General features: G+C 48.7%; 3 protein-coding genes across 3 annotated transcripts; 1 reads left to right on the top strand and 2 right to left on the bottom strand.

Moving 5' to 3' along the window:
* Window positions 1-5269: 5269 nt before the first annotated feature.
* Window positions 5270-13043, bottom strand: LOC144167273 (uncharacterized). Its single transcript, XM_077696596.1, has 3 exons — window positions 12882-13043; window positions 11232-11397; window positions 5270-5518 (listed from the first exon to the last, which is right to left on the bottom strand). Exons 1-3 carry the CDS (start codon window positions 12948-12950, stop codon window positions 5481-5483), a joined length of 273 nt encoding a protein of 90 aa, XP_077552722.1. The 5' UTR covers window positions 12951-13043; the 3' UTR covers window positions 5270-5480.
* An 8588-nt stretch (window positions 13044-21631) lies between these two features.
* LOC144169075 (speckle-type POZ protein-like) lies at window positions 21632-40132 on the bottom strand. Its single transcript, XM_077698075.1, has 4 exons — window positions 39845-40132; window positions 39348-39538; window positions 33583-34074; window positions 21632-24068 (listed from the first exon to the last, which is right to left on the bottom strand). Exons 1-4 carry the CDS (start codon window positions 39852-39854, stop codon window positions 23676-23678), a joined length of 1086 nt encoding a protein of 361 aa, XP_077554201.1. The 5' UTR covers window positions 39855-40132; the 3' UTR covers window positions 21632-23675.
* Window positions 40133-40296: 164 nt separating this feature from the next.
* Window positions 40297-66006, top strand: LOC144169074 (uncharacterized). The gene is made up of 5 exons (XM_077698074.1): window positions 40297-42083; window positions 47184-47386; window positions 47819-47966; window positions 50181-50393; window positions 61226-66006. The coding sequence occupies exons 1-5, from the start codon at window positions 40305-40307 to the stop codon at window positions 61580-61582; spliced, it is 2700 nt and encodes an 899-aa protein (XP_077554200.1). The 5' UTR covers window positions 40297-40304; the 3' UTR covers window positions 61583-66006.
* Window positions 66007-70607: the final 4601 nt, after the last annotated feature.

Genomic DNA, 70607 nt, shown 5'->3' with positions numbered 1-70607 from the left:
ACGTTGCGTCTATAGACGCTAGCTACGTCCGACAAGGTCGTTAGTTAATAAGTTAATAATTGGTTAATAAGTTAGTTGAGCTACTTGGAGGAGTGACATTTCATGAAATGAAACTTGATCTTCAGGCTCTGTTGTCGCTTTTCAAATGATATTTCCTAAATAATTCGTGCTGGTCTACTGCAGTTGTAGGGAAAAACAGTAGATGAAATATGATGTAAAATTGCCATGTTGTAGTAAGTCTGTGTTTGGATTGGGCGCCAGATTCCAGAGTCTTGTGCATTGAGTGATGGGTGAGGAAGACGGATCTCCCGGGCGAGGGCTGCTGCGGGGCCTGAAGGCGACCTGGACTGAGGCCACCACCCACTCTCCTTCCCCCTCCCCTTTCCCTTAGAAAAATAAATGTTATTCCTCCTCCTTCTCCTACTGCATGGAAGTAATTTGGTTATCGCAGTTGGCTCGATAACGAACCGGGAAAGTAGCGACTCCGGATAAGACGTCTCCGACTTTGTTGGCGCCGCAGCAATCTTAGTGTCTGGAGCCGGAAGTTGCCTCCGTCCTATCCAGATATGGTTATCCTACCTCTCTTCCTTTCTGGTTCTTTTCTTTGGTGCCGTGAACTCGCTTGCGGTGTCCGCCACTTGTATTTTCATCTGCGGCCTATAGGTCGTTATGTATATACATGCAAATGCGGAGGCATCGGCAAAGATAAGCGCTGGTCGTTGTCCGGCTCATTTTCAAGACATCACAAATGCCCATTTACTGCCGCTGAAGTGGTAGCACGAATTCTCGCCATTTTATTTTGCGAGGAAGGATTGTTATCAAATAAACATTCAGAGGTTTAACGCGCTAACGCGATATAGCCGATGAAGCAGGCCGTAGAATGGAATGCTTTGATTGATTGTAGGGTTTAACGCGCCGACGCAACGCAGGCGATGAGGCGCGCCGTAGTGTAGAGCTCCGGATTAATTTTGACCACCTGGGGATCTTTTACGTGCGCCGAAATCTCGTACACGCGGGCGTTTTTGCTTTTCGTCTCCATCAGAAAAGCGGCCGCCGCGGCCGGGAATCGAGCCCGCGTCCTCGTGCTCAGCAGCACAACGCCTGAGCCACTGAGCCACCGCGGCGGGTTAGAATACAAGCCTATGGATTACTTTAGGCCACTTGGCGTTTCTATTCGCGCATTACATTACGCAGGCGCTCCTGTATTCCCCTTGCACCAGAACAAAGCTTCTGGAATTCTGAGAATGCTTACTAACGGGTAAACAGTCTTACGTCACTTCTTCATTAACCAAACATTTCGTTTTGTGGCGTCGAAGGAACACGCCAAACGAGACGGAGTCTTTGTTTTAACAGCGCAGCTGCTGTACAAGCCAAAAGTTCGCCGTTGCCAAGAAAATGTGGAGCGCTCGTGAGCGCGAGCCTCGCGGCGATTGCCCAGTTCCCGACTCACGCAGTGGCTTTACAAAAAAAAAAAAAAAAAAAACCAGCAGCTGTAGCAAAAGAACTCTCTTAATATTGCTTGAGTTGAAGTTGGGCTTTATTTTGAAACACGTGTGATCAGCAGGGGTTCCCGCGTGCATTTATTCTACAATTATATACGTACATGCTTTCAGGCCAGCTGCAGAAAACTGCTTGAACAAGCGGCACCAATACCTTTCTTTTGCACGGTCATGTATAATGTACCGACAGAGGCCAATTTGTTTCTGCACTTCAGTGCAACTTCAAGGAGGCCAGTCAATAACGCGCAGCGCAGTTATTCATGCAATCATCTCTGACGCTTCACCAAGAACGAGCTTCTCCCAAGACCGCATGGACACACGAGACATGCCCATGCGGATCCGTTGGTCAAAGCCAGGGGCGGATCCAGGCTTTGTCTGAGGGGGGAGGGGGGGGGGTCAGCTCCTGTCAGTGATGATGATGATGATGATGATGATGAGCAGGAGGAGGAGAAGGAGGAGGAGGAGCCTTATTTATTCACCGAAATTTAGTGAAAGCAAAACCATAAGAAATACAAGTCATCAATTCACCTTTTTTTGCGACCTGAGTGGTCATCTTCTTGGAGGTTTAAATTCAAAAATTAAGAGAGGGGTCAGGACATCCGGACCCCCCCTCTGGATCCGCCAATGGTCAAAGCGGGTATAGGGTGAACAAAATATACCCAATTGCTCGTATACGATGTTTTATGAACCCTTTCTGAAGCACACCTTGCTTCGTAACGACGGATCTGCTGCTGCTTATGCGTCCCCAAATGCTGTTGCGCTGAGGCTGTTGTGCTGCTGCGCACCATCCCTTGCGGGAATCCGCTGTGATTTTAAGGCGAAGCTTTCTTTGGATTTTCGCCCATGTTCGGAGGGGGCTGCGGCTGCTTGGTGCTGCTGGCGCTTTCTGGCCTGGTGCACCGTCCGGTTTTATCTTCCACCGGATAACGCTAGCTGGCCTCAGCGCCTTTGGCGAACGCTGGGCCCGGAAAGCGACTCGCGGGGTGGGGTGAAGGTGTAGCACCTGGCGAAGTTACACGAGGTAATGCTGCCCTCATCGGACCGCGCCCGAGGGGTCGGCTGAGGAAGCGACTTCGTGTATGAAGTTCAGGAGCGAAACAGTGAGTGCACCGAGCAACGTAGGTCAGGATGGGGCCGTCCAAGGTGGAGAGCGGTTGATGCAGTCCGGGCAGGTCCACATCAGATGCTGCACGGAGTCACATCCTGTATGGCGGAGTCGCAGAAAGGGCAGGTGGAGCCGTACTGGCCGTGGTACTGCGATGGCCAGGAGGCAGTCGTGGACGGGGTAAGGGTGCAAGGGTTACGGCTTGGGCCAGTTGGTGCATGATTACAAAAAAGGGGAACAGCGCAACGCAGACCAAACACAAGAAGAAGAAAGTGACAACCACGAGCGCTGACTTACAACTGTCTTTATTTTCCGAGGGTAAGTTGCGCTTGTTAAGAACACTGAGACGGACACGGGAAAAAAACGTAGACTTTCACGAAAAGACGGCGCCGTCTTTTCGTGAAAGTCTACGTTTTTTTCCCGTGTCCGTTCTCAGTGTTCTTAACCAAGCGCAACTTACCCTCGAAAGAATGCTACACCAACTAGCCCGACATCAAACTTTACTGAACTTTATTTTTCGGCTTGTCACATATATATGATAACAGTAAAAAATACAAGAAAAGCAGAAATAACACGAAAGCTGGAGATAATCAAACCGGTCGTCACGCTTCACCGACGCCATGTGCCACAAACACCTGCTGAGCTACTGAGGGACACAAAATTAATCTCTTTCTGCGAGAGCGACAAGGGGGGTATGCTAACACATTTTTCTTTTCAGCGCTCTATTTCTGCGGCTTCAATTATTTCTCTAGTTATTTTATGTTTGTGTTTTGAAATGACCTGTATTTTTTGAAAGATTGGGGCGCAGCCGCGGCAATACCGACAGTGGACACCTATTATAAGTGGTCACTAATCGCCTTATGTACGTTATAGTTATGTTCTTTTAATCTTTCATTTAGGCATCTTCCAGTTTGGCCTACGTACATTTTCCCACAGGAGAGCGGAACAGAATAGACGACGCCGCATTCTTTAACGCGCCTTAACGTAAGGGTCATCCCAACGTGCAGTCTTTGCAGCGCAACCTCCTCTGCGTGAGGAGAATGCGAGGACGCAAACTGGACGCGAATCTGCGGTACCGTGCTTCTTGCCAAGTTGAAGGTGGCATTTGAGAACCACGTGGTTTGTGCCCCGCAACCAATGCCGTGGACGGCTTGAGTGGAGTCAGTTTGGATGGTTAGTCGGAGGTACGGTCCCGCCTGCACAAAATAAAGCAGCACACGAGGTCAGTCCATCTTACATGTACTCCAGCCTATTCAGTGAGGTATAGTATAATGGCGGAAGCAGATTAGCCGCATACGAACAGGTTTGCTCAACCTCCTGGGGCAGACCTGCAGCTGGGGCAGACCAGTGTGGGTGTGTGCAATGCCATCTTTGGCGCTGGCCCTCTACACACGCAACGATCTCGCCGTTGCCTGTACAAAGGAGACCAAGGACCTGGGCCGTGGCCTCGCGAGTGACTACACGACGGAGGCGACCAATTGGTTTGTTTTCTGTCAGCTGTATATACTCGATGCCACGGAGGAAGGTCCGAATCTTACACGGTAATATCTGGTACAATATAACTCATGTAACGGGCCGGCGCCGCATCTGCACCGATCATGGAGAGCTTGCAGGAGACAGCCCGCATATCTTGGTTGATGGCTTTTAGGCGATCCCAGTCCCCCATCGTGAGGTGGTGGAATTGGACCTGGTGCACGAGTCGGGGCTGTAACGCACGCCGCACAAGGATGCGAGCAATTCTGGTGCGCGATCCGCCATCCACGCCACAATTTACAACCACATGTGCAGGCATTGCAGCAGCCCGGGTACATTCTTCCATATGGTCCATGGGCATGCCAGCCAAACCCAGACCTTGATCCAATCCCTAATGCAACTTCGTAGTCGTTATCTGTAGACAGGAGGACATAAGCGAATGAACATTAATCGATGCGTAAATGTGTGTTGGACACGAGCCCTAACACACGCCACAGCTGAACTCCTGTCGGACCGTGCGGAATGGGTTCTTGGACATAAGAGTGACTGTATAGCCAACCAGGCCGCAGCACATTCGGCGGCACAGGAAGGTCCTTACGTTTAATTTTTTTCTCCACTGGCTGCCCGGCCCTAAAGTACCTACTCTACCGCCGGACTCGCCTTCACCCAGTTTATCCTCTATTCACAATGATGGCTGTTTATTGAAGGAGGTCATAAGACCCTGATGGGGATGCGGGAAAGTGGGAAGTAGAAAGAGGTTAGAAAATAAAAGCAATCAAAAACACACTTGTACTGCTTTTAGTCAGGTGTTGTACCAGTGACGAAAGAACAGATTTAAGAGAAACTGAAAGATAATGCTGGCGTAGGTTTAATTGCTCCATTATGTGTTCTTTCTTGGGTTCCGACAAGGTACGCTGCAAAGGTATGTGCTTTTAAGGGAGCAGCATCGCGGAACACCGATCGAGTACTTTTTGTAATAACGGCAACGCGGAAAATAAGACGCAGTTCGTATTGAAAGTAGCGCAGGTAACTTGAATCGTGTAAGGCCGCAGAAATGATCAAGAAGCAATGTCCGGAATGCGATACAGTTTTTCTTTCTATATTAGCCCAACTAAAGAATTTGCCATGGCATAAAAACCATAAACGCGCGAATTGCGGTAAACAAACAAAGTAGTTGTTTAATTCCCTCCAAATCACGGCACGCTCCTTCGATACATTGATTCCACCGGTGCAGATTGAAACTTAATTTGCCCCTTTGTTGCCCTTTGAACACCGTTCAACAATCTGGGACTTCGGCATGTACACAGCAGGTCAGCATCTTCAAATGACATCCATTTTGTTTTTCTGTGGAATGGATCTGAAGGGTTCTTGACCAGTCAGCTTTGCAGGCTTCGAGCTCTGATTCAGGGGACGGGGAATCCGAACGAATCGAAAATCACATCTGAAACAGGGACAGAAAAGAGTCACTGCTGCGCAAGAGCGCGAACGAAAACGGACGTGCACACGCTATTGAAAGGCTCATTTGAAATAAGCCAAGGTTAAAGCACGCGAATGTATTGTTTTTTTAAAGAAGACAGTCTTTCTTGGGCTACTGAAACCCAGAAATTTTGGTCTGTCTGTCTGTCTGTCTGTCTGTGACTCGATTCAGCCACCCGGCCAAAGTAATATTCATATTGCGCAATAGTCTTATATACTCACAGCCAAATGTAAACGTCTAAGAACAGTTTATATGTTCATACTTGTTAACTTTGTTGAACAAGAACAAGACATTACGCAGATATAAGACAGGAAATTAGTGCACAAGGGATATTTACAGTGTTCCTTTATTAAAAAAGCACTGAGGTTTAAAGCAACTACAGGTTCTCTCTGATTAGAAAACAAACGCCGGTGCCCGCGGAGGCCGCAGACGCGGCCGCGGAGACGCCAGCGCCATCTCTCGCCCCCGCCGCGGATCCTCCCGCGGCGAAGTGCGAGGAGGTGGCGCCGCTCGTCGGCACCCCAGCAAAGAAAGAACAGAAACTAAAGCGTGGCAAACTGTTCGCATGGCGACGCAGTGAAACATCCCCCTCGCGAGGGGCACGATCAAATGCAGAGCATTTCCGGGGGCGCGCGACGTTAAGTAGTTTGCGTTACGTTAATGTTGTTGCAGTTGTGGCAACTGCTGACGAGAGAGCGCTCGTCAGCAGTAATTTGAATGAGTCAACGATATAAGGCGCGTTCGTAGCGTCCCATTCTGTGTCGGCTTTGTGGCGTAGTGGGTAGAGCACCATGTACATTGCGTTCCGCCCGCAGGGTCGAGGGATCGAAACCAGGCGCCGGATAGTATTTTCTTTTATATAGTGTAGGGGGAGGGGTGCGGACAGCGACGGTGCGGACTACGACGGGACAACGCGGGTGACATCGTGAGTTACTGAAATGCTCTGCATTTAAAATTCATGGATGCTTGTTTTTTCGATAGCAAATGATATTCTACATCTACTGCCGAAAACCGCCGCCTCCTGGCGGCATATAAAAAATCACGTGGCAACAGCAACGAAAGGTTCCACTAGCTAGGTTCCACGTTCTGCTTTGAACGCACGTGGAGCACGGCCACGCGGCTCTATAAACATTCTAGTCGGCCGCCTCCATTCACGCGCGTCTCCGCCGTACTGCAGCGCTGGCATCGAGGAACACGGCCAGTAGCAGTGGAACGCGGGAAATTCAAATCGCCTTGTGCAAACCTTTAGTATGTTTACCTTGGAATGAGCGCGACGGTACAGGAACAGCATGAAAGGTGAGCGGGAAAGCAAAGGGGGGCATTTCCTTGGCAAATGCCTACAAAGACTATCGTCTTTTGACGACATTTGCAACGAAAGGAGCAGATACGCGGCCATTTTTTTTGTCAGTATGTTGAATTCTGGTGTAACAGCGCTAACTATTCAAGGGACGACATCACGGGGGTGATGCGAGTAGGGGTAACCGTTGAAGCATGGCAATATTGCTGATTGATTGTATGGTTTAACGCGCCGACACAACGCAGGCGATGAGGCGCGCCGTAGTGGAGGGCTCCAGATTAATTTTGACCACCTGCGGATCTTTAACGTGCACCGAAATCTCGTACACACGGGCGTTTTTGCTTTTCGCCTCCGTCAGAAAAGCGGCCAGCTATCGAAAACGCGACCTCGTGCTCAGCAGCGTAACGCCTTTAGCCACTGAGCCACCGCGGCCTGTTACAACATTGCTGAAGCCTTTTCCGCCATCACTGAGATATTTGTTCGCGGAGGAAATAAAGGTTTATCGCAGGGGTGGCCAGGCAATTGGCTATTCCCAAATTGGCTCCTTGTAGATGCCTAATCGGCGGCCAAGAATTAACGATGGAAACACAGGGAATTTGTGGCTCCTTTTCAACGCAAAATATCGATCCATATATAAGTGTATAGGATTACTCGCAAGAAACCCAGAAGAAAAGAAAGCTTCTGTGGCTCTCCGCCCAAACCGACAAGCAAGATGGCGCGAAGGTTAGACTCGCAAACGATAAGCTGTTTATCAACGATCATGCGTACACGTGTGACCTTTAGTATAACCTTCGTGTATAACTTCCATCATCTCGCCGACATCCCGCCCCTGTAACTCTGACCGTTACGATTGACACTCGTGAACTAAGAATAATCAACGTAAACGCTAAACCGAACCGCTGGAATGCTTGTCTTTGCTACACGACCCACACTTGATGGCTGAACAGAAACCAGCAGCAAAAGACCAGCAAAAGGCATCAGAAGTGATGGAGTTTTTCCTAAATCGTTTAACATTCTTCGTAAAAGCATAACGACGAGGGGTGGGTGTGCTTATTGCTGGTACAAGACACTTAGATACGAGTCCTTGCCGTTAATCGACAAGAATGAAACTTGCGAAATAGCCAACAAAAAGCATGAAGCTTTTTGTTGACGATGTCGTATTAGTAATTGAAAAGGTGTATCGGCCTCCCGGAAGTCCCATAGATTTTCTTAATCATGACACTTAACAGCGTTAACTAATAGGAGAAGCAGAATCATACTTTCCGGAGATTTCAACATATCTGACGTAAACTGGGACGCATGGAATTCTGGGCCTACAGAGCGGCCGCACGCTGATACTATGCTAGAGATAATGGCCACATATAGCCTCGTTCAAGTTGTTAACAGGCCGAATGTAGGGACAATGCCAGAGTATACCTTTGGCATGTTATTCTTATCAGATAAAACCATTGGGTATGAAGTCAACATCAAGACAGAATTTTCGATCATAAGGTTGTAGTAGCTGGTATCAGAATTAAACATGAAGTAAACAAAGTAAAAGCTTCAACTGTGAATGTTTATGATTTCGAACATGCCAATGACACACCAATCCTCGATTGCCTCGAACTGGCTTTTTACAGAACGCCGCAGGAATGATGATGGGAATTTGCTCTGGGCGTACTTCTTCAGATCGTTCGTTGGCCACCGCCTTTCTCGATTTGTAAACCTATAACGCAAACGCGTTAAAAAAGCCAACCCCTGGATAACGCGAAATCTCATTCATATAAAACGAAGGCTACAGCGCGCAAGAAAACAAAATTACGAATAGTGATACGTTGATAGCTGAGATTAGTGCCGTAGTGCTGAAGGAGTTGAAGGGGGCTAAGACTCAATTCTTCCGTAATGCATTGGCTAAATATATGGAAGATCCGCCTCAGAAATTTTGGAGATACCTATCTGGCAATAAACCCTCATAAACACAGTTGTAAAGTGAAAGGAAACATCCGCAGTCAGCCGGCGGGCATTGCACAGGTTATCAACATTTTTTTCGGCTCCGTTTTCACTTTAAAGGCAAATGTGTATTTCACACAACAGCCAGGCGAGGTTTTAAGTGATAGCGCTGTTTCGTCACAGGAAGGTGTGCTTACGTTGCTGTCAAACCGTGGACGTAAAGAAATCGTGCTGGCCTGATATGGTACCAAATGCATTTTTGAAGCGATATTGTGATATGATGTCTTATTTTTCTGTCAAAATTTGTATACCTGTGCCCAGTGAATGGCTTCTGACGAAAACGCGCCGGTATTAAAAACAGGAGACATACTGCATGTGGAAAATTACCGCCCAATTTCCCTCGCTTGTGCAGTATGCGAAATGTTGGAGCCCATCACCAGTAAATATTTGGTCGAATACATTGAAAACAGCGACCTTTTTTATGCAAAACAGCATGGGTTGCGCAGGCATCTCTCAACTATAACACAATTATTTGAAATCTCGCAGTTTCGCTCAAGCCATAAACTCGGAAGACCAAATTGACGCAGTATCGATTTATCTCTCGAAAGCCTTTGGCAGAGTTTGCCATGTGGAACATAAGTTGTATGATTTCGGTATTAGTCCGGGGATTATTCGTGGGATTCAGGCCTATTTGCATAGGCAACAGTTAGTCTACATTGCTGGCGAAAGGTCGTCCAGTTTACCCGTAACATCTGGAGTACCTTAAGGTGTCCGCTGGCCTATTATATTTCTTTTATTTTGTGGGAATCGTGGAGAACCGCTATCCCGAGCCGGCGCGCGCTTCGGGAGAGACTTGTGCGCTGAAACCGGTCCGGCGCTCCGCTGGTTCGTCGGCGTCCCCCGAGAGATGGCACCACCGTGAACGCCGTCGAGCCTTGTGCTCGCATGCTTTGGGATTCCCCAAATAAACGGCTGTGCTTCGGCACTACTGTCTACTGTGTTCTCGTATCGGCGAGCCGCGCTGGGCTGCCGTAGGCATGGGAGCCCGCGTGGTTGACACGCCGGGAGCTAGCGTGGGGGGCCTACCCCAGAGTGCTGGCAAGGTCCCCGAGGAACCCCTCAGATCCCACAATTTGTCAATGGCATTGCAAACTCCGTACATTAGGCTACTGAGGCGCGATTATGCGCTGACGACTGTTTGTTGTTTTGTCGCGTTAATAGCGTTCGGGATCAGGATCGAATTGCTGAATGATTCTTTGGATGTTGTGCATGCATGATTCGTGTGTGCAGTGGAATAAGAAAAAAACAGAAAAAGTGTTTGTATAACAGTTGCCGAAGAGAAAGCCCATTTGCATTTATATGTCTCATGAATATTTACATTAAAATTAGGCGATAGAGTAAGCATAAGTACCCTCGTCTCACAATTGCCCCAAATTTGAATTGGAATGAACACATTAATAATACAATCATGCATGTGGTACTGCCCAAAAAAGCTAGTTAATTTCTTCAGACGAAAGTTCAGAGACGCAACTATGGAAGTTGGCATACAAAACGTTTGTGCGGCCGACTTGGAATACGAAAGCATCATCTGGGAGAGGCACTAAAAGTATCAAATAAATAAGCTTGAGCGAGTTCAATGAATAGCTAGCTGCTAGGTTAATTTGTGCAGCATATCGCCGGAATCAGTCTGTTGCTGATCCCCCTTGCAAATACATGCTTACTATGTCAAAATTATCAACACAAAAGTTTTCGTCTCCATCTTAGCGGGTCGTACTCGTCATCACTGCCGCAGCGCTGCATCAGTAGAACGCAACGCAGGTCAAGCGAGAGCATCATCACCATCCACCTTGAACGGAGGCGGAGGAGAACCGGAGTAATACTGCATCTCTTTCTCTTTTTTTTTTTTTACCGGCAACGTATAACACCCTTTCAAACATACCGTACTGTCGCGCGTGTAACACGCACCAAAAATTCGGAAATTTCAGTGGAAAAGTAGGGGTGCGGGTAATACGCGGGGTTTTTTTCTTTAGTGCAGCTTCACGGCAATGCGCGTTGTGCCGTGAAGCTCCTACGCAGTAAACATTGACTAAGCCTTCCATGGCAGCGATTGCGCAAAACGTACAAGGACAAGGAAGAAAAAACAAGGACGAGCACACTCTAACAACTGAATTTTATTAGTGAATTGTGACTTTCGCCTTGCAGTCAGAGTATTCTACTTGTTATACATATACGCCTTTTCTGTCTACGTAGTGTGTGATGTGTTTCTTGAGCAGTCGCTTTGGTGCAGCCTGTCCTGCATCAAATGTGCGGGCAATACGCGAGGATTTTTTTTTTCTTTTCCGTCGGACTGAAAAGGGGGGTACGGAATATATGCATGGGCAGGTTGTATGCGCGAAAATACGGTATTTCTGGCTACGCCACTGTGCGGAGTTACAAGAGGCTGATACTTACCAACATAGGCCTCGGCATTGGGAAAAGCCCACACAGTCTCGCAGACATGGCACGCTACGCACGTCATCCCTGCAGCTCTGACCATCTCCCGTGCTTCGTATTCCATTTTGTCTTGGCTTCCCTTAAAATCGTACCTCAGTTGGTCCGAAAACAGCGGCCTAGGATCCTGCGGAGAAAACAACAACATAGCGTTCTTATTTCGACGGCAGCATAACAATATAATCACATTCTAGAATAATTAAACGACTGTTGAAAACAGCGCCTGAATGAGGACACAGACACGGGCGCTGTTGTCTGTGCTCGCGTCTGTGCGCTCCTGTCTGTGTCTTCCTTTACTGTCTTCGTTTAAGCGCTGTTTTCGCTGTTTTATGATGAACCAACTAGCTCAAATTCAAACGTTCGTTGTCATGAGGACGGGGCTTCCAGAAGCACATGGCTTAGGTTGTTTTAACCGCTCCGGGAACGAAGTACGTATACCCAGACTGGCCCTCCAGTCAAAAGGGGGAACGGAATGGACACGATTCATCAGCTGACCATGATGGTGTGGGGATAGCGCGTATTATGCTGACTCTTTAAGGAACTTCTCAGCAGGTTCGTGGTCCTGATTCTTTTTGAAACAGGGAAGATGCTTCGAGCGCCGCAGGAAGTTTGTGGATAATAAATAAATAAAAATGGAATGTTGCTACCCGGTGTGTAGCATCTCGGATAAACAATTTTAGCACCAGCACTCTTCCTGAAACAGGAGTTCCCTTTTGTCCGGTTGCGAGGCCTCACGTGTCCACACCAAGCGGTCTCTCTCTCTCTCTTTCTCTCCCTGGGTGCCGCACGCAGGGCCGGCGCAATCGTGGTAAGAGAGGCCAGCCACAACAGCCATTCATAGCTTTTGACGATTATAGAAGTGGATTTTTTTTCGGGTTTCAGCATTGTCTGTCTGTCTGTACTCGCAGCGCTAGATGGCGCCACGACCCCCTGCGTACTAAGGCCCCTGTATTCTGTCTTGGGATTCGAGAACCCTCCCTCGATAGGCCCGTAAACGGTGTAGAGATGCAGTTGCAACGAGAGGGTAACAGCGTGAAAGTAAGCAAAAGACGTTTGAATTTCTCGAGCGCAGCTGTGGCGCGGACTGTATGCTGTCAGTTAAATGATTATTACGAACCTTTCTATTTACGGTTGCCTGTTTTACTCACTGTTCTTACTCGCAGGTATTAACCCACACAGTTAAAGGCACCGCCTCCCTGAAATGCCAGCGTCATGAGCGGCGTATATAAACCCTGAACGAAAAATCGGCGTGATAAAAAAATTTTGCGGCGTCACCTTGCGGCACCCCCTGAAACCTCTGCGGTATCGTAAGGCGCTGTCCCAGCAGATGCTGTGGGAGCAGGAGCGGAAAGTTTTCACCGCTCGGAAAGTTTTCACGGGATGCGAACGGGGCATGGATAACGCTATCGAGCTCCACGCTTGAGGGGAACCTTAAGCGTCCTCTAAATTGTTGTCTCGGAGCTTTACTTATAAATCAAAGCGTTGATATAAGCTGTGGTGGTTTGCATTCACAAAAATATAGGTGACCGTAGTGCATAATGTAAAATAACCATTTTGTAAAGGCTGAAAATTTTTGGGAAGAAAAGACCTTTTCTAGTTAAAGATACTCACCGGAATAAGATCGCTCCATCGGTTCATCGAATGCACCTGAAGCCACGTGTCGGCCAGCGGGAAAGACATGAAGAAGGCCACGGCGCATTCTCCGCGCTTGGGGGTGAGCAGCGTCGCGATGTCCCGGAAGCATTTCCACTGGTCCTTCACTAGGTGGAAGCACAGAAAAGAGTAGACGCGGTCTAAGTGCCCGTGCTTCTTGACGAGTTATCCCGCTTCCATGCGCCCAAAGTCGAAAACATCATAGGCTAGCTTTTCGTCGTTGAAATTCTCCAGGGCGAATTTGATAATCAGAGGTGAGTTGTCAATGGCTACCAGACGAGCGCAGGGTTGCGAGCACGGAAAGAGGAAGTCCCTTGTGAAAGTTCCGGGACCGCATCCGATGTCCAAGTGGGCGTGGTCTTCTCTCGGGGCGTGCTCAAACGTAATTCGCCCTAGGGCGTCCGTGTCCACTTTTAGGGAGTAGTCTTTAAATTTTTCAAAGGCATTTGCGTCGAGGAAGTCGCTATGGCTTTCTCGAACGTTCCAACTTCCATGGCTGACATTGGTTCAGCGCCGGCGAAACACCGAAACCTATAACGGCAGGGATGTCCGTCTCCGGAGGTCCACCGGGCCGGCTGAGTGCATGATCTTTTCCCTCCGGCAGTATAATTACGTCAGCAAACTCAACAAACAATTGTTTGCAGAATCAACAACGAATTTGCAAGACCGATTGTTGCGCTCTGAAAACACTATCGAAGCCTATTGTTAGGCGTGCGTATCGTCATAGTTGAGCACGAGCACGAACTGACCTTGAAGGACTGACGTTGAAGTCGCCCCGTAGAAAATGCACCTTGACCTCTGTGTATTAAAGCGCGTCAGAAAAAAAGTTTCCCAAGGTAATTACTAACCCTGCAGTGTAAGTGCCAGTTTAATGTAAAGAGAAGAACACGCGCCACTTGTGACAAAGGCAGTCATGTGGCGTGCATGGTTGTTTGGGCGCGTGCGGAATTATAAGGCAGTCATGTGGCGTGCATGGTTGTTTGGGCGCGTGCGGAAGTGACCGATAGCCCGAGTTCAATTGTCTGAATCGTGCGGCTATCGCGAGGACCGCGGAAAACAACCAGTGAATTCGCGCAAACCCTTGCATATAGTTACAGCATGCATCGTCCTGACGTTCTTTAGTGGTTACACGCGAAAACGGATCGGCGTGAACCGGTAGTTTTCGGCCGCATTTTGTTCACAATGAGAGCGCGTGACTCGCTAAACATTAATTACTTCCGGTAAACAGTCACCCGTAAACCCTGCATCAGTGACGTAGCCCGGAGAGGGGGGGGAGGGGCGGCCAAATTTTTTTCCAGGCAGAATGTAAGCGAGGAGCGCTAGTGTTCCGTTCGGCTAAACTTCTCCCTTCCCATAGCCCATATGCTTCCTCCACTGAAAGAGAAATAATAATAATAAATAAAGCATTCCGGCTACGCCATGCACTGCGTGCTTCTTGTGGAGTACAGGTACTGGGACGAACTACTGCGAGAAACTTCGTTGTTAGGCTATAATTAACCTAATTGTCAGGTTATAGGTGATTGAAACCACACATTATCATTTCTTATTGCCATGTCTTCTTTTCTTTCTTTTTTTTTCTACTGATCTGGCGCAGGGCGTTGCACGGCTCTGATAACATCGCCTCCGCCATTAAACTCTCTCTCTCTCTCTCACTCTCTCTCTCTCTCTCATTATATATCCCAGCTTTTTAACAGCGGAGCTGTCCTAGCGTTGGCCTTGAAGACCGCCTGTGCTGGTGTGTCACGCTCTCTCTGAGCCAGGTTTCCCCGCCACGCAAAAGCCGGTTCATAGAAAAATTCATTAAAAAATAACAAGAATTCCAGAGACTTCATAGTATTTTGATTCAAGACGGCTTATATTGCCCCTAGAGAAATGTCTTTCCAGCAATGCATTTGGATTTAGAGGTGAAGCCGACATTGAGAGAGATCGGTGTTACCACCTGTAACAGTTACCACCTGTAGGACAGTTACCACCTATAACAGGAAAAAAAAAAGTATTTTGTGCCTAATAAGCTTTTTGTGCCTGCCCTAAGCAGCGCTAGTATTGAACCAAAAGTGTAAAACATATGTATATTAGTCCTTTTTGGTAAGATGACATGTCATCACCCCGCTTCAAAGGGGAAACCAATAGAAATCATCATCATCAGGTGTATTCTTGGTTTCTGTAAGCTGGCTTTCCCACATTTCCCGTTGCGCAGTGAAGCATGTCCATCTACTGAGGGAGTATGATTACACAAAATGGCTCCAACTCTTGTGTCATTGAAAATATCTCCAAACAAATTATATGGCAATTAGCTGCTAAGATGACTTTACCATTACGCCGAGTTACTTGTACTTCTCATAATTAGTTCGCAGTGAAGTTGTAAAAGTTACAAAATTACTGTCTGCTGTCAGTACATATGGCCATCTACGAAGTTAGTACGGCTACAGAAAGTGGCTGTAAGTGTTGTTTTACCGGAACTATACGAGAAAAAAACGAAATGGCTATTAGCCGCTAAGGCGATCTATAACAATACGCACAAAAAAGAAGCCGAAGTTAAACAAATCAGGACAACCCCACAGCTCCGCTGTTTCACAATGGGTGGAACTGGCAGGGAAAACGCCATGGCCAAAGGGGGAATAGGCTGTGAAGAAAAGTGAAAGATGCTTCCGTTTTTTTTTTTTTTTTGTCCGCACGATACGCTAAATAAAGGCGCAGAAAAACGCGGGACAAAGAGAAGAACTACACAGGACTACACAGAACGTTTACATCATGCTACACAGAACTACATCATGCTCGTGGAAAGGCGACGCCTCGGCAGGTTCAATTCACGTGACAGCTGCAAGGGAAAAGGAGAGAAAACTCCGAATTCTCAATTATAACTCCCGTTCTCTCTTTCACATTCTCAACTAAACCTGAATAAGGCAGCCCTTGACGTGCACGTACGGCTCGCTACATCCGATGTGTCGAAGAACGAGCAAATTGTACCTGCCGTGGTGCGAAATAGAAAAAAAGTGTATACGAACAGATATTGCTAGATAGTGCAAACGTATTATTTACAGGGGCTGAGCACCTAGAAAGAATGACACCAACTTCGAAGCTGAATTGCTGCTTCGGTGCAAGAAAGGGATATGTGTGCCTTACAAGCAGTGAATAGTGCAGTGCGTTTCTTTTCTCACTCCAAAATGAATAATAATTTAAAATTAATTTCGTTGCTTTTCGGAATTGAAATTAATTGAAGTGTAATTTAGGACCAGTAATTTTAATGTAATGTAATTAGTATCTCATAACATAATTGGCACCAGCAGCAATCTAAATGCAATTAGCACTGTAATTTAATTAGTCTTAAAAATAATTTCGTGTCTACGCATTAGTGAGCGTCGGCAGTTCCACATTATATCTCCTTACCTCTCAGAATCACTAGGACACCTAGTTGTGAAAGCAAAAGCTATTTTTCAGAGTTGCTGCAGTAGCATGTTGGCTGTAGACCAGAATCAAGAAATCAATTTGGCGCTACTGCTTGCACTTCAATTACATCCGTGGAGAAGTCAACTCCTCCGATGTCTTCTTTGTGGCCACGATGTCTTAATCGTCCGGCATGTATATCGAGGTTTCGACTCTGAAGTGGTACGACGCACATTGCCGCACACCGTGGCTTGGCTTGCTTAGTCTTGGCATGTGTCGGATGTGTCTTGCATATGTGTCTTGTTATGGTCATCCTTCACGTTTTCCGTCTGTTTTCTTTCGGTTACTATTACGAGAGTCCAAAACCGCATGGGCATCGCCTCTGCATCGCCTAGCAAAGACGACATTCAGCGGGGCCATACTTTGCAACTCCCCTAGTGCTAATTGTGCAATTAGTACGCTCGTGTCATGTTGACCGCCGTGGCAGGCCACAGCTCCAGCAGTCGTGCACAAGCCCACTAAACACGCCAAGCGATCGCGCGTGCACAAATGTATGTATAAATCTTTATTAAGAAGAAAGGGACGGGGGTTGTTTGGAAGTGGATGCAGGGCTCCTCTAGGCCCTAAATTCTTCGGGCTACGCCTGACTCTGGCGAACTCCCAGAGGGAGAGCAATCTCTCCTTGGCATGACTAGGATTCGTGGGCGTCGTCCATTCTTCATATGATGGCACCTGTTGTGAGTGTCGGGCTGGGAGTTCACGGAGACCCCAAGTCTCTCTCTATTAGAGAGTTTAGCATAGCGGGCTACCGGAGGCTCACGCTACGGCGGCGGGTTACTGGGACCCGACTGCGCAGGCACGCACGGGGAGGGCGAGGAGGTTTCCCCTCTGCGGAGCAAATGCGTGGGCATGGCTATGGTTCCTAGGGACCACAGCATGGCGAAGGCCGGCCCGCGGAATTAATCCACCCTACCGGAACAATTGTGCATGTGCCCGGTCGGGCACCGCTACCCGCCGCCGTAGCGTTAGCGGACGGTACCCGCTATGCTAAAACTGTCCATTTTAAGTCATGTTTGAAGGTCGGGCGTGTGAGGGCGCTCGCATCGCGGAGCTCGGCGGGAGAGCTCGCGCGCGGGGCGGGCGTGTTGCGCGGGTCTCTCTCTCCTCTCCGCGTACCCTCTCTCCGCTCGCTGCGCTCGGAAAACGTATATAAATGCAGTGGAGCGCACGCCTCTCTCCGTTACTGCTTGCCGCAGTGCACTCATCGGTGCACCCAATGCATTCGCATTTCCGCACGATCCCCTTCGGGGAGGTGGGGGGAGTTTTTTTCTTTATCCTTTCATCTGATAGGCAACCTTCTCAGGGTAACTATGCCGGCATGCCGGGGCATTGTTGTGTAAAGAAATTGCAATTTGCTTCCCCAATGCCGCAATGCCAAGGTATCTTAGGTGTTATCAGGTTGCCGAGGAACGAAACGCGGATACGTCACCCAAAAGGAATGAAGAAAAAAACTGCGGCAGTCGGCCTTTGCTGAAGGGGGTGAGCGAATTCTATGCAACAGCCAAGGGGTGAGGGAGGGCAGCATAATCTCATCTTCGCCAATGAAAAAAAAGTGCCACAGAACGGCGCTCTGATCTTGCTTGCGCGGTGCTCCCGCGATAACCTTCAAATTGATCGATCCTGACTGTACGTGTACCACGCAGCGCGTGCTGTGCTTCTGTGCTCTTTGTGAACTTGAAAGTCTCCGTTCACGGGCGCCACTAGACGTCGAGGCGCGGTTTTCGCACACGCGCCTGGCGAGACCTCAGCAGCATGCTGCCCTCTCCCCCCCTTCCCCCCTCCCTCTTTCGCCATACTTCATCCTCCGCCTTCATGCGGGCTCATCTTCGATGACCTCTTCGCTCTCTCGGTTATCTCGCAGCGCGGCGCCGGGGAGAGAGAGAGCGAGAAAAGCTTTTATTAAAAATATGCACGCAGGCCTGTTTAGTCCTCACATTCCAGAAGACCTCTGGTGACGTCTTCAAGCCGCTGCCTGATGTACGCCGCCAGTTGCCTTTGCTCTTCGGTGGTGCTTGTTGTGGTCAGCCATCCTTTGTTGGGTGTGTTTGTAGTGTTGTGTATGGCTGTGCAGTTCCAGAGTATGTGATCTTGGTCGAGTATGACGTTACAGGTAGAGCAAGTAGGGGGTGGTGTGTCAGGATCTCCCCATACCTTGTGTAGTCTAGCTGGAGTGTCCAAGGTGTCTATTTGAGCTTGTCTTAGTAGGGTTGCTTGGTGTCTTGTGAGCGTGTCAGAGAGCTGTGGCAGTTCCCTCCTTCCCGTGAAGTAGTCCTTCAATTTAGGTGCTGTGGGACCGTGAGGGGAGCGTCTCGCGCCGCCTCGGCATACCGACCTACCCCTCACATTTTCCACCTCTGTTTTTAGGTGCGGAGTACTTTAGAACCGCACAATGTCCGTCCGCGTCCGTGCGCATAGCATTTACAATCGCGAAGAATCACAGGCATCGGCACTGGCAGGATTCGAGCCTGTTTCTGGTAGACCCGACAGAGTTAGTGTCAGTCGTCTCACCCATTGGGCTACGACCGCGAGTTAGTACCCGAAAGTCAAACGGCTTACTCCGTCGCCTGTAACGGCGTGGAGTGCCTTAGGACCTCCCAGTGTCCGTCCGCGTCTGTCTCTGCGCACACCACCATCAAGCGACAATCAAGCGAAATTCGATTTGAGCCGTGAGTTGCAGTTTCACTTAGGGAATAAGCAAGGTGCAACTCACGGCTCAAATCGAATGACGGTCGGGGCGCAAATCGGATGTCGCTCGGGGTGCAACTTGGATGTCATTTCGAATCCCCGTACTCCACACCCTCGCCATCATCCACGGAGTGGAGATGCTGCCATTTCCTTCTGTCTTCGGTGTCCCCTTCATTCGCTCGGCTACGAGGGCCGACGGCGCCGTCAAACCACAGTAGCGGGCGCTTAAGTGCTGCGCACTAAAAAGATCGACTTTGTGCTTAATTTGATCAGAAAACCCGGATAAGGAAATTTGTATGGCAACACGTAGCGAGGCCTTCTTGTCTAGAGAGTGATAGAGGCAGCTTGAGCACGATAACGCTATTAGGATGCGAGAATAAAAGCAGAAGGCTGGATTTGGATCACTACCGGGTAGGCATGGAGGAAAGAAAAATTTCCCCCACGCAAGCATATACTGTATGCATACAAGGCGGTAAGAGCACTTTCCTCTCACCCTTGAGCCGCACATCACTGGTGCATTGCAGAAAAGCCTGTCACTGCTAGCGGAGGAAGCCGGTGCTTGTTGGTGCAAGTTGATCACTGGCGCTCAGCTAGGAGTGCTAGGACCCAACTAGCTCTCACTCACTGCGAATATAGTTTGCATTTCTCGCTTACAGCATGCCATAACCTCATGAGCCCGAGATCATTAAAACAGCTGTCCCTTTGCATTTTCCAACTTCAAAACAGTTCGAAAATATTGGAAGTTTTCAAATAGGCTATTAGATTCAAAGCTGAATAGCATGACCCGTTATTCGGTGCGATATTCTGAAATTTTTAATACTCCCGCACCCCTACTTTTTACTCTCATTCCTCCGCTCCAGCTACGGTACTCTTCCCTCTCCCTCTCATTTTTTCATCTCCGTTCTCCCCTTCCCCGTATTGCCCGTCCACTTCATCATTCCCTTTAGGCTCTTGCCCTCCCCATTCCCCTCCTACTACACTTTTTTCTCAACCCTCTATGTTCCCACACTCTATTTTACGTCCCCTCTCCTACAACCCACCAGTGAGCAGGCCTCACCAACAGGTCTGGCTGATTACAGTGGCAAACAGCCAGACCAGATAGGTACCCAACAAAGACCATAGTTTTATGTAAAATATATACCAGTGCAACGCCAGAAGGCATAAAATTTAACTTTAAAGTGAACCTTTCTATGTCTCGCTGATTGCGTCGAAAATGCACTGCAGAAAAGCCAACTTTCTCTGTCGAAAACAATCACAGGTGAAGTTAAGAAAAAAATTGTCTGACGATTACAATGCTCACTAAAGCAAAATTTCAGTGCAGTGCGAACTGCAGTCCTCTCGGCCACAGCGCACAGCTGCTGCATCTCAGAAGTGATCGCGCGATCAGCGAACACATGATGAGGCGCGTAACTGTGGCGTTATCTCACAGCACGTCGCCACAGCCGAGCATGTTGTAAATCGTGTTTCAACCTCCTGCGCAAATGTCACGTGGTTCGTATGAGCCACGCAACAAAGAGAATGATGAAGAACCGATGTACGTGCAGCACGCTAGACTTGTGCTTTTTGTGAACTTGAAAGAACGAAAACCTTGCTTTCATGGATGCCTGGTTTTCCATCTCCGTTCTCGAGCACCACTAGACACCAAGGCGCGGTTTTGTCACACATATCTTGCACAGCTCTCTCCCTCGCACTTTCGCCATTCTCTTGCTCACTCTACCTTGTCTGCCTTCGGTGTCCTCTTCGTTCGTTCGCTTACATCTAGGGACGACGGCGCCACGAAACCACACGAGCAGGTGCTTCATAGCTTGCACTCTAAAGAACACTTGCCATGGGCAGAATTGAACCTGCGTCTCTCGTGTTATGAAGCTGATGTCTATGCAAATTGCACCGTTCCGACACGGCCGAAGCAGTTTAGATTTGGAGAGGGGCGCATGGACGGGCAAAATTACACAAAAAAATCCTGCATACCTCTAACGATGACGACGGTTGAACGCGAGGTTTTCTTTGTGTGAAATCAAATGGTGAAGGGTCGAAGTCGAAACTGCTGCAATCAAAAGTCCAAACTGCATGCGAGTCAAAGTCGAAGCCGTCCGTGAGTCAAAGTCCCAACTCAGACGACAACCAAGGAATCCCTCACGAGAAAGCTTCGCGTTCAACAATCGTCGTCATTAGACAGAGGGGTGCACGATTTTTCACGAGTTCAGACAATGCAAGCTGGGGCTACTGAATTTCGCAAAATTTACACAGATGGCTGTTGGACTGCTTGGATACTGTCGGCATTATGACCAGGGTTCATGTGGCTTGCTAGAGCACTTCATGGTTAATATATTCAAAAGAGGTTTCATTATAGGTCATTGCCACTTTATTGTCTTTGGTGCACTACCATCAGCCACTTATCTTCAAAAGCGCACTAAATTAAAACCCATGGCGCACGAAAAACTGCAGGCACTGCCGCTTTTGGAAGGCCTTGCAAGAAAAGCAAGGCCTTAGCAAGCCTTAGCAGGCTTTATCGGGACCTTAGGTGAGGAAAGCAAAGACCTCACCAGGCTGTGTCTTCTTTGAGAATGAACCGCAAGGCATGGTGTGTCACACTTCCTTTATTGCAACAAATACAATCACAAAGTTAAATATGGTTCATATACAGTCCAGTCAGTCGGAACCCTTTTCTCTAAGTACGCCTATAACATACATATATATATATACATTTGCACTAGTACGTCGAAAGCATCACACGGTTTGTGCACACCTGAAAGGTGTCAATGTTAACTGCGCCCTCCAGCTACTCGCTACCAAGCAAAATACCTTTGGCTTCTAGGAATTGAGCGACAGAACCGCCAAGCATAACAGCGCCCTCAGAACGACCCTGGTACAGTGCACTCTGCCGATAGCGGCTACAACAATTGCCAAGCTCTGAAAAGGGACATTCCTTAGAGAAAAACCACTCCATTCACAGAAGCACACAGGATAGAAGTCTTGCATCACTTCTGGCATACCGCCTGCAGTAGTAGTTGGGCATAAGCTAGTTGGTTCACATTGACGTTAACAAGACCGCAGTGCAAGCGAAATGGGATCAAGAGAAGATGTGGATGTGAACGCACAAGGCTCTCTTACATGTTCGTGTTTCCTCTTTGGTTCTGTCTTGTTTGAGCTGCAGTTTTTCTACAATATGCACTTTCCCTTCCTATCATTATTTTATCTTTACTTTGGCATGGTTGCTAGAGCTAGGCAAGGCCACCTGATATTCTTTTTTTGTACGTATGACAGTTCATGGGCTTAGCAGGAAGATATGACAAAGGCCTGGGAAAGAAAACAAAACAAGGGTGCAATAGCAACACCTTCACATTGAAAACACTGCATTGTAGTTTTTTATATCACTGTTTTTGTAGCCACAACATTAATAACCTCCGCAGCTAAAAATGGCCATACATCACCTCCACATATAAATGGTTAACTTGTCCAAACGGCACTGTAGCCATGAACGAACTCAACTACACTTATCATACTGCATTTACCTGACATATGCGAACGAATTAACAAACACTGCTGGCTACAGGGCATCCAAATTAACGTGAACAATAACAGAATAGCCTACAGACATCCCACACAGAAGTGCAGGTTCCTAATAGTGCACTTGCAGTTACTGGCATTTCAGTTGTTCCCAAGGACGAATCCGAGCATTAAAAATGCCCACTCTGGGAAAATGATTCGCTTCAGAATTGCTCCTGTGCTACCATATTTCCCCACTGCTTGCTGGTGTTTTCAATTCATTCAGGTTGCTGCGAAGGCTGCTATTTGGGATGAAAAATATGGGAATGAAAGGCAATCTACAAGGTTGCTTAAGTAATAGGAGTTAGATGTGAAAAATGATGTAAAAGTATAATTTCATTTACAATTACACTTGTGCTTGGTGCGAGCTTTAGAAGGTGAAAGTTCACTTAAGTAACTGCAATGCTTTGAATCGTTTGATCAGTTATCACCAAACGACCTCCAAGCCAAATGCACAAACTATCCCGGCAATACAAAATACGTGCTAGTGCGTGCTCAAGATCAACTGTGCCTCTGTCAAGAAAAGTCGAGAAAAGGTTCCACACCACCCCAGATGCTCGGGGAAACTCAACCTGGGTACTCTGCCCGCAATCCACCGGCCTTGCAAACAGAAGTCAATAGCGATGTACCTGTACAACACTGCTGCACGGTTAGGACGCAACTTTGGTCACCAAACTAGCCACGATAAAACTGCCCAAACTTGAAGCATTCTCACAGAACCCAGGAGCCACAGCGGCCTCTCAAACAATACGCTAGCACGCTTAATTGCCTCTGCGCACACTCCCAACAACCACAGTCACAACGATAAGCCAGCAGACAACTACATTTCCCTCTTCCTCTCCCCCGACACTCGCAAACCTGGCCTCAAAATCTCCGACAAAGGGCTACGCGCACATTTTCCCTTTGTTCAAAGCTCCTTGAAATTGAATCCAAAGCCAGAAAGGCGCACACGGCTGCTTCCATCGACGGCTGAAAGCCGTTCTAACTCTGGTCCAAGACTCGAGCAACCGTAGTTTTAAATGCATTTCCGTGCAGAACGTCGGGAGATCCCCCCGCATGCCAACGACCGCAAGGAGGTTACGTGGGCGGTGACGGCGACTCGAGCGAGTGGCCGATGTCGGCGATGAGCATGAAGAGCCGCTCGGTGATGTCGGGCTTGCCCCAGATGTTGCGCCACCCGGCGGTCCTCTGCACGGAGACCAGGTGGTCGGCGATGAAGCGGGCGATGCTCCAGGAGAGCTCGGTGTCGCTGTACATGTTGGAGAGCACAAAGGCGTCGGCGGCGCGCTCCACGGTCAGGTTGGCGCCCAGGTAGTCGCCGCACAGGGCCTTGAGCTCGCCCATGGAGTACTTGTCGGCGGCCATGTACAGGTCCTCGGCCACCTTGTCCAGGTTGGGCACCTCGCCCGTGTAGATGAACAGCAGCATCTCCCGCATGGCCTCAAACGACTGGTCCGGCAAGTGGATCACCTGCGTTTTGTTGGCACCGGGGATGAGGGGGGAAGGGGGCGGAGGGGGAAGGGACAACAGGTTGTAACACTCGGCACACGAAATGGTAGGCTGTCCTTTCCCACTAGTTCAGCTAACTTGGCACATCCAGCCCCCTTCCCTCCTAGGCACACAAAAACAGTAATAATAAAATAAACCCACGTGGCATTTTAAGAGGATTATTTGTCAATTTGCTTGGCGCACACGGAACTTGACTAAAACATGGTGCGTCATGTGCTGTTACAATTGTGGTGAGTGCAGAGACCGAAACGAAGGTGCCAGGACTGCCCTCTGGGTTGAGACTGTGCACTTCACCATTAGTGCAGTGGTGGATCTCTGATCCAGTAGATAATAGCAATCCTGCAGTTCATCTGTACTTCTTGTTTTCCTTTATGCACCTGCCTCATTGCCTCGATATGCAGCCACGAAAATGAACGTGGCTACTAGAGGTCTGCAAATAGAGAAATTTCAGCCCGAACTGAACTTGGATCAAAAGGCGCTGAAGAAAATGATTTTTGACCTCAAATTTGAATGAAATTTGAAAACAGAAATGCAAACTTGCAAACATATCCTCCACATTTGTACTTCTCTTCTAAAAGCTACAGAACATTTACTATTGTAATTTGCTTTAAGCTGAAGAAGTCGTGTCAAGCCTTGTAATGACGGCATTGCTTCCCTGCACCTACTACAATTTGCATGGGCTTTCAGGTCTGTTGCGGCTGTGATATCAGAGAGAGAGAGAGAGAGAGAGAGAGAGAGAGAGAGAGAGAGAGAGAGAGAGAGAGAGAGAGAGAGAGAGAGAGAGAGAGAGAGAGAGAGAGAGAGAGAGAGAGAGAGAGAGAGAGAGAGAGAGAGAGAGAGAGAGAGAGAGAGAGAGAGAGGAGAGAGAGAGAGAGAGAGAGAGAGAGAGAGAGAGAGAGAGAGAGAGAGAGAGAGAGAGAGAATGTGCAAAAATTGCACATCGGTGCTTGAAAAAAAAAATACAAAAGAAAAAGAAAAACGTAAGACCCCTGCCTTTATCTGCTAATTGCACCCACTGTAAAAAGGGCAATGTTATTAGAATATTTATTTATTTTCCAGCATGCCTTACTCCAGCCCTTTCAAAGGTTGGCACATACCAACTCACAAAAAAGAAAAACTCAAAGGAAATGCACACAAGACAATAGGCAGTTCCAGAATAGAAATATCGTAACACATGTGCTGCGAGCAAAAGAATAGATACTACAGTGAAACTCCGATTATACATCCCCCGGTTTGATGATGAACGGCTTCTTACGACGGTTCACTGCGGTCCCGGCAAACTCCCTATACAAACAAGGCATTAAATACTCCTATTATAAAACGCTTGGGTGCATGTGGTCCGCTTCATACAACAAACGCTGGTAGTGATGAACCGGCACTTTCCCCACTTCTTACACCACTTGGCCACTTCATCCTGACCTTTATTTCTTCATCCCCGTTTGACGCTGCTTCATGTGCAAAAGTAAACAGTCCATGGCGGGCCCGACTATTTGCTGAACAGACTCAAGCAAGCAGGCCGGTACTGGTAGAGAGAGAGAGAGAGAGAGAAAGACTTTATTGAACTGTCCTGCGGGGGGAGGTGGGCGGGAGCCACTCAGGGCCTGCCCCCTCCTTGACGTTTCCTAAGTCGTCCCCGAGACAACGCCTTGCGGGCGTCTACGAGGTCGACGCGCGGAGGGTCGTCGGGTGTGATCCCTCAGACCTCCCGTCGGCGCCTCCCTGCGCTTCTGCCCTGCAAGAGCAGCCTCGAGCCGCTGGACTGCCCGGAGTTGAACATAGTGGTCAGACGAGTCCATAGCACTTGTGATATCGTCCGGCCAACGCGTTGAGGCGGTTGCCTCCACTGGATTTAGTTCACAGTCCCACAGTAGGTGGGCCAAGGTCGCGTTCGTTTTCGCGCACACACTGCACAGCACACTTTCGTACACTTCTGGACACACATATTGCGCCAGCACCGGAGTTATCACAGAGTTTGTCTGCAATTGTCTATACAGCACTGCTTCAGCCCTGGTGAGCTTGGGGTATGGGGGCTGCCGAAGCTGTCTGCCGAGGCGGTACCACTGTAGTATTTCGGCGTAAGTCACGAGGGGTTCCTGGTCTGAGTCCTGCTGCCTTTCCGCCTGAGAGATGCGGGGGGGCGCCGCGCGGTTGGTAAGTGCGCGCGCGGCGGCGTCCGCTGTCTCGTTGCGGTTAGGGTGGCCGCTGCCGTCGGTGCTACCGTTCATGTGCGCCGGAAACCAACGGATGTGGGTAGCCGGCACCGATTCACTGTTCACTGCACAACACTGCACTACGCGCACTGCACTTGTACACACTTTGTCCTTGGCGAAGTTCGCGATGGCCGAGCGCGAGTCGCTCAGTATTGTTGTACATTGCGGGTTCGTTAGCGCGAGTGCGATCGCCACTTCTTCCGCCTGCTGAGCAGACGGTACGCGAACACTACACGCACTGTACACTTCTCCGGTGGTGGCTCTCACCGCCACTGTTGCGTAGGTGTCTGGTCTGTCGGGGTATTTGGCTACATCCACGTAGATGGCGCCCGTGTCGTTTGCGTGCGTCTCGGTGAGGGCTCGGGCCCTGGCCGCTCGGCGTCCTGGGTTGTAGTCGGGATGGACGTTGCGGGGCAATGGGAGTATCTTGAGGCGTTGTAGCGTTTCCAGAGGGAGACCCCTTGCCTTGTGTGTTTCCGTCTTCTTTGGTCCGAGGCCCAGCCGCTCGAGTATTCTTCTGCCTGTACGTATGGTCGAAAGGCGTTCAAGCTGGGCCATTCTTTGGGCCTCGCTAATCTCCTCCAGGGTGTTGTGGAGGCCCAGCTCCAGTAGCCGGTCGGTGCTGGTGCTGTTCAGTAGTCCCAGAGCGGCCTTGTATGTCTTTCGTATTGCTGCGTTGATTCTGTCGCTCTCGTGCTTCTTCCACTGGTGGAAGGCCCCTACGTAGGCCACGTGACTCATGGCGAATGATTGTATCAGTCGCAAGAGGCTGGCCTCCTTCATCCCGTGATGCCTTGTTGTTATTCGTTTGATAAGGCGGGTGGCAATTCCCAATTTCGTGGTGATGCGGTCGACTGTGGTTCCGTTGCTCCGGCTCGCTTCGAGGGTCATGCCGAGGACGCGAAGGGTTTGCACTTTGGGGATGACAGTTCCGTCTCTCGTGCGTATCGTGATTTTCGTAGACTCTTCCTCCACCTTCTTGCGGTACCTGCCTGGTGGTGGGATTATGAGCAGTTCAGATTTCTGCGGGGAGCATCTCAGGCCGGTGTTCGCCAGGTGGTTTTCGATGACATATACTGCAGTCTGTAGTGTTGTTTCAATGTGGCCATCGCTGCCCCCGGGAACCCACAGGGTAATGTCGTCTGCGTAGATGGTGTATCGGACCTCCGGGATCTCCGAGAGCCGCTCGGCTACACCGATCATCACAAGGTTGAAAAGCAGCGGCGATATCACCGAACCTTGGGGGGTTCCCACGCTGCCCAGTTCTTTCACCGGCAGCTGTTGATCCCCTGCTTGGATTTCCACTGTTCTCTGCGAAAGGAAGTCTCGTATATAGTTGTACGTTCTCTCCCCCATGCCCAGTCGCGAGACCTGCGCCAGTATGGCGGAGTGGCGCACCTTGTCGAAGGCGCTCTGCAGGTCAAGGCCCAGCACCGCTTTGTTGTCGTGGGTGAGGATAAATGTGTCGAGTATATCTTGTTGTAACAAGATCATGGCGTCCTGGGTGCTGAGCCGTTCCCGGAACCCCAACATGGTGTCGGGGTAGAGGCCTTCGCCTTCGAGGTAACGCTGCCATCTGTTGTTGAGAACGTGTTCGAGGACTTTGCCTACACACGACGTGAGGGATATCGGGCGCAGGTTCTCGATGCTGGGCGGTTTACCGGGCTTAGGGATGAGGATTGTTTTGGCTGTCTTCCATTGTCGTGGTATCGCCCCTGCGCGCCAACAGCGGTTGAAGTACCCCGTGAGAGCCGTGACGGCCCCATCGCTGAGGTTCCGCAGAGCCTTGTTAGTTACTCGGTCCGGGCCAGCCGCAGATTTGCAATTGAGGCTCTGTAGCGCTGCCCGTACCTCCCATTCTTCGATGTCGCGATCGAGGGCTGGGTTTTGCGTTCCCTGGTAATCGCCATGGCTTTCACTTGGGGTACTCGGTAGATAACGTGCGTTTATCCGCTTGCACGTCTCCTCCTGCCCTAGTTCCTTGGTGGTGGCGTGCATGATTTGTGCCAGTCTGTGTTGTTGGTACCCTTTTGTCTTCGTTTCATCGAGGAGATGGCGGAGCAGCGTCCAGGTCCGTCCCTTGTGGAGTTGTCCGTCTGCCTCACTACAAGCGGCATGCCATTGCTGGGCGCAGAGCTCGCGGCTGTGTTTTTCAATAGCTCGTCCGAGCTCCGCCACTCTCTTGCGTAGTGTGCGGTTGTGGCGCTGTCGTCTCCATCGCCGCTGTAGGGACTGTCTGGCCTCTATCATATGGGCCAGGCGACTGTCGACTTGCTGCACGCTATCATCGTGCAGAGGCGATCGGACGGGCTCCACATCGGCTCCGCAAATTATGCGAATTTTCGGCGGACTAGCCTGCTCCAGTGAGTCCCAATCTTTACATATGTGTTAGGCCTCGTTTACGGAACCTGCTGATACCACATTTCGGTGCGTCTCAGCATTTTTCGAGGATTTACGCGACTTTACTGTTCTACGGCGGCGCCGCCTCGCTAAGCCTACCTTAGGCCTAGCTCGAGCTCGGCACCCGGCCACGCCGGCGGCGGCCGCTAGGCCTAATGCCGACCAACCCCGTCACCACCAACGCATCGGACGAGATGGCTACCGCTATGGAGACGAATTCCGAACAAGAAGAAGCTACACCACAAGTAGGCAGGAGCTTAGCCTTCGACAGCCCTGCACTGCAGCAGAGCGCCGATGTGTCAACCGCAAGAAGTCAAAGTCCAGGTAGACGGTGGACCACCAATTTGAACTCCCATCGATCTGATGAACATGACACGCAATACTCCACCATGGCGACATGAACTCCCGTGCCCGCTCCCATGCAATTCTTGCCTGCAGCCTTAGCCACACTCTTGCCTTTTCCCCTCTCATATTGATTAGGCGTGCCTGCCTCCCCAGCTTATCTTGCGTGCACGCGAGGCACAGGACTGGTGGGCTAGCACAGACCCCGTGACGGGGGGGGGGTGGGTAAAAATTGCTTTTTTTTAAAACTTGGGATTTCAGTCAGGGATTCGCAAATTACACAAAAACACACTAAATATAGCAATTTAAATAAGTTTTAAGTCCACGCGTCGCGTGAGACCACCTACATGCGCAGCATTTACCTTACCCCAATTATACGACACCCCGGTCACACGACGCTTTCGAGCGATCCCTTGAAAGTTGTATTATCGGGGTTCTACTATATGTACTAAGATAGATTTCTCTTTCACATAACAGGATCGCTGAAAGGAATTTGTGTAAATACACAAAAAAAGTAGCTGAGAATAGATATACAAGAATGCGGCCATGGAAATACTTTCCTAAAAATAGGCTGGGCAAAGCGACCTTCCGGAAATCTCGTAGTGTGGGCGATGAGATGCGTATTAGAGAGCAAAAATAAGGTTCGCCTAAATGACACAATTTTCAATGAATACATGCAGAAACCGTGTATAGGCAAGGTTTGCTAGCGATATAGGTGAGTTAATTTCACGTCAGCAGCACTACGCTTTTATTTAAATGGGCTGTTCATTCCGAACAGTCTTACTACAGTCTTTGCTCAACACACAAGGCTCGTGAACCAGCCTTTCTACCACTGAGGACTAGCATAAGTTATGTTGTAACTTGTAACAAAAAAGAAATACACATACACGCATGCACTCCTTAAAGGGACACTGAAGTGAATTTGTCAAGCTCCCATTTTTGCTTGCACTGTGTAGACTGGCTCAAATTAACACACTATTCATCGTTTATCCGGTTGACAAATCGGTAATTATTTTACAAAGCGCGAAAAAAGAAAAACTACTATGCGCGGTTTGCGGCGGCCGCACCAACTAAAGGCTGTGACGTCAGGAGGGGGGGGCACCGTGATTGGACGATGCCCAAGGTTAGCAATCAAACAAGTTTCGGTTTCGGTTCTGTAAAACAACATGCTTGACATCTGATGGCGTTATTGGATGGGCATTCTCGATATCTCAGTTATCGCCGTACCGCGCTTCTGCCATGTTGTCGGCTGTCAAATGTCTAAGATAAACCTCCCAGGGCGGCTTGGAATCGTAGAAATCACTAGACGAGGCCTACGCAGTGGATGAACGCCCTTCGCGTCACCGCAGACTCTCAAATGCCATGCGCTTTTCCCGCATATTCGGAGCTTGCCTCACATGTCTGTTCGTAAAAAGCTAGTTCGCACCAGGCCAAGGGTGTGCTGATTCAGGCCTGGGCCCACTGCCCGCAAGCAGTCGGTGCTTGTGGCAACAGCACACCAACGAGAACTCGCTAGCGCGTCATTGTCAGTATGCGCGCGTTCTGCGATCTCGCTCGTGGAGCAGTGAACGTTACGGCCCAAAAATGGTGAACTCAGTTCAGAAAACATCGGCCGCATACGAAAAAAATCAACTTACAAAAAAAAAAAAAAAAAACATGTACCCTCGGGGATTCGAACTTGCGACTTTCAAAACAAAAGTTCCAGCGCCTCCGACCACTAGGCCACGAGCCGGCGCTGGCCGGTTTGGATATATAAGGTTTATAATGTATGACCAGTTTACACTTTTATTTATTTTAAGCATTTTAAGTACTTTATGTGACTATTTGTTGTATATCACTTCTGCAGTAAGTGTTCCCCAAACTTCCACAATATCTCACGTCTAGCAATTGCATTTCTTTGACGGAAAAGCGTTCGCAGATGTGCGGTCGTGCTGCTGACCGCTGTGCTTGTTTACCCAGCACAAAAAGTGCTTCCTGCTCCCTAGTTTTGCGCTGTACGGTAAAAGTTTCAGTTGATTTTATTTTCTTATTAACTATATTGACTTCGCTGACTCTTCTCCCGCCTTCAATTGGCCTTAGATTTTCCTACTAGCGTAAAGTCAGCGAAGCGTCGCATGTGCACTTGTGCAGCGTTTGTGTGGAGCGACCCGGACTCTGAGTTTGACACAGTGTACAAACTAACAAAGTAAGGAAAGGCACATTCTTTCATTCACAAAGGTGTTGTGGCTTAGTTTCAATTGAGCGAGCGAATAGCGACGACCCGTCGGCGGCCGGCGGACGAAACGCTGGGCCGACTGACTCGATCGGTAGGTCGGCTGGTCGGCGAACCGTGCAGTAGCGCAGCCATTTTCCAGCTCATCTCCTGCTGACGTCACACGAAAACGCCACAGAAAATGGGCGAGCGTAAAGAGAGGAGGACAGCATTTTCGAATTGATTTTTCTACTAAATAAATTCGCGTAAACGCGGCCAGAGTGGTCGAAACAATGCCTACGGACTCCGAACTACAATTTGCGCTAGTAATCCCGCAATGTTTACAAATCACTTCAGTGTCCCTTTAAGTGTAGTGCATGCAAAAGCATTAATGTCCAATTGCCGAATGTGTCCTTTGACAGTGTCCCACAAATTACTGCTTTTTAAACTATGCAAGTTTAAAACATGCAAAACTTTACATGTTTTGAAATGGCTTGAATCTTTCTTGAGCTATCGTACCCAGTACATGTATGCTAATAGTAACCTTGACTAATATTTGCCCTGTAACCTCAGGTATCCTCCAGGGGTTTGCATTTTGCCCTCTTCTTTTTCTGATTTACATTAATGATGTTTCTAATAGTACCGTTATATCACCCCATAAGAGCCTTCGCGACTGCGTAATTTATAGGGGAAATTTCTATCACATCTAACGACACCATCTGTAAAAACGATCATCTAGATAACGTAAGTGCTTGGTGCAACAAACAACTAATGAAACTAAATGTAAGTAAATGTAAAACAACGTAAATAATAAAGCCCACAATGAGCTCAAACTTGCCTACATATTTCAAAGGTTCCACGCTTCACTCTATTAATATGAGCAAGTAACTGGGCACTCTCATTTCTGGTGACCTTTCTTGGCGCACACATATTGCGGATAACACTACTTGGCTTCATGCTCTGTCAACATGTTTGCTCTGTGCCCGTCTCAATGGAAGTTCCACTTTCAAAAACTGATTGGTTGATTGATTGATTGTGGTGTTTAACATACCAAAGCGACACCTGGGCTATGAGGCATGCCTCAGTGTAAGGCTCCGAATAATTTTAACCACCTGGGCATCCTTAACGTGCGCCGAAATTTCAATAACTCACAGGTGTTTTTGCTTTTTGCCTCTATCAGAAAAGCAGCCACCACGGCGGGATCGACCCTGCATTCTTGGGCTCAGCTGAACAATGCCACATTTGCAACTCTGGTGCGAATAAAAGTCGAGTATGCTTGTACCATCTGGCTATGTCTCACACACTATGTTATCAACTCCTTCAAATCTGTGAGGCCAGTTTTATACTCTGCAAAATTTTCAGAACAGCAGGTGTCACTCATATCAAACAAAACAGTAAACTTCCCGATCTTTCCGAAAGGGGAGCTGTTTCCAGTTTGTGTTTTCTCCACAAAATATTTTGCTAGAACAAATTCTTGAAGCATTTACTCTCTCTAATAGTGTCACACACATTTTCCTGTGCTGACCCAACTGCCAGACAAACATGCATTCTTACTCTTTTGTCCCCAATACCAGCTCCGAATGAAATCAATTTCCCGCCTTTACCACCATCCTCATCATCATCATCCTACTCAGGTCCACTGCAGGACGAAGGCCCCTCCATTGACCTCCAACTGCTCCAGTCCTGCGCTGCTCAAGTCCACAGTTTACCCCAAATTTCTCTATTTCATCCCTCCATTGGGTTACCATCACTATCATTATTCTAGCTAATTTCACATCTGCTAAGTGCAACTTCTTCCCGTAATCTTTTGTGCATTTATATGCTGCTATTTTATTTTCTGTAAAAATTACACCCTTCTCTGTGGTGCGTTACGGTCCTTAGAGAAATAAATAAATACAATTGTCCCCTCATTATCATCATCATCCCTTCTCCCCTGTGTCTTTTTCTCCTCTCTGTCAATACGACTGACAGCCTTTGCCAACTGCTCATGCTTGGCCTATATCTAAGCTTAATGTTACGTAGCCATAATGCTGAGCCTTATAGTGTACCAAGTAACACGGACTCAATGTGCATCAAGCAGTGGGTATTAGTTTGTGACGTTATAGCTCAAAGTTTAGTTTGTGACGTTATAGCTCAAAGTGTGATGTCAGGCCATTGTGTCGTTTTTGTGTTCTGGAAAGCAACAAAATTGGCAGCAGATCAACAAAAGTTGGCCCAGCAAGAAACATGCCTCTCAGCAGCGATGTTGCAAAGGCATTTCACAACGGCCAACAAACACAGGCAACCAACCACAGACGGCGTACAGCGGCTACGGCCCCTGCCCCGAGCGCACCTGTTCCTGGGACTCCTTGGTGGGGTGTGAGAACATGGCGCCGAAGACGGGCGATGAGAGCATGAGCACGTCCCGGTGGGCGTACAGGTTGCGCTGCTGCACGGTGAGCTGCACGTTGCCGAAGCTCTTGTCCTCCAGCAGGGTGCCCAGGTTCTTGAGCAGCGGGCTGAGCGGGATGTCGGCGCGCTTGACGGGTGTGTTGGTGCTGTCCGCCAGGAACTCGACCTCGAAGAGCAGGCTCAGGGCATCGCCCAGCAGGCAGCGGTTGTCCGGGCAGTACAGGAAGCTCTTGCACAGCTCGATGCCCTGGTAGTTGGTGCTGCCCCGGTACAGGGTGTGGAAGCCGTTGTGCTGGTACCGGTGCACGGGCCGGCCGGCCTCCCCGAGCAGCTTCAGCGTGTACACGCAGCTGCGGCCCTGCATGCCCTGCAGGGGCACCACGCACACCGACGCATAGTCCTTGGTCAGGTCCAGCCGCAGCTTCAGCCGCACCTGCAGGGGGAGTTAAACAGCAGCGGACCATATAACACACAAGTCTGGGCTAGCTGGCGATGGAAGTACGACACGGTAAGAAGCGCTAAAGAATGGGGATGCAAGGACAACACTCGGACAGGACGGCCGCTATACGAAAAAAGAGCACCGTACATATAATTGCGAGAAAACCTAAAACAGATGTGGGGCGCAGCTTTCACAACATGGAATTCGGTTGCCACTTCAGGTACTGTTTTAAATGCTCTTCAGATATGCTTCGGATACGACTGTTACCCCCCCAGTTGTTTTATAAGCACCCGCCCTGTCCACAGTGTTCTTCCTTGCATCCCCTTGTTAGCCCTTTTTACCATTTCAAACAGGCTTTGGGAGCTGCGCCGGCCGGTGCCATGGTTCACGCCTGGGAAGAGCACGACTCTTCGATTTGCAGTTTTGGACTCACTGTGGCTATCCCGCACGTCCACTACACCACAGGAATGCAAGACCACAGAGGACCACAGAGTTAAAATCAAAAGACAAATGCCACACTGCTTCTCAGGGGTCTGTGGTTAGTCCAGGAGTAATAAGTGAAGAACACTAGCTTGCTGGTTACGCCAGTGACCAGGATGCATGCTGCAGCCGTTTGTTTGCTTGATCGCAGATTATTTACCTGGATTAAAATTTACATGAATTTACCTTAAACATCAAAATTTACTCACATAACAAGCACAGAGGAACAAGCATTTCAAGTGCCACAGGCACTGCAGTTCCCTGATGATGCAACAGCCCACATACCCCAAAATAAAATTGGCTACAAAGTAGCCCCCCCTTTTCTGTAAAAGGTTATCACAAAAAATAAGTACCATGGCAGAGAGGTATGGAGGGGCAAAGGCTACATAAGGCTACAGAATGCTAAGTGATTTTCGTATGCAAAAACCAGTAAAAGTTCGCATTCACGCACAAAAAATTATTAGGCATCATATATGCTATTGCACAACATTAGACTTCTGTGACAGCTGCGGAGTATTTTCCGTACCGAAGGCCATAAGGAATAACCATTTCACAAATCCTTGTGCAAAAGAAGAAACAACGCTACGCCACTGCCAACAATAAACTGCTCGCTTAGTCCTCCAAGACAATGCTTGTAATCATCACACCATACACGTACCCTGGCAATAGACCAACATTGTCATTCACTTTCCCATCCCGTGCCTCATCAGCATTCAAGGCATTTTTATCCTCCAAGAGGTGTACAGACTTTGCAAAGCCCAGGCATTATGCCCACATGACCATCACAGAAAGATCAAGGTGCAAAGCAGTCTTTCTGTTTATGTAATGGAAAATATGAAAATATGATGCAGCACATCACCTCCAACTGTGAGAGTTAAAAACTACTCACGGGTCAATTAATAAACACGACAGCGCAGAGGTGTATGCAGGTGATAAGACCTAGAATAAGAAAAACCTTGGCTACTCTCAGCATGCGAACTTATTTCATGGTCAATTTAAAGTGAGATACAAGAATGAACATGAATGTTCAAGATACCACACTGACACTATTGATGTCTACTTTTAGCATTTTTATACCCACGAGCCCCAACAGCACAACCTGCACACTGCATTGAGAAATATGAAATTGGTTGCGATGTGACCAGTTATTCCCACTGTTATTCTCCAGTGGTGAGTGCAACCACTGCTGAGCTGACTCCCAAAGGGCCATATTGTCACGTAGCCAAGGACGAAGCAGTTGTTTGGAAAAGAAACAAGTTTATTGGAGCGAACTTGTGCTCCCCTAACAACTGAAAAGAATACAGAGGCGGCGAAGCAGTGGTCAACAAAGTGACGTACGTGCGTCGGCGAGCGTCGCAGAATCGAATGCCCCGGCGTCCGCACTGCAGGCTTTTTATCTTTCGGCGCGCGTGGTTCTCGAAACGTCGATTCGCATCGAGAACATAGTAGATCCAAGAAGATTATTCTGGGCTGTTCACGTAAGATCGGAATGATCTCCCTATCACAACAGATAACACATGCGGCACAGAAAGAAAGAATGGAACACGCGCTTCCCTTGGCGCAGAGATAACGCAGACCGGCGCAGCCGGGCGGTAAAAGCAAAACACAAATAAACAAACCCAATGTATGGTTCGCGGCAATATCATCAGCTGTCAAGGCTTCTAGGACTTCTCGTGCAAATATGTCAGTTGGTGGTGTTACTGTTGTATCGCATTCGTTCATTTTTTTTCTCGTGCCTGCAATTTTCACCTGGGCCTTCAAAAAATTACAACCTGCTATGCAGAAGAAGTGCCGAGCATAAGCTGCATATGCAACTGTAAACATAGTTGCCCGATCTTACCTTGAGCAAAATCTGTGTCGCCCCTAGGCAAGTGCGTGAAAGGACTCTTCACCACTATGGAATTGTAGTTCTGCCTCGGCATGACGGGCAATTGTTTTGTAGCAACGAAAATTGTTTTCGTTTATCTACCATCCACCACTGCGACTACTTCAAAGCTACCATAAAGCGGTTACCACATGCAGTGATTTTGGCACGACAGGCGTAACTCAATGGTTGCAGTGACCTATTATAGTAGTGTGGGTGATAGCGACAAGAGAGTAGTGCCGCGGGGGCCGTCCATCGCTGACTTTTGTCGCGTTGCTCGCTTGTGGCCGGCCAGAGCAGAGCAACGTGACAAAAGTCAACAATGACCCGCCGCATCACCAAGATCACTTTGTGGGGTTACCCCTTACGCGGCTACGACTGTGACCACGCCAGCAACAGTGGCTACTGTATGTGCCAATGGAGAGCACAGTAGCTGCACAAGATGGACAGAGGAAAACAGTATGAAGGGGAGGCTAGTTTTTCCACCGACAGGTTCTGCCTTGTGCAGCCTTATTTTCTCGTGTTTACACAGCGTATTGCCTTTATCACCTTTGTTAACTCGCAAAAGTTTCAAGGAGTGGATGGGCCAAGTACTTCGACTGATACTGATGCGCAGCATTGCACTCATCGAGATAAACAATGTCTACACAATGCCAAGCTCAATGTGTGTTCACTAACCCCACAAGGTGGCTGAACAAAAAATGCAGAATGGAGAAGCTTTCCCGGCTCGAGTGCTACCACTCGAATTCAGCTTGGTGAAATGACAAAATTTTTTAATGATGGAATGAAGTGTGAAAAAATGAGTGACAAAAACAGGGAGGAGCAAATACGTCAGGACGTCGTGCTATCTGCGCGCCTCTCTGTGCACTGCCATTCCTGTGGGTGCTAACCAATGTTTAAGAAAAGTTAGATTTCATTTTCACACTGAGACCAAAAGACACGTGAAAATTTCTTTTTAAAATATCAGATGTAGCGCTGCATCATGCTATGGGGCGCACCAGAGAATTAGAACAAGATATCATTCCTCGTCACCACACAGACCACCTTTCACAGTCATTAAAGTACAGTGCCATCTTCAACAAAACACGTAATTCAGGCCAATGTGACAGACTCCCGTGTGGTGAATTGCACAACCTCTGCTTCCGTGACCAATTAAGTTGATTGTTATGTCTGTATTTTTGGTCATCTCAGTGTGTTGCCTCTTTTGTCTTTGTTACTACTTGCCGTAGGTGAGCGTGAAATTCCTGTCTGCATAGTATTTAATTCAGTCCCATACATGTTGAAGAACATACATATGCTATACTGCATTTCTTCATTTGTATGTAGTGTCACGTGGTTTTGTATATGTAGTACAGTAAAAGCTCATTAATTCAAACTCGGTTAATTCGAACTCACGCCCTGGTCCCGGCACAGCCCTGTATATTTCAATGGGAGAAAATTCCCGATAATTCAAACGCTTCGGTATCCAGAACAGTTAATTCGAACTGGGATCTCCTGGTTTCCATCGCTCCTCGCAGAAGAAGTTGGCCCAGAGTGATTAGAATGTGTTGCAAATACAAACCAAACCAAATTTACTAGAGATGCAAAGCAACAAAACAGAAAAACAACAGCGTGGCGGGCACGCTAGGCTCCTGCAACAGCTTATCTTGGTTCTACAGAGGGCGCTGCGCCTCCAGCGCCAGTGCTCCAGCCCATGCCATTATTATTTACGGAATCACCTGCCACAAATGTGTAGTAGCGCGTAAATTGTGATAATGAGTCCAGAGGTGGCTTCTTTGTGTTCTGCTTGCGCAGTTTGGCGCGATTTCCATTCATTCTAGCGCCCGCCCTCTAATTCAAACTCTGCTTATTTGAACAATTTTATGGTCCCCTTCGAGTTTGAATTAACGAGCTTTTACTGTAGTTATTTATATGATCTTGGTACTAGAATGCAGTTTTTTTTCTCTATTGTTGCACTGCAAACTTTTATGAGAAGTTCAAAGTGCCGTCACGTGCTGTTGTTGGCTCAAGTATCACGGCTCTCTGGCCTCGTCAAGCTGTTACAGCTTTTTGCCACAGATGCCACAACATTGCACCCAATGTTGAAATAAACTTTGATTTGATTTGGCCTAATTTCAAAACGTTGAGGCTGCCCATATTGCGAGTAATGACAAGTGAATCAGCTCACCCTCGATGTCAGTGTCAAACTTTGAAGTTGATTACATGGATGTCTCATAAATCAGGGGTTAATCCATGATTTAAGTTTTAAGGGGGTGTCAAAATCCTCTGAAGGGGTGTTGGGGGGATGTATACATCCCTGGGCTTGGTGCTCGTGGTTGTCGAAAACAAAGGCTTGGTCTCCGTGTGTGGCCCGAGTCATGCCGTAGAGCATCTTCTTTGTGCTACTTCTTTTTTTACTTCATGTACATGTTTCCGTGTTTTTCAATAAAAACCCTACTTGCTAGAGTGTGCCGTCCTCTCCTATTTGTTCCTCTCTCTTTTTGTTGTTTCTTTCACGCTTCATTCTTCCATGCAACGTTACCAACTCGTCCACCTTTCCTTGTTACTTCAATAAAATACTTCAGCATAACAGCTAGTACACTGCAGTCATAAGCATTTGTATCAAGCATCCCAAAATACGTTGAAAGTTGGGACTGACATTGCTTTACCGAAGCAGTCAAACAAAACGCATTTATAGCCCACACTTGGCAGTACTCAGAATATGGAATATGGTATGCTAAAATATGGAAGGAAAAGCACTTTTAGACGTTGTTTTATACTGTCATTTTGGATGCTTAGCTTATGCAGCTGACAACATTTCATTACCATGTCCTTGGCAAACTGACTTTAGAGAGAGTGATAACTTAGAATATTCTAACTCTGCTGGCGTGATAAAGTGCCCTTTGAATGTGCACAATGGTAAAACCAATGGGCGCTCGCTCACCTGCGACGAGTCCTTGGGGAACTCCTCGCTGAAACAGGTGCCGCTCTGGAAGAACTGGCACTTGGTGAAGTTCTCAATGGTCCAGTGGTGCGAGATGCACTCGGTGTTGATCCTGCTCGTCGAGGACGTGCGGCAGCTCAGCGACGTCTTCGGGGTCGTCGCCGCGGCGCGCTCCTGAACAGGGCCCTGCCCTGGAAGACGCGTGCACGGAGGCAACGACAAGCACCGTACTTAATGCGCGTCAACGCGTTCCCTCGCTGGCGTGCGAGCACTGCACATCGAAAGCCGACGCGCGCGATGCGGTACAGCAGAACATTTGATCCACACGTTCAACGCTGCATTGATTTTGCAGCTTTAACAGCGAAATGTTTGTCACAAAGTGCCGAGGTCTGAAATGCACCCAGGTGTTTGCGGAGTTCGAACATGCTGGGACGTTACCAACACTACGCATCGTCCTCACGGCGCCATCGCGCGAGAGGGGTTGTTTCTGTGCTTACCTGAATCCATCTGTTCCGGAGCACGAAGACGAAATGGAATGCGACAAGCTCTGGAGTCCCGTCGCCAAAAACAACGTAAAACAATCACGGCGAGCAGGAGAAGGGCCAGAAACGCCAGGAGCTTGCAGTGGCGGGGAGTACCCTCACCGGAGTCTTGTTTACGTTGAAGACGCCAGGACTAGAGCCGTTAAATAAGCTAGCCAGGACAACTAAACGTATTTCAAAGGCCCGCAGCACCCTTCGGCGACGCGAGTATTAAAACTAGAAGTACGAATTTCCGAGAGCGAGAAACAGGCACCAAATAAAGTTCAGAGTTAACGAAAACGTCACAGATGGATGGCGCCACTGCCACTGGAAGTTTTGATTGTTGTGATTCGTTCGTTTCTGGCGGAGCGGCGTAAAAGGCGATTTATGGGGAGGGGAGGTGTGCGTTCGTTGTGCCGTGTTACGCACTGCAAGTATGACGATTCAGGTGAACGTAAATTTGGGCATGCATCCGACATGCGTCGACCTAGTGTTTCCCGACGGGGTTCCCAGCGGGGGAAGCGTCCAGCTGAATTTGCACCGCGCGTCCTCCAGGGTTGCGTACGTCAACGAGCGGGAGTGCGTTCCCGTGGTCAGGCCGAGGGCAAACGTGCTCGATTGGCACTATCTCGAGGAAAACATCACCGTGCACGCCGCTCATCCGGACGACGGCCATCCGCTGTGTTTCGTCAAGCAGACCGACTCGGATGCGACGCCTGTGCGTGGAGTGCGTGAGACGACAGCCGTTGAGCGCGGCGATAAGAGGCAGCCAACGGTCGAGACACCGCCAACTCAGCTGGAAGCCCCTGAAAGCGCTGTCCGACGAGATGTCGTCGACTCTGACCAAGTCGTGGTCGTCGCCGAACTTGAGGCCCCGCCGCCTCCCGCGCTCTCCAAGACTGAAGAAAGCACGCCTCCTGAGAAGTCTCTCGCCCCGGCCTCCGTTTACGTCTGCGCTGTGTGCCACTTCCAGACGCGTAGCAAGGAAGAAGGCTTGCAACACGTCAAACAGCACGTCTCTCCTTCCACGCCTGTCTCATCTCCCGCTGCTGCTGTACGAGTGCCCGTGAAAAAGCCCGCGGTCTTGGATCTCGCCGCCGCCCGCGAAAAGATCATCGTATCGAAGGCCCTCAGAGGCAGAAAGAAAGCCGCCTTCAAGTGCACCGAGTGCAGCAAGGAGTTTCCCGCCGACGGCTTGCTGCGTATTCACATGCGCGTGTACCACGGCGGCCCTCTGCTGTGCAAGCACTGCTCGGCCAAGTTTCGCACCGAGCGGGAGCTCGACAAGCACCTGGAGAGCGAGCATCCGGACCGGGCTCCGTACCGCTGCCCGCACTGCGAGAGCACCTTCTTCAAGGCCGACCTGGCGGCCGTGCACGAGTACAAGTGTCCCGTCGCCCGGCAGCAGAGGCAGACGGTGGCGTGCCAGCTGTGCGACTTCAAGACCTCGGAGGCGAGCAACCTCTGCCAGCACATCCAGGAGACTCACAGCGAGAAGGTCATCTACACGTGCGAGCCGTGCGGCCACCTGTCGCTCGACTTCGGCCTGCACCAGGAGCACCTCAAGAGCCACCGGCCGGGCGAGAGCCGTCTCGTGCCCCCGCAGAGCCCGGCGGCCCCCTCGTCGACCCAGCCGGGCTCGGAGCCACCCGTGCAGTGCCCGCTGTGCAAGAAGGACTTCAAGAACAACCGCACGCTCAAGGAGCACATCAAGCGGCACCCCAAGGTGGTGCGGCACATGTGCGAGCTGTGCGGCGAGGGCATCACCACCAACGCGGCGCTCATCAAGCACCTGAACCGGCACAACAAGGAGCTGGCGCGCAAGTACCGATGCCTGTTCTGCAGCAAGTGCTTCCAGACCACCTTCTCCGTGAGCCGCCACATGAAGAACATCCACCTGTTCGACCACGAGCACGGCTGCGACCTGTGCCCGCACAAGTTCTCCACCGTCAAGGAGAAGGCGGACCACATGGCCAAGCTGCATGTGGCGCCCACGCCCAAGGGCAAGCGGCTGCACTCCTGCAGCGACTGCAGCTTCGCCACCGAGAGCCTGGGCCGCTTCGAGAGGCACCGGGCGTCCCACACGGGGGTCTACCCGTACGAGTGCACCGAGTGCCCACGCCGTTTCGCTGCCAAGGAGGAGCTCAGTCGGCACCGGCACATCATCCACCCCAAGGGCCAGCAGAGCTGCCCCCAGTGTCCAAGGCTGTTCCAGGCAAGACCCCATTGTGGCTTGTGGGGAAAGGTGGCACGCATGCTTCCTGGATGGACAGCTATTTCGGTTTTGTTGGAGGGAAGGCGAGGGAGTGTTGTGCTAGTTGCTGCAAAGCAGCCATCCCTACACCTTCTTATTCTAAAAGCAGATGTGTGACAAGGAAATCAGAGGGCCCCAAGGCACTAAGTGCTGATTGTGATTCCTTGACTTCTGTGCCAATTGTGCCATATGTGCCAACATGCAAATCGGGTGACATCCGGATACGTTCAAGTAATGTGCTCTGAACCTGCTGAAATTTCAGTTTAGTATTTATAGAAATGAACAAACCGCCTGAGCTCCTCATACTTTTCAGTCTAAAGTGACATCTTTGGTTACATACAGCTGTTCCGTTATGTAAGCACATTAATTTAAAAACTTCAAGTTAGTGGAAAAACTAGAACAGGAAAAAAGAAAAATCCAGGCGACGCTTATGTTGCCTTCCTAATTTTAAGGACGTTACTTTGGTAAATGTCAAAATTTTGGTCTGTTTGTCTGTCCATCAGTCATTTAGAAATGATTCTGGTGGCCCTGCTGGCACGTGGGCCACTGGATTTGCGGTTCAGTGGTTACCAGCTAGTGGTGACAGCAAACAACGAGTGACCCGCTAGTGATCAGCCTTGTCCCGTTCGTTGGTCATCAGTGGGCTACCGGTAGTCATATGATGCAGGGTAGGGGGTAGGACCTGAATAGGGGGAGAGAGCAGAGAAGGGATCTAGAGGGTAGGGAAGGGGGAATAAGGTTGAGGGAGAAGCAGGCATAGGCTTATTGATTTCAGCACTTCATCCTTTGTCGTGACTACGTTGCCTAAATATTCAGTCTAAGAACGTCCTGTCAGCACCTGTGTCACAGAAAAGCCGCCCTGTTTAAGTGCCTGTCCACGCGTCGCAACCCCTGACGTTCTTGTGAAGCCAAGAGGCGGGGCGACAGTTATTTATATTTGCAAGGTTAGTCGGCCCGTGCGTGTGCACGCGTGTCAAAGTTGTGGGGAACTAGAGAGAGTTCACGTGGAGCCAGGTTTGGTTAACGAACAAAGCATTTACTGGACAGGCATGAAGCACAAGTGCGCAGACAACACTTGCAACATGGTTTACACTAACATGAGCACATGTGCACGCAGGGGCTTAGCATGGAATGTGCAACTTAGGAACAGCCCGTGGTCACACACAGGAAAAGGGAAGCACAGGTAAACTACCCGAGGCCCAATTAGGAGCTTTTACGACACTCTGACATGGCTGTCTACCCCTCGGGCATAGCTTGCATAAACAGGAGAATGTTAGTGGACCTTGTATGCTAACATAACGCAAGGCCTGTCCAGAGAGAGAGTAAATGTGTTCATTGTGAAAAGCAATGGTGAGGAGTTCTCAGACCAAGACCCGTTGAGCTTTCCCAGCCTCAACAGCCCTTAACACCAGTGGGCGCTGGTCAGTGCTCTCTCCAAAAGCTCGAAAGAAGAAATGGAGGGATTTTGTGAATGTAGTGGGGCATGGGCGCAGCCCCCTACCATGTGAAAAAGCGTCCCGGGGGCTTTACAGAAGCGGCATAGCGGGGAATGTACAGTGGGGTGCAATATATGGCATTTAGCGGGATGGGGAAAGGTATTCGTCTGAAGTGCACGGAGCCTGTCCACTAACAAAACATCCTCAAATAAATCGCGGCAGAATTTGTACGCGGCCGCCTCTTATTGACGCCACCAAGCTGAGAGACCCCAACACTGAGTAGTTTCCGACTGCTCCACGCAGAGCTCTAGCCAAACACAGGCTACAGGTTGACCTACCGTTAGTACAGCTCATGCAAACTGAGTTAAAACGATGATTTGGGCTAGTTTGGCATGACAGCACATGGCACCGTGTGTTGTCGTTTTTTGTCCCGTTTATTAGAGCTGTTTTGAATTCTATTAGCTCGTGCAAAACAAAGGAATGCTTGTTGACTCCGAGCCAGTGACTCTCCCCTATGTACCCCCCATCTCAGAAAAGCATCCTACACTGCATCTGAGGTGCTCGCCTTGAGCTCTAGCCAAGCACCAGACACAGGCTGTTCTAGCTTCGGTACAAGACACTCAAAGCATAAAAATGCTTTGTTGGCCGTGAGCCTCAACAAGCGTCTCATAAAACACCTTGGCTACACTTCAGTGACAACAAATCGGCTTTGCCGGACAGCTCGCTTACACATTTGGGATCCGGGGAGTACGGGTCGTGATGACCCTGTGGTTTTGACAATAAGAATTGTGAAGAATTCGTATCCAGCAAGGTTGATGAGTCGCTGCGAGAACCTACCGATCAAACTTCTGCTACAAACTAACCACGGCTGCGCTAGTTTGAACTGGTTCCCGATACCCTCGTTTCCAACTGCCGTGAAACCCACTAGGTGCATGTGTTGGAGCAGCGCAGACGTTTCAAGCGACTTCTTTTAGCCACATTGAGGGAAGGATAGAGCACACAAGGACAAAACAAGCTACACAAAATGGCCTCCCAAGAAGAAGGTCGGGATGGCAGACACGGTAACAAATAACTTGATCCCCCGACTAGGTGTTTGTGACAGTAGTCCATAGTATCTACTTGCAACGTTACGTCATTTCACCAAAACAATCTTAGAATTGCAAGAATATAATATGCAAGTGTCATTTGGCAGCAAACCTCTTCCTTGCTCTCACAAGCAAACAAAATATTGCATGCACACAAATGCACGTAGGGTGTATGAAAGGTTTTAGGTCGTAAGACACCTTGTGGGCATACAAAGTAATGTGGATGCTTATGCTGTTTGTTGCCTCCTATGTAGCCAAACAGGACTGAATCCAAGCTTAAAGGGACCCTGCAACACTCTTTGAGCAGTGCAAGTAAACGTGCGTGATGTTTAGGTTACACTACCAGGAATACTACTGTCATTGACGCCGTGTACCAACCTCTTCTATGCCTGAACCTCTACGCACAGTTTTGGCGTTTCTTCTGTGTTTTGAGTGCGTGCGGAGTTTGAGTGACGAACTTAATACTCCTCTTTCAACCAGACCCCTTGACAAGAAACGTTTATTGCTTCAAAAACGCCCTACCAGATGAGTGCGTGCTTGTGAGCAGGCAGCCATGCCTGCTTTTTTGTGGCACCAGACCGGAAATAGACCCCTCCATATTTCAGAGAAAAGGAGAAAACTCCTGGCCTGTGATATATCGAAGGGCGCCGAAGAGAACGCCGCGAGCCATGCCCTTCTCGAGGAGAAAGCGCGCAGCTTTCGTCGCATTGTTTGTGGTTGAGCTGAGAGGGAACATTTATGCGCGTTTTCTCATCGTGCGTAGTTTCTGTGATAAATAACGGATTCTCATATTTCTTGCGGGAGAAGATTGCTGGGACAATAGACTTTACGCCAAAATACATTCCGAGTAGTCAATGGTAAGGGCTGCAGGACCCCTTTAAGTCAAAATGTAAGGTTAGACAACGTGGAAGTAGAGAGCAAGCTTCACCATCCAAAGTTGATCATTCATGCAATGTTGCTGCACCTCGCAATGTTCATAGCATCTAACAGCGATTAATTTTGAGCAGATTTGGAGTAATACCCCTGCTACACTAGGGTCCAAATGTCATTTGAACCAAATGTCATTTGACTCAAATGCCAAGTTGTGCTGCTACACTCGGTTTTCAAATGCCATTTGGCTCAAATGACATTTGAGCCAAATGAGCACCGAGAGAGACATTTAAGATTTCAAATGCCATTTCCAGCACTCTCGGACGCAGCGTCTTCGATCGGCAATAAAAAATATAATACTTCCGTACGTAAACCAAACAAAATATTGTTGTTTGTGAAACTTTGTTCACTGTTTATTTACTTAAAATACGAAATCAACATATTTAATTTTCATACTCTCAAAACCAGTGGGTCAGTTGCAAAAAACACAAACAAAAACAACGCAAGGCAGCCGCATTTAGAGTCAAAACTGGTGTCTCTTCTAATTTGATATTTTCCTGCCTCGGACTGCTCCTAAGTTTGATTGTTGTATTAGTGTACGAAAACGGAACGGGGCAACAACAGCGCCACTACGGCACAGCGAACAGTTGTGAAAGCTTTCAAATGCCATCGAAATTGTAGTGTGGCACGGCGGATTCTGAATGGCATTCGAAGCAACCCATTTGAGTCAAATGACATTTGGTTCAAATGACATTTGGACCCTAGTGTAGCAGGGGTATAAGATACTAATTCTAGATTTCAAAATAAAAGTCATTTAGTCCACGGAAGTCTCACCAATGGACGTGAGGTTGAAAGTGTACTTTTGCCAGTTAGTCCTCTAAGCCATACAGTTTCATACAATAATAATTATTATTGTATTAAACTCCATGCTCTTCGCACCATGATCCTTGCGGATGCAAGTACTTCCAGAGTGTCCTCTGGTTCCACAATTCTTTGTCTTTCTTTGACTTCATCCTATGCATTGTAAATCAGGCACATTGTTTCCGAGGCAAGTTAGTGTGTACCAGTTAGTGACAGAAAAATTAGTGTACACCAGTTTACGTAATATTTTTAAAAGTCAAGACAGCTGCAGCTCTATTGTACAGCGTTCAGTCTTGTTCTTGTAGATGGCAGGAAAAATTGAGTTGGCACCAGCTGGCCTAGCTACAGAAATGCTTGCCACCTTTTCTCCTCTGAACCTTTTGTCGTTGCGCAGTTGGTGGGTGCTATGCTTGCCAGGTAAAGGGTTTCACACCCCAGCCATGGAGGCGGTATTTCTGATGGAGGTGAAATGCACACGAAAAAATTGCTGCACATTCAAGAACCCCGGGTGGCCGAAATGAATACTTAGCTCTCATCTGTGGTGTGGCTTTGTCTGTGTGAGATGTCTCCAGTGGTAGCCGTTATAAACAGGAGCCTTAAAATGTTTCTTTTTCATGTTCACCTGTGTTCTTCTTTTTCAGTGACACAGCTAACATTGTATTGTGAGGAACTATTGTATTTTACTTTTTGCTTGTGTTTTTTTTTTTTGCTTTTATTTTAACACCACTCTCCCCTGTAATACCTTTTGTCTTAGGGGTATCTTAAACGACAACAAAATAACCTTCCCTCCTCCTTTTCCTCCCTGGTAGGACCAGGTGGAGTTTGAGACGCACCTGGAGCTGCACCAGAGCGGGCGGTCGCACGGGTGCGAGACGTGCGGCCACCACTTTGAGAGCGCGGAGGCCCTGCGGGAGCACGGGGAGAGGCGGCACGCTCCGGACCTGCCCTTCGAGTGCCGCCTCTGCCACCAGCGCTTCTGCAACATCGGACAGCGGGTGACGCACGTGCGCAAGTGGGTGTTCTGTTCCCCCTCCTGTTCAAGCAGCACCTCCCGCAATGGGCTAGTTGCGAAGCAGTGTGTAAAGTTCGGTTTCCTGCTGGTGTTCCATTTCATCAACTCTACTGAAGTTCTGTTTCATTACGTCTACCAAAGCTAATTTCCGTTTTTACGAACACCACTTTGCAGTACTTTTCAGATTGACAAACTTTTTTCGAAATACTGTGCAGATTATCAGCAGTTTTCTTCTTTCTTTCTTTTTTCTTTTTGCCATCGTCTCCTGTTGAAAATTAAGCAACAGTGTGCCAAGTGTTCTGTGTTACCCTGAATCTGGCCTACCGAGGTCCAGCTGAGTGCGAGTCTGCCATGGTGGTTGTTCACCATTTCATCCGTGACAATTTGAGGGTGTCCCACTGTGACCTGTAATGACACTGCCCCCATCCGCAGGTACCACCCGCGCGTGCTGCTCAAGTCGCACGTGTGCGACGTGTGTGGCTCGGCATTCCGCTACCAGAGCGGCCTGGCCGTGCACAAACTGGACAAGCACACGGGCCGCACGCAGGGACGCCTCTTCGAGTGCGAGTACTGCGGAAAGGTGGGCAAGGGTGGCCGTTGCTTGTCACGTCATAAATTCAATCGGCTGTGTGTGTCGTCTTTCGTGACAGTATGGGGGCACTTGTGCTGGAATTAATAACATCAGCAGCGTGACTCCTCCCGTATAAAATCAGCTCACCCAAGTACCTACTACATCGATCCATCTCTCATCACATATCGTCAGTTAACGAAGGTTAGTGATAAGGTTCAGCTGATTATGCCATGTTAGTTTGCTCACACACGGGATTGTACGTTGATGTCAAGGGCTGTACACGAGGCAGTCTGCTAGATACACTCTGGTACAGAGAACGTCAAAGCTTGAAAGCAAAGTGTAGATACAGAAGGAGTAGGGACACATGGTGGGCATGAAATGCTTGTGCCTTTCTCATGTCACCGCCTGTGAATTTATTGGTGCGTAGCATTTTTCTGTATTTACTCAGGGTGGGTGGAATTTTTCTTGTCTACTCCAAGAACAGCAAAAGCAGCAGTTTTAGGGCCAAGGTAGACTTTCATTTTGACAGTGCCTCCATACATCATCATGTTCTGACCAAGCACTTTCGAGACCCAATGAAGGTGAAAATCAAATAGCTGTCACTGTTTATAAAAAGCACATGCTATGTCAGCGGTGTGTAAAAGGCTTGAACAACACAATGTGTGAGTGCAAGTTGAAGATGTAGGCATTCTGCATTAAGGCACCATTGTTAAAGTTGTGGGGATCCTGACGCCCAGGCCATTGCGCGATCACTGGGTTTGTGCCATTACACGGCGCTTTTCCCCTCTCTCCTCCGAAATTCCGGCTCGTCTTGGCGCCTCTGTGTAGAGCCGAGCCGTCTCTCAAACTCTTGCGTGAGGTGAAGCCTGCAGAGACCATTGCGGCGATAAAACACTGTCACGCAGCGGGCGCTCCGCCCTGGTAGCGGAGCTAACCTCACCTCATTGGTCCGTTTGAACGAGGCCCGAACCCGACTCTCGCCGGGAGGCGAACGCGCGCCCTGCGCTGGGGTCCGTTCGGGGAGACGCTTCCAGGACGCCGAAGGCGTTGGCCGAAGGTATGTGACGCTTTCTTTACCAGCCGGCGGCAACTCTGTTGCGCCGGCGAAAGCCCACCAGCCCTTCCGGCTGCGGCCCGTGCCCAAGGCTGCTCCTGTCGTCCCTACGCTTGCATATAGTAAGGCCGTACCTACCACTCGACGAACACGCCGTGCGGTACGCGCCTGTGAGCGAATGGGCCCCGTCTCCCTCGCTGCTGCGAGCCGATCCGGCCAGCACGGCGATGCACGCGCGCACAACGTGCGAGCACCCCGGAATTTGCCCTGACAGAAGAGCCCACTGGCTCTGCGCCGACGAAACATGCGCACTTGCGCGTGGCGCCCCATCGCCCCTTTCACCTAACGGGAAGTGCGTATACCTGTGCTGTAAATTGTGTAATTGGGACTGTAAAATATGTGGCTAGAATGTCAGTATAAAATAAACGTCTTCCCTCCGTGCCCTGGGCATAGTCCTTTGTCGCCCCTTTCTCCACCTGCCCAACAGAGGCGGTGTTAAGTTGGCGCGACGGCGTTGCAGTATCGTGAGCGTGCTCAACTAGCTCGAACCCACGGTGGTTCCTCGCGGTGTGCATGAATGCCTGCCTTGTGCAAAGCTAGCGTTATGCATATTGTGAGGTAGAGAGACCACAAAGTCATAACCTTCCGTCAACATATCTCCAGTGCTACAGCCACAAGACAACATTGGCACAAAATGTGCCTTAGCTGACCGCATGGTTGACACATCTGCCTCTGGCTTTACGGTGCATTGAATGTGCCCACGACCTTGTTTGCAAGCAGCTCGTGCTGCTGCCTCTTTGTGGGATCTTGTTTTCCAGAGCTCTTTTGACAATGTTTGGAAAGAGATGGAAAGTGAGAGTACAGTTCACAAGCTATACTTACATAACGGCGTGGCTCACTCCACGTTCTTCAGGTCCAGCTTTTATTGGTGACTTTGTAAGCTTGATGCTGGGAGGGCATGGGGGGGGGGGGGGGGAGGAGTTAATATGAAAGGGGTGAGGGGTTACGCCAAAGCATCAGTCAACCAGTGTGACAGTAGCTGGAGCGTGAAATTTCAGTTCAGGAGTATTGCCGTACGAGAGCAGTTCCCATGCTGTAAGAGTTGTCCACGTTGGCCATGAATCATGTGGCAAAGAGGTGCGCGCTCACGTCTCGGTGCCACTACGCAGGTGTTTGGACGGAGCAACGTGCTGGCCATGCACCTGCGGCTGCACACAGGCGAGCAGCCGTACCTGTGCCAGCACTGCGGCCTCACCTTCCGCAACCCCACCAACCTCAAGTACCACACGGTCAACATGCACACCAAGGACTACGCTGTCTCCTGCCCCATCTGCGCACGGGGGTTTGTTGTGCGCCGCAAGCTGGCCAAGCACCTCATGCAGGTGGGTGGGCGCTACGCTGCTGCGCTGCTCCTCGTTCTTCCTCTCTTCTCCACATCATCCTCATCATCATGATCATTGTCATCATTTGTGAAGGCTTCAGAGGCAAGAAGCAGGCTGCCATACATGGCAGCCCGCTGGAAGGGAACAAGCTGCTTTCGTCGTTTATTATTGACGTACCTAACTCTCTGAGCCGTCTTCTGGCAATACTTGTGTGCCCTGAAGAATAAGCCAAGGCCTTAAAGTACCTTACACAAATGAGCACTTCCTCATGCTATACGAACACTGGAAGTAACGGGGGCCCTTAAGGGTGCTGCCACGAAATATTTCATTTTAGAAAAGTGTGACTACAGGGCCTACGTGCTTCAGTGGCAGCAGTGACCACCTTGGTGTTGTACTGGAAAATCAGCATCACAGAGGACAAACTTGTGGGGGCACACCCCTTGTGCCGCTGAACCGCATTTCTAGGTGTTGTCAAGAACCGGTCATTGCTCTGTTGTAAATGGGTGAGATGTTGGCCGGGAAACTCGCGTGAAGAAGCCCGCATGGGTGGCAGCCCGACATTGCATTAGTGTGGTGGTGGTGGTGGTGATCACAGGAATCTGCCAGGCCCAGTTGCCCCTCTTTCAAACTCAGTTTTCTGAAAAAGTAGCTGTACCAGATTCAACTTCGGTATCACTGCAGAAGGCCCATTCACTTTACAAACCCCTTAAAGGGGTCCTGAAATACCTTCCGCCGATGCATGGATGTACATGTACCCAAATAAAGCAATGTATTTGCAATCTCCTCCCGCAAGAATTTTGTTAAAGCGATGAGTATTAGCTGAGAAATCGTAAATCAAAAACCCCGCATTATCGTCGCTCCGCGTTTCCTCCTCCTTTCGACTTACTCTCCGCTGTTGACGGCGCGCGAACCTTGCCTCCCATGATGCTGCGCTCCGCAGTGGTGACGTACTTCCGCTATTGCGCTGCTACTGTCGTCTGCTACGGGCAAGCTTTGTTGACACCATGAATCCCGCACTTCGCTCAAGGCTGGAAAACCGAACGAAAAATCTGGCCGCATGTGTGCGGCGGCCTGGCCTTGCCCTTTCGCGGTGTTCGTTGGTGCAGTTGCTATCGGTGGCACGTGACTTTTTATCGGCGGCGAACTCGCAGCCGCTCGGGGAAGATCGTGCGCTCGTTCCTTTTGATGCACCGACACTGTTTATCCAAAAAGTGCCGTATCAGATGTGGCCCCGCTGGTGCCGGGTCTTATTTTGCGGCGGTCGTAATTCCTGCCGGCGGCATGGGAAAAAGACATTTTAAATCGATACAGTACCCGTGCACAAAACCCTTCAATCATGTGACCAGTTCAGCTTGGGGCGACGCGTGGTGGAGAGCGGCAACGTTGGCAAAGCATGCTCCACCGCGGCTCTGAGCTTTCTAGCGCTGGAGCGAGCGCCACTTCTTTGAGAATCTCAAACATCGGTTGCCTTGACAACAAGGCACAAACCACTGTAGAACTCAGTTACGGTTGCGTGTTCCCGGTTCAGCTTGGGGCCCCACCTCACGACATGTGGGCACTGCAGGCGTACCACCCACTCCCATTGGGAAGTGCGAGATGCGTTTGACATTACAGGAGGCGATGGTGTGTGTGTGTTGTGGACGTCTTTGTTTCGCGATGCAATGCGACGTTGTGCTTCTGCGGCTGGATAGTGCTTCCCATGGTCTGGGTTATCTTTCTCGAGCGACGTACGACTCTACTTCGCATGGGGTATGTGCAGTGTGCGTGGCTAAAAGCCATCTCGGCTTGTGCGCCGGAGTTAAGTGACTTGCTGTTCGTCCCCACAAACCGCGCGCGAGGTAAGTGCCGAATTTACGACGGGCAGGAGGAGGCAACCCATCGTCTTTTAATCGCGGTTCAGACTTGCAACGCATGTTGTGACTTTGTGTTCGTTCGAAACCCATCTCTGGAATGTTTTGAAGTAGAATAAAATGTATGCGTTAAACCCGGGCATTCGGCTCAGGGTGTTCTCTGCGATTGCACGAAAGAAGTGCCACGGGGCTTCAATGCTTTCTTTACGGAACGTACTCAGGTAAGGGAATATCCATGTCGTGTTATGGCCGTGCTGCATTTAATACAAACGGTTAAACGTTTGTTTACACTTGTTTCGTTTGTCGTAAAATGTCCAAGCACTCCGGCACTCCGTCGGCAGATCAGCCGGCGAGCCGACGCTGAGCAGACGACTCATCTCTTTGCCGGAAGTGCGTGAAAAAGCCGCCCAATAGCAGGATGTCTAGCTCATGACGAACATCTGGGAATCGATGATGTAGACATGTGAAGATGGCGGCGTCCAAAAACACGAAGGAAAGGGTGAGAAAAAAGCGACAAACTTTGCAACAAAAGTGTGAGCTTTCCGCTGCGCGTAAAAGAGTAATACAGTCTACGCTCGTTACAGCGGATCCGGCAACAACAGACTTTCGGTTACAACAGACCATTTCTGTTGGTTTGTCTGGTACCCATGCATTTTAAATGGAGTCCACTCCCCTCACAACGGACCCGGCTAGAGCAGACTATCGGCTACAACAGACTAAATTTTAGGCGAAAATTGTTTCGACTGAACGTTTATAGCGGACTTCCGCGGGGCCGGCGCCCAGTGTGCTTTTTCGTTTATTCTGGCAAGAAAACTATTATGTCTGGCAACATTGCTGGCAGCCGGGTCGTTGGCGCAGCCAAGCCAAGCCAGTGGCTTTTTTTTTTTGTGCGACCAGCGGCATGAGCGGCAGGATAGCTGATTTCACTGTCGGATAAATTAAGCGTAATTAACGCTGTTGAACACGAGGAAAAACAGGCTGACATCACCAGAAGTACAGGCCTGTCTAAGCACAGTGTCCGCTGTACCGTCAAGAACAAGGCCGCTGCCGATAAACGCGACTCCGGTGAGATTGAAAACAGGGCAATCGAATACTCGAAGTGGTGCACTCGGAGGCGAGTCTGCCCTCGTCAGTTTTTTTATGTAATAAAAAACTCGGGTTCAGTGAAGTTCGGCTTTTATTATTCCCACGCATGCATCGTTCCCGTTCCGTTCGGTGAAAAAGGTAAGAAATGCCTCAAGTAGGGGTTGTTCCCCATCCATTGTGTGCAATCTGCCGGTAACCGTGCGCAGTCCAACTGGTCTAACTTTCGATTTTACAGCTGACTGTCATCAGATTATTCCATTACATCTGTTTCAATGACCAGAATAAAATCGCTAAAAATGTGGAAACTGCCTTGAGGGAACGTCGGGCAGCGATCCGATTTGTTTGACGAACGGTTTCGGGAAAACCTGCCTCGTCGTGAGGGGATTTAAAAGAGCCTAGCTAATGCTGATGGGAACGACTGATGTTTTATAGCTGGTTTATAATTGCGCCTAGTTATATTCTTCCGTTATTTGCTCAGCTCATCTTGCGTCTTTACACGCTTGACCACATGCGCTAGGCCTTTTCGAAGTGCCGGTGCTAAGTTTTGGAAACGGTGTTTACGCGATTCTTTGCCCTCGCGCGAACACTGTGCAGAGGTGCTGCAGGCGTGTAGAAAGAACAAAGTGTATGTACTATGCATGCAATATCGGTCAAAGTACCCACTGTAGAGCTCATAGCCCCCCCCCCCCCCCGGTCGGATACTGCATACTTCGGCTACAGCGGACGTTTTTTTCCGGATTCAGAGGGTCCGTTGTAACGGGCGTAGACTGTACTTGGCACAGGTGACGTTGGCGACCCAATCTAGCGATTGCGCTAGTTCATTTAGTGTGCTCAAAACGCCTTTCAGGGCCCCTTTAAGGTTGATCAGTTTCCGTGAAAGTATGCTGTGCCTTTTGTACCTACCAATGACAGGTAGAGGGAGGGAGGGATACTTTTGTTGAGCAACAGGGAAAGTGGGATCGGCCAATTTTAAATCGGCGGCAACGATGGCAGCTCACTCCACCAAGGCAGCTCGAACGACCGGGTCAAAGCTACCCAGCACACCCACCACTGCTCGTCACAAGGGATTAAAGGGAAGGGATATGAAGGACAGCTTCACATGAATAAGGAAGTAAGGAAGGAAGTGTGGCATGCTCGCCACATGTGCGGTAATGAGGTAAGGGGTAGAGGGAGCGGTGGATGTGATGGAGCACCAACCTGGGCTCACTCATGGCTGATTTGGGGGGATGTGCTGTGCGGTATTGACAGCGGGCAAGGTGGTAGTGCGCGAGCATGTCATGATGTGTGATTGGGCAATCTCTAGCCGATCGAGCCTATGGTAACGAACTGGGATGGCACCTGCTCAAGTTGTGAATCCTGAAGCCATGGGACACCCCATTCCCCCCAAAGTTCGAGTGCGCTCGGGTCCATTGCGAGTTCTGTCGGGAAGGTCGAGGATTTTGAGTGAAAACATTGATGCCAGTGGCGAGATGAGACCACGGGCGAAATTTTGAAGGTCCATCTTCAAATCAAAGATTACAATTGTGGGGGTGACAGGGCAAGTGCAATCGCTGCCTCCTCCGCCGTGGCAAGGCAAGGGGTGGGAACTGTAAGGGAACATATCAGGGGGCCGTTCGGATGTATCATGTGGTACCGCACGATACACAGGGTGCATGTTGCACGGTACAGGGCAGACGACTGTTGAAGTGTGAACAGTGCAAGGAAGGGAGAATTTCTGAACGGGCATTGTAGGGGCACGAATTCTAAGTCGGTCTAGGATGTGCACACTGTTTGAGGTAGTCGATAAGCATTCCATTTGTCCTGAGAGGTGTGCCTCCACAAGCTCCTCGGCATTGCAGTTAAACCTCGTTATAGCGAGACGGGCTATAATGAAATAATGGATATAACGAGCAAATCGTAATTCCCCTTGAAAGTCCACATAGAAACCAAACTTCGCCCTTTTAACATCAAGATTCACGCAGAAGACGGGACTTAGCAAAGAACACACAACATAGGCGCCGCCTTGTCCCATCTTCAGCGCTGTTTTTTAATGCTAAAATGTACCAACAAGCCCTTCAGTATATCCTTCTGCAAAATTTGCCCGTTATGGGACAATTTTGTTAGGAAATGAAATTTTTATCCAATTTCCCGACAGTGTTCAATGTGGATTTGAGGCGGTGTGCAACACGACAACTGTATTTAGCAGTTCAAAACTCCTGCCATGCATCCTCCAGCAGTGCGTGCAAACTGGACGGCGCGCCTTGTATTCAGCCAATTGCACATGGCACGCACAGTCGTGGTTCACTCGCCTGCAGCTGTTCTCACTCTCCGATGTGCGCTGTGGAAGCCACTTTTAAGTTGTGTGCGTTTTTTTTTTTTTTTTTGTACTGCTACAGCCTCATTTTTTATCATGCTGCACGCTTGATTTAAGCGCATGAATGCTTCAGGTGGGAAGCGAAAGTGAAAGTCCGTAATGCTAGACCAGAAGGTGGCTATGGTTAAGCCATCACATCGGGCATGAAGCTAAGCGAGCCATCGTTGGCGTCAGAAAGATGCATCAACATCCACTTACGGACTTCTTTGCAGCAAAATGTGCTTGAAATACGAGTTATGTATTTTGAATTGCAATAAAGTAGGTGCGTGACTTTTCCTTTGTATCTCCGGAATGCAGTTATTTTGTTGTGTACTACCACGGGCCGAGATCCAATTTCGCCCACTATTTGTTTTGGGCAAGTACAGTGCACAATATTTGTAGTCAATGCCTGCTACGGGTATAACAAATATTGGTTATAACGACCAAATTGCGGTGCGCCTTCAATTTCATCATAACGAGGTTTAACTGTATTATGGATCCCCAAGCACTCTAATTTGGCAGTGGACGAGAACAGGGGTGTCTGCAGTAGTTCTTTGGAGGCTCTCCTCATGAGGCAATTGATTTTCTGTGCATCAGTAGCACTGGCATGAATGGGGGAAAGGATACGTTATTCTGCTGCCAGTGACAGGAAACTGGGTGGTGAGCTTGAGTCTGAGCCAAGTCAGTTTTTCTACACTTACGCAAACTTCGCCAAAAACTTGACTCCTCTTCTGTGCCATGGTGTCAGTTTTTGGGATCGTATCAGTGGGAACAGCGGAGGCCTCCACCAGTAACTTGTGGCAGATGGGTCAGCCTTTGGTGCCTACCATTTGCTGGTAGGCACCAAAGGTAGGGTGTGAGTCGGGGTTCAAAGTGACAAGAAGAACAATCATTGCGACTGGTTAAGCGAGAATCGAAGTACACTGTGGACTACAGTTGAAGCAGGAGACAAGTTATGATGGGTTTATTGGCTACATTACAGAATATACAACAAACGAGAGAAAGAAACAAATTTTTACGCTGCTTGGCTGCTGTGAATAACAAGCAGAAGTGACTGCACACTATGTACAAGCTGACGTGAGTTACTCAATATGCACCAGTTGCGAAACTCCCCGCAGTCCCCATCATGTGTCCAAACCAGATCTGTGGTTGGCGCCCTGCACGGGGGCAAACACATGCACGCACGCACACACACGCACGCACACGCACACACATGTACGCGCGCACACAGAGAGAGAGAGGGAAGATTAATGTTTCCTTATTTAAAAGGAAGCTTTATTTTATTACGTTGTGTTACTAAGTGAATGCTTAGCAAAGTTTAGCTTTTGTCCCCTAAATACCGCACCAAAACACTTGCCCCTCAGTTTCAACAAAGGAGGGGTGCTGGAACTGCCCGGATTCTAAAGTGGAGCTTCACAACTGGTGTATGTTGTCTTGGCAACTAGCTCTAAAACCGCACCGCAAACGGACTGAAAAAATACCCCGCACGGGAGACCACAGTGCCCTGCAGGGCTCGGTGCGCCTTCTGATAACGGGGCAAAGACAGCAGTGTTCGCTGATGCCAGTGCGGTGACCATGGGGACTTTCCAGCGAGCACTGGTGTTGGGGTCTCGTGGGGTCGACTAGCAGGATTCTTGGAAGCCCGCTAATGGCGCTTGCCCTTGTTTTGGGCTGTAGACAGTACTACAAAGCAGGCTGCTGAAGTGGGCCATCAAGTAGCCCCTTATATCTTTCACTGACCCCTCCTTCCTCACGATACATACACGTGTTGCTTCTTGAACACCTGACTCCGGGGCCGCTACAATGTTCACTGCTAATTGTGAAGCTGGAAATAGAGGTACCACCTGGAAGGTTTTGCTGCTCAAGTTGAGAAATCTGATAGAGACGAAATAAGCTCTAATTGTTGCTCGCCACTGCTACTAGAAAAAAAAGCATACTGCCTGTCATCACGGCGCACCAGAATTTGATTTTTGTGGTCAGGGCACCAACGGTGAATTGGAAGTTGGCAATCATCAGATTTACATTGTGGTTTAGATCGCCTGAAATGTCGACAAGTCTCTCTTAGGTGGGGATTTTTTTTTTCTCCAAGTAATTTTATTATCAGTCACATGTGGCTCTCCACTGGTTGTAAATGCTGTTGTAATCATTTTGAAGGGGAAAACAGGTTGGATTTAATTTTTGGCAGCAAAAAAACTTCAATGTTGTGCTGCAACGCAGTCAAGTGTGAGCCTATTCACTGTGATGCCTTCGTCAAACGCTGCCACTCTTTATATTGCATCTGCACCTTATTTTTGCAATGACAGTTGAAATAGGCGATCGATGATGTTGATGTTGAAGATGGCTCGCTGATCGAACGCACATAGCTGATGATGGTCTACTCCATGATATTTACACTTTATTACAATACGTACAGCTCAGTTACAACAGCTATCGCAGATCCGAGCTCAAGACGAGCTCGAAATGAGCCCGCATCAAGCGGGGCTCTCTCCTCCTTCTTTACACTGAACACCTTGGTTTTATTAAACATACCACGCCTCCAAGGAAGGCGGAACCAAAGAGACAGAGAAGGGCACATAATGAAAATATCTGGCCATTCATAGGCCACACAGCCGCCACAGGCGGAGCTCGTAATTTAGCAATTGGCCCATCCCTTGTCCCAAACTCCTTTCCCATTCCCACGTAAACTAGACGTCAATACTCAGAAAGAATTCGCCCCGGAAGCCGTGAGAAGAAAAACAAACTAATTAACAAGTCTTGACGCGTTGTTACTCTGATTCGGGAGTGGCCTCAAAGGGCCTGACAAGGCCTATGCTCCCCGAACCCCACATGCCAATACACGCCTGCGGCGTGTCGCTGCTTTTTAGATGCGGAGCGTCTTATGCACGGGGGTATGTCCTGCGGCGTCGGCGGTGGTCTAGCGTCCGCACGCCACCGTTTCTTAGCCAATCCCCCATGTGGGTACGTGCCATAGAAGAGGAACAACAACAACTCCAGTTGTGCTTGCGCTTGACTCCGTGATTCTTCAGATGAAGTAGGATGGAAGCAACAGCCCCGTCAGTGAGTGTGCTGATGCAATTAAGTGAGAGCATCAGCGCAAACGCTAACAGCAATTACACCCAACTACAATCCACGGAACATGTATCGATCTCGTCTTTACCAACTGCAACAGCGACGACTGCATACAACCGCTGCTACAAGATCCACTGACTGTGCACTTCAGCGACCATAAGGCCGTCTTACTTAAAGTAAGATGTACAAACCTAAATAAAGACCTTTAGATACCACTTCAATCTCGTCTCACTCGCGTATATACGCATACAATAAGGAAAATTACACCCATCTCCCCGAAGGGAACCACGAGTAGGATATATGAGCATTACGAGGTTCACTACATTTCCACCAAATTTGGCTAACAAACATAGTGGAAACGCAAAACGAAACCCCCATGACACTCCGCATCCTACTCATGGTTCCCTTCGGGGAGATGGGTGTAATTTTAACCTATGTGCTTGAGGTTTACACTTTAAATGTATTTACCAAAGGTCGCCGTCGCCGCACCATGCCCGTTTCTGCGGGTAACGGTTCTGAGAATTTAGGTCTAGTTGTCGCTCTTTTTCCGGTCATCCCCGAATTGCCCATTTCAAAACAAACCAGAGCGTGTTACAGTTTCAAAGAAAGCCATTGCCACTGCTGCCACCGCTTACATTTCGCATCTTCAGGACGAGTCCAGCCAGCGATTTATTATGTGGTCGCTGCCGCTTCCGGTCCTGCGCCCGAGACCGGACACTCAACGCGCCTGGTGCGAGACCGCGCGGTACTTGCCCCTCTCGTGCTTCCGAGAATGAGGGCCCACCGATTCTCTGTTACCGCTGAAGCGCTAAGCAATGTCCGCCACCCCCCGAGAGAAGTGCAAACAATGCACTCGAAGAAAGTGCTTCCATCTGTGGCACGTCGCGCCCCTCAGCCCCTCTAGGCCGTAGGCACTCAGAACGGGCCTCTACGTAAATGAAAGATAAAAAAAAAAAAAAAAAAAAAACACAACTAAGGCCAGTTTTAGAAATTAGGCGATGCGTCCCCCAAATTTAACAAGGACTTTCGCTGCAGCTAAAAAGGTAAGGGTCGGCATTCAAATTGTGAGGTCAGACCTTGACAGCATCTCAGGTCGAAACTACTATTCGCTGTTTTATCGCAAAGCTTCCTTTTGGGCTGCGCCCCGTGAGCTTTCCGCGGAGTCCATGGGTGGTTGTCCTTTTAGTAAAGGGCCTAGTTACATCTTCGACGTGTCACTACTCAGCAAAAGCTTGTTCATCTTGGTTCTATCATGTCTGCACCTGACATAAGGGCTCTAATTAGGAGCTGAAAGACAAGTAAGTGTACTTCATCAGAGTGGTTTCATGGGCGAGTTGGTCATTCATCGTGTAAGTAAGCGTAAAATGGACAAGGACGAACGTGTCCCGTTCACTTCGTTCGTCCTTGTCCATTTTGCGCTTACTTACACGACAAGTAAGTGGTATTATCATATATGAGTTCTGACAGGATCTATAAAACTGTGTTTGCTGGCACGGTTTGCAGTATTTGCCTTCAACTCTGAGCAGATTTGTCTGTTTTGCAGGTTTGTCAGAACGCATTTTGCTTGTTGTAAATGGAACGTTGGACATTAAAACAAGGACTCAACATCTCACATGGAAACGATTCATTGCCATTGTTAAGAGCACAGAGTCATCCATTTTCAAATTTGGTCCACACTGCCCAAAGGTGTGGATCAAATTTTTTAACTGTGCAAGCACCTTGGCGGCCGCTACTGGGGTTTGCCGGCGGCGACGACAGCGTAATGGAGCGAGTGAAGGCAGGGAAGAAACGGTGGAGGAAACTTTGGCAAAAGTGTGCGGGGGAGGGCAGTATGCTGAGCCCGCACGAGACACCCGTTGGAGGGCCTGGTGAAATTGTCAGGAGAAGGGCGGCATGCACTGCTATGGCGCCATCTCTCACTGCCTCCCTCTCACACTTCTGTCAGATGCTACTACTCCGTGCGTGGCCCATCTGAACCACGTGATATTTTTGCGGGAAGTTCAAACACGATTTGCAAGAACCTGGTTCCCGGCAGCGACGCACTACGGGGTAACAGCACAGTAGCACGTGCTGTCGTACGTTCGCTGATGATGCGATCACTTCCTAAAACGCAGCAGATATGCACCGTGAGTGGGAAGACTAGTTTGTGCTTGGACAAATTCCGCATTAGGGAGTATTGTAATCAGTGCATTTTTTCTTCTACAAAGTATTCTTAAAACGTGTGATCTACAAAATACACATTCTGGGTTTCTTTCCTCATTGGTTACGTTTGACATGCAGTGACCTTTTCATTAATTTCTTTTTAATCTGCCCCAAAATTAGGATTTTGGGAAATATTTTGTGCATATTGATCAAAATGTTTTAACAACATTAGAAAGAGCCCAAGCAGTTATGCGTTAGAAAGCATTATCGTTAGAAAAGCGATTGTGGGTTTGCACCACTATATGTAAAATAACGAGTTGTTAAGCCTGGCTTTTCCTCTTGCAATGCCGCAGGTCCACAAGGTGGTGGGCATGGTGAACACGTCATCGCGGAAGGGTCGAGCCAAGCCGGTCTACATCGAGCACGCCACCGTGCCAGTCGTGTCGGCCGAGACCGGCGACAACATGGTGCTCAATGTGATGCAGATCGTGGACACGGGCGAACAGGCGGCAGCTGCGGTGACCAACACGGAACTGAACAACGCGGTTGCAGAACTGGACGCTGTGATGGCGGGGGAGTCGGTCCCAGGCACGGAAGTCACCGAGGAGTCTCTTGTCGGCACGGTCGTCGAGGAGACGGTCGAGATGGTGGACATTGCGGGCATGGATTTCACCAACGGTGCGACTGTGGAGTGTTACACAGTCAGCTGACGGGTCACACGGCCCCTTTCTCAGTCAAGGGTTGCACTTCGGAAGGCCAATGGATGAGTCTGTCTTGTTGGCACATGCATTTAACCTCCCTGTGTTTTTTTTTGCAATAGGAGTGCTTGTTTTTTCTTTTGTGACTTCATTCTTGGGCATTATTGGGATATTACGTCATCTGTATGGAGATGGATGGTAGGAGAGCAGCAAACTTGTCAAAGAATGCAGGCACAGCCATTCACATGTTTAGTTAGGTTGCAGATAGATGGTACAGTAACTGCTGTGTTTAGTTATGTTGTTTTTTTTTTAACCTTCTTTCTCTTCCGGTTCTAATCGTCATAAGTTTACTTACTTAATGATGCACACCCTTCCCGCAGGTGCACATTTCAGGTGTTAAAATTGCCTTTTTTCAAATGTTTTTGTTCCTTTTGCAGGGGTGGAACAGCTGTGCCATTTGCGGCATTGAGTGCTAAACTTGTTTACTTGCGCTATCCTGCACCGAACTGCCCCTGTTGGGCCAGACCTGTTTATCAGCGCTGTCCTGCACTGCAGGGCCCTAATTGAGCCGCGAGACAACACTGCCATGATGCCCTGTGGGCATCGTAGATTATGAGAAAGCATTTGACTCGGTCGAAACCTCAGCTGTCATTCAGGCATTGCGGAATTATGGTGTAGGCAAGCACGACATAAGAATACTAGAGGATATTTACAATGGGTCTACAGCTACAATCGTCCTTCATAAGGAGGGCCGTAAAATACTTATAAGGCAGGGCGTCAGACAAGGAGGCACAATCTCTCCAATATTATTCACAGCATGTTTACTAGAGGTATCCAGAACATTGGAGTGGGAACAGGTGGGCGTAAGGGTTTATGGAGAATACGTCACTAACCTCAGATTTGCTGATGACGTTGCCTTGCTAAGTAACTGGGGGGACAAATTGCGGTGAATGATAACTGCACTGGGCGAACAGAGTAGAACCGTGGGCCTGAAAATTAATATGCAGAAAACTAAGTAATACTCAATAACCTTGGGAGAGCACAGCGGTTCGAGATAGGCAACGAGGCAGTGGAAGTGGTAAGTTAATATATCTACTTAGGCCAAGTTGTGACCCCGGATCCCAACCATGAGGCAGAGATAATTAGAAGGATCAGAATGGGGTGGGGTGCATATGGCAGATATTCTCAGATAATGAATAGCAGCCTACCATTGTCGCTGAAGAAGAAAGTGTATGACAGCTGCATCTTACCGGTACTCACCTACGGGGCAGAAACTTGGAGGCTCACTAAGAGGGTGAGAACGACTCAGCGGGCAATGGAGCGGAACGATAGGTGTAACTTTAAGGGACAGGAAGAGAGCAGTGTGGGTCAGGTAACAAAGGCGTGTTAATGACATATTAGTCGAAATTAAGAAGAAGAAATGGACGTAGGCAGGGCATGTAATGCGAAGGCAAGATAACCGTTGGTCATTAAGGGTAACAGAGTGGATCCCTAGAGAAGGCAAGTGTGGCAGGGGGTGGCAGTCGGTTAGATGGGCAGATGAGATCAAGAAGTTTGCGGGGATAAATTGGTCGCAGTTAGCACAGGACCAAGATAATCTGAGATCAGAGGTCTTTGCCCTGCAGAAGGTGTAGACAGGCTAGTGATGATGCCCTGTGGCCAAAAACTTGTCCGAAACATCGTGCTTTTGGTTTCAATTCAGTGATGGTTTCGATTTCGTTAACCAGTGGCTATGGAAGTTGGCTTTTGCTTACCTGTAAGGCTGCAGGCACTACTCACCTTCTCCGCGCTCACTTTCGATTTATTCGTGCTGCCTTAATTTTTGCTCAGTTTCATTTGCCAGCACCAGCTGCTGTGCCACAATCAATGGAAAATGACCAAAATCGAGTGGAATTTTTTTGTCACATCACAAATAAATAGAAAACAGAGTAATATTCACATGAAAGTTGTAGTTTGTTGAAGGGGAATTTCAATTTAGTCAACCATTTTAGATGAGTGTAGCTGCATGTATTGAACAAACAGGATTGTGGACGCTTTGTCTTTGCTTGTGGTTCACCTTTGTTGTGAGGTAATTATACTCATTTTTGCCTGTGATCATTAAGGTTAGCTTCGCTTATGTGCAGGATGGCCCAGCATTAATTATGCCTTCTAACACGCTCACGTTACGTAGTCTACGGCGTACGTTCGTCAACTCTCGCAACCCCGTGACGGGCGAAGACAAAACTAGGTTCTGCTCCGCGCTCATTGAAACCGCTGTTCGATAGAGCAAAATGCAAGCAAACGCCTTGTTTTACGGAATGCCGCTGTGAGTTTGACACGAAGCAAGGCCCGTTATCTGATCCCCTTCGAATCTGCACGTGAGCTTTACCCTTTGACGGTGATAATGCGGCGCACTCGCTTGGGATGGAGGCAGATAACTGTGCACATTGTAAATTTTTAGATATTGTACGGGTACTGCATCCCCGGTACGGAGTAGGTTCTAGTGCACGGTAGAACGCCTGATATAGTAGATAAACAGATTAAACTTAAATTGGCAGGGGGCTGGCACAGCAACCAGTGCCAACCCCCTGGCAGACGACCTTTCTGGCTGCTCCAAACCTGCTCCGAAAAGGTTTTTCTGGCTGCGCCAAGCCTGCTACAAAAGGTAATTTTGCTCGCTCCCAGGACTGCTCCTAAACCCATGTACCTCCTGTTCCACCCCTGCTTTTGCTTTTCATTCATAAAAGTCTCGTATAGTAGTGTGAAAGTGTTGAACATTCCTTTTGTGTGCACAGTTTATTTGCCACATTGCGAGGGGTAACCTCTGGTAGCAGTGCCCATATCTTACAAAGAAAGTAAAGCCTGAGGACACCTAAGCAGTTCTAGAAGGAACACTGAAGTGAATTGGTCAAACTTGTGTTTGCGTCTGTGTTCCATAGACCTAATAAACATACTTTTCATCGTGTATGCGGATGATAAAGCAATTCTGAATTTATAAAGGTGGAAAGATGAAAAATACCGTGCACCAGCTGCGCCGAAAGCTTTTTCGATGTAATCAGATGATGTCCAAGTTCTTGAAAGTCTATGCATATGCACTTGTGTTAACAATGTTATTTTGTTTTGAGGAAGAAATGTAAATTATATTTGCAACAACCATAAACAACCCTATGTGCCGTAATGTGCTTGTTCTGGTTTCTTCGGCTTTTTTTTTTTGTTTTTTTTTAGAAAGAGAGTTTACGTTAGTTTTGGTTTCTATTCCCTGCAACATGCAACAGCAGGCCTAGCTTCCAATGTTATCCTCAATTGCAGCATGAGATAATGCAAAAAAAATGTGATTACTATAAAGGAAGCACTACCTTAATTAAAGGAGTACTGACATGAAATATTCATATTAGGTTTTTCTCGCTGCTATGATTGCCTACTAGCCCACTATTCATAGAATGGCATATTAGATGGTTGGTTGCAGCATAAATAATTGTTTACAGAGCCTCGTTTATGACAGGAGGGCGCACTTGGTGCTACCGTTCCCATTGCACCACGACCAGTCCTGATGGTTGTGGTTGCATGCACCCGGGCAGCATGACCTCAGTCCTAAGGCTGAAGTGATGCCCAAAACAAAGCAGCATGCACCAACAGCAGCCAGCGCTTGGCTACGTCAGGAGAGCCCTCACGTTGGCAGTTTGGAGCGAGGAGCAGATGGCGTCATGCTGATGCTGATGTCAAAAGGGTATTCGTTCTGAGCTTTCTGTGGCATGCAAAGGTTGAAATTGATTTAAAATGTGTTATACTGAACGGTTACAGTTGAAACTTCGTGGGCAAGCACTGGGGGAACTGTAAAACACGAAATCTTTCGAATAAAACGAACTTGTATTTTGTCTGCATGGCCCTTGAGCTCGCGTTGTGAAATGCCTCTGCTGTGGAACACTTTCTGAAGAGCCGTTTTGCTGCCCCAGATGCCGACGTTGGCTTTTTTGCTCAGTGGGAAGTTTAATGCTCTCGCATTGGTGTATAGGGATGCAACGAAATCTTCCCTGCATCTTAGTTTAGTGTAAACTGGCCAGCACATCAGTAAAAGTGTTAGATGACCATACTCTCCCGAGTCATGTTATCGCACCAGATGCCCTTCAGTGTCAGTCAAAGAGACGTTTTGCTTGTTTTTCTGTTGATTCTGATGAGGGCATTGTTTTTTTAAATTGAAACACGCATGTTGCATAAACAGAGAACTTGCACAAGAAAATGATGGCACGAACACGTGTCCCATCATTTTTTTTGTGTACCATGGGTGGAGCAAGTGTTTGTGCCATCTCTTTCTTGTGTACTACCACCTTCGTTTGCACACCGTCCATATTTCGAGCCAAGATGGCGTCAACTTACCCAACAGCAAGTTCCACTTTCCTTGCTTTTCTTTTTTGTTTGTTGTGAGAAGTGAACATTGTAAATAAAAGCCACGTTTGTAAATGCACTAATGGTTTGTGTTCTCTCAGACTTTAGCCTATGTGTTTTAAGCCACCCAGCAGACACGTTTATAGTGACATTTTGCACGCACGTGTAATTAGTACTAGTGTAAGTGACCACCCACAGTAAAACCTTGTCACAGTCTAACTGCCTCAGTAGCAGAGGTGCTTGCCAAAAGTGCGCATTTTATTCTCTTTTTTTTTTAACGCTGCTGGTTTTTGTCTCATCCAGTGAGTGCCCTAGTCTCATGTGGAGGCCACATTCCTTGGTTTACATTAATACTGTGTTTGGTGATACGTGCTCAGTCTTGTCCCACAAAAGTAAAAATTTTAGCCTCACTTCACAGGTAGTGTTCTCTAGTAGCACTTGAGGTATCTGGCCATCCATCTCAACTGGCTTTGAAATTTTATGCCATACTTCATGTATGTCTACATTAGTGACCATAGCATATTTCCCCATAGTAGTGGCTGCATCTGTCTTTCAGGTGCCCAACTATGCACAAAATCTCTAGGGTGCTAAGTTCTCGCCTTCAAGGTGGTGCTTGAGGATGATGACTCCTCCATTGGATGTAGCTCTGTCATCTCTTGCGTTGCTTGATGCGCAACTTAAAAGAGCACTGACACCAATTTTCGGCGTTAATATTATTGCGCACTTCGCTTACTTCACTCAACAGAATACCCTGGCTGAAATATGAGCGGCCTGCGAAGCGAAGAACATAGTTCAATTGGATCTCATTTATTGCGCCGACGGAGCAGTGCACGGAGCGGCACTCAGCAAATGGACATCAGCGTGACATCCCCCCAGGAGAGGAAAAAGAAGTGACGCGACAGCGCTCGTCAAAAACTCGTGACGTCACTTCACGTGTGCGGCCCCACGAGCAGCGAGCGGGCGCAACACCCTCTCAAGCGGGCGCCGGTGACGTCCGCACAAAGCGGTGAGGTCAGGCAGGGAGTCTGTCATATGCGCCGTTTGGGATGAAAGCGCGGGAATTTGAAACAAACGATTTTCAGGCCGTTCAATGTAATTAACTATCACGCGCTGAAGTATTTGAAGTTCTGTTTCAGGTTGGCCAGACCATTAAGCATTGATAAAAGCAATGAAAGTGTAACATAAAATTTTCGTGTCAGTGCTCCTTTAATTTACAGCCCCTCTGGCGCCCAATGAATGCATCTTGAACATTTTATCTGAGGTCATATCTACATTCCAAAAGGTGTATTCAACGTAGAAAACATTGCCCTGATTTATAAAACATTGTCTTGAGAGGTGGGAATGGTCGTCCTTATGTACACGCACTGTCACTTGCTCAAGGCCTGGAGACCGTGACATTGGGGACACCGCACGTGATGAGACCCTTGTCACCATGCAGATGCCAAATTTTCATGGCTGTCACCTGCATATGATGCAAAGGTGTCACTGAAAGGTGTCACTGCAGATTGTGGGGTGAAGTCAGACGGAGCAAAAGTCGGTTGCAGTGCTTATTGTGGAACTGAGTGACGTTAAAGGGGCTGAGAAAACAAAATTCCAAGTTAGGTTCATTCAAAAGATTGCCTCTTTAGAATAACACTCAAACCCTAATTCACTGAAATCACTTATAGTACGACTGACCCGCTACTTCCTTTCACTAGTTATGATGCTTCATGGCCTGCCTGTACGATTGGCTGAGGCCAACGAAATCAAACACAAATTAAACGGAGTATAAGTGTGCAAAACGAGATATATGCGCTTGGAATTTAGTAACCATTTCTTTTGTAGCAAAACTAATGATGAGGGGGCAAACAGTAGAAGTTCTGACAAGCGAACACGCAAACATAAAAGCACCGTACACAGAACTGTACTGTTTGCTGGCGCTGCAAAACACTGTCAGCGTGCAAACTCTTTTCGGACACAACAAAGGCCAGGTGGCATAAGCAACCCTACCACTTACATAATTCTGTTTGTCAAGTCATACCCAAGGATTCACAAAACGGTCACCATGAACCGTAACAAAAATACGGCACATAGAGGTCCAATCACAGGCAAACTGATCGGCATCACTGCACCATCTAGAAAGCCCGGTAGTAACCTAGAGCAGTTGGCATGGCCTCCTCCTGTTGGCCTCAGTTGTGGTTCTGTTGGATTGCAGGGTTGAGATGCTACATAGAGTCACCATGTTAACTCTGTTTTAGGTACCTACCTCTAATGCATGGTTGCATGGTTCAAGCATGGTTCATGGTTCAAAACTTTGTTTGGCCGAAGTTGTTAAATTTCTGAGTGAGTAAAGCATCGTTTGTTGCCGTACAAGTGCTGAAGGTATTATAAAATGACAAATATTTTGAATACGACAAAGTTGTATGTTGGCTTCATGGCCTCTCTCATGGCCAAGCTGCTGTTCTCAGCTTGGTGTTAACGCCAGTACACCCTGTTTATTTGGATATGCATAGTTGAGCTGATTGCCCTACTAACTGTGTGTGCTGCTTTTCATATTCACTTGAAAGTGCATTGAATAACATATTGATGCACTATACTTTTCATTGAAAGATCTGACAGCGTATGCTGCAGAGCTTGGCCTCAACCTTGCCTGTTCCTCCAAACTGTTCACAAATAAGTTGACACCTTTCTTAGCTAATGAACATAACACCTCAAATAACCCAGGCTCATTCATGACTTGGTAATGCACCTCTCGCTGTACGAGAGTGGCATGGAGAGGCCATGCCTGTTAAAATAAACATTATTTTCACAGGATTATGCCACCCTAGAGAGTACTCCACCCAACCAAATACCCCACAGAATGTAAATTTTGTTCTCAACCAGGCATCTTAAAACACATGATCATCGGGTGTGCCTCAAGCCAGCCCTCCCACCTCTTTGCTCCCCTCTTCCTTTTCCCGAGCAGTGGGTGGACCTGACAACCTGCGCCAAATGGTCACTTGGGCTCCTGGACTAAGGAACCACACCTCTGGGAGATTCTCTTCTACTTCACAACTACTAGTTCTGCCATACCAGGGGCATGCATTAGTGGTGGCACATGCATTAGTGGTGGTACGAAGCTATACACGTGCACGGGTACCGTGCCACGAAGGGGCTGTCCCTGTGAGACTGGGCATGCCGCAGTGATGAGTTTGCAGCCGTCCCTCTTGATGCCTGGGATGGGCAGCGCGATGCTGAGTAGTCGCACAGGCTGGTCCGACCTCACGTGGTCAGTGTCCTGGTCTGCGATCGTTGTGAACAGGGAACATTGCAAACCAAAGCCATATTCGTAAGAGCGCAAATGGTTCGTGCAGTCCCAATGACAATACCAACTATGCAACGGTAACTGATTGAAATGAGAGCATAAGGTCATCTGCAGCTATTATGGAACACACGAATATGCCTCCTGCATAGATGTCGCCTTTTCAGTGTTATTTTGGCATAAGTGACGGATGGTAGTTTGGATTGCTTGCAGTGGGGTTTAGCACCAGACTCGTCTGTTCCGAAAACAGCACTCCTCCTATGGAAATTGGGATGTCTCTTGCGATCAGCTCAATGTGAAGCAATGGTCTGTTTAGCACTTCTGAAAGGATTGGAGAGAGTAGGGTGTGACCCCCATTTAAAAGAGGCAGTGGCTTGTAGGAGGGGTGCGGGCAGTTGCGCCTCCTGGCACACACTACTTTTCCAGCTTTATTCAAACACACACTGCACACTTGTTTTGCCTGCTACTCTTGTCTTCATCAAAGCTTGCTCCACGGTCATGTTGACTAGCAACAGGCTGCTATCCTTGTGATACACTGGAGAGCAGCTCGAAGGAGATGTTGATGCTGGAGCCAGCCAGCACAACACATGGGTCACTTCTGCACGGACTCGCCAACAAGGACTGGATGGCACTGCCGCCGTCTGCACACAGACGTCCAACTTACTCGAGTGTGCAGCAAATCTTGGCCTATCTAATACATCCAGTACGTAGTTGCTCACCACTCATCGCAATGGCATGAAAACTGGTCGGAAGAGAGTGCGTGATATTTATAGGGCCAGCAAGTCGCACCCCGAAGTTATATACAGTTGAACCCCTTTATAAGAGACACGTACTGGGGAGCAGTTTCTGTCTCTTATACGAGATGTCTCTTATAAGCAGGGAACCATGTTTTCACTTACAAATCAGACCCTAGTTCCATGTGGGCACCGTATGACTAAAATAAGCTCAAAAGAACGCTACAGCATGTTTCAAAAGATTCATTCTAATGAATGTTTGGCCCCAGAATTTATGAAACTTTGTTTGCTTCATGACTGTATTGACACTGTTTTTTACAACCAATTCTACAAGCTTTTTTTTCCTTTCCTTGTTTTTGGAAGATGAATCGTATATGTTGAGTTCACAAGCCTGATGAATAGCCAGAGCGCACAGCTTCTTCATTATGCTTGCAGGACTCAACATCTGCAGTGTTTCTTGATTGGGAGCTACGCGAGTGGGAGAGCCCGCATGTGCGATCACGCTCTATCCAATGGATGGCAGTAAGCTTCAACCACTTCTGTCAGTTGCATTTCCATTGAAAGGGCTTCTCATCGTCATTTCATAGCTGACTGAACCACTGTGTGTTTGCTGAAGTTATAATAAATAGCGACTGCAGGTGTCTGTCGTCCCCCTGTTTCC

This window comes from Haemaphysalis longicornis, unplaced genomic scaffold (genome assembly GCF_048455015.1).
Source record: "Haemaphysalis longicornis isolate Haplotype H1 unplaced genomic scaffold, Haemaphysalis longicornis Haplotype H1 scaffold_2, whole genome shotgun sequence".
In the NCBI taxonomy this organism is placed as follows: domain Eukaryota; kingdom Metazoa; phylum Arthropoda; class Arachnida; order Ixodida; family Ixodidae; genus Haemaphysalis; species Haemaphysalis longicornis.
This window is presented reverse-complemented; position numbering and strand designations above follow the sequence as displayed.

What these genes read in the sequence shown, in the direction of transcription:
- LOC144167273 (XM_077696596.1), bottom strand. Translation starts at nt 12,950, where the DNA reads ATGTCTTTCCCGCTGGCCGACACGTGGCTTCAGGTGCATTCGATGAAC. An exon ending in GATGGAGCGATCTTATTCCG is followed by an intron (nt 11,398 to 12,881) that starts GTGAGTATCTTT and finishes TTTTCTCCGCAG; the next exon opens with GATCCTAGGCCGCTGTTTTC. An exon ending in CAATGCCGAGGCCTATGTTG is followed by an intron (nt 5,519 to 11,231) that starts GTAAGTATCAGC and finishes TCCCTGTTTCAG; the next exon opens with ATGTGATTTTCGATTCGTTC.
- LOC144169075 (XM_077698075.1), bottom strand. An exon ending in TCCCCAAGGACTCGTCGCAG is followed by an intron (nt 34,075 to 39,347) that starts GTGAGCGAGCGC and finishes CTCCCCCTGCAG; the next exon opens with GTGCGGCTGAAGCTGCGGCT. An exon ending in CCAAGGAGTCCCAGGAACAG is followed by an intron (nt 24,069 to 33,582) that starts GTGCGCTCGGGG and finishes AACAAAACGCAG; the next exon opens with GTGATCCACTTGCCGGACCA.
- LOC144169074 (XM_077698074.1), top strand. Translation starts at nt 40,305, where the DNA reads ATGACGATTCAGGTGAACGTAAATTTGGGCATGCATCCGACATGCGTC. An exon ending in AGTGTCCAAGGCTGTTCCAG is followed by an intron (nt 42,084 to 47,183) that starts GCAAGACCCCAT and finishes CCTCCCTGGTAG; the next exon opens with GACCAGGTGGAGTTTGAGAC. An exon ending in TGGCCAAGCACCTCATGCAG is followed by an intron (nt 50,394 to 61,225) that starts GTGGGTGGGCGC and finishes GCAATGCCGCAG; the next exon opens with GTCCACAAGGTGGTGGGCAT.